At 38.9% G+C, this 72,089-nt stretch overlaps 1 protein-coding gene across 1 annotated transcript; it reads right to left on the bottom strand.

Annotated features, from left to right (window-relative positions):
* Positions 1-12,983: 12,983 nt before the first annotated feature.
* LOC139727819 (uncharacterized) lies at positions 12,984-63,317 on the bottom strand. The gene is made up of 28 exons (XM_071638791.1): positions 63,138-63,317; positions 62,321-62,585; positions 61,442-61,600; positions 60,891-61,073; positions 56,688-57,106; positions 55,888-55,998; positions 55,321-55,474; positions 54,350-54,631; positions 53,688-53,876; positions 52,627-52,908; positions 51,602-51,874; positions 49,874-50,872; positions 48,249-48,488; positions 46,591-46,674; positions 41,843-41,961; positions 37,807-38,124; positions 36,875-37,133; positions 34,440-34,502; positions 31,147-31,557; positions 28,350-28,490; positions 26,992-27,213; positions 25,662-25,739; positions 24,554-24,882; positions 23,316-23,342; positions 16,503-16,598; positions 15,280-15,491; positions 14,320-14,492; positions 12,984-13,460 (listed from the first exon to the last, which is right to left on the bottom strand). The coding sequence occupies exons 1-28, from the start codon at positions 63,273-63,275 to the stop codon at positions 13,042-13,044; spliced, it is 6,645 nt and encodes a 2,214-aa protein (XP_071494892.1). The 5' UTR covers positions 63,276-63,317; the 3' UTR covers positions 12,984-13,041.
* Between the last annotated feature and the right edge of the window lie 8,772 nt (positions 63,318-72,089).

Raw genomic sequence — 72,089 nt, 5'->3', positions numbered from 1 at the left:
TAATAATGAAAGATCAAAGAAAACAGTAATGTAATATATTACAAGCATCGCAGAAGTAGAGTCAAAATTAAACAGAAATCTAGAAGGAAGCTACTTCAATCGAAACCTTCTTGGGAAACATTTTGCTCATGTTAGAAGTAGTGTCATACATGCAAGAACATAATGTAGATGGATGCGGGCCCTATATCTAGTCCAAGAGTATTAGTTTTAACCTGGACATTTTTGGTAACAAGCTGATTTTTTCAGGATAAGTCCACAAAAATGTCTAAAATAACATACTAAAAGTCCTCATAAATCCTCCTTGAGCGTTTTCCACAATCCAAGATGGCGTCCAAAATGGCCGCCATTTCCAGAAATTCTTGTAACTTTTCAACCAGAGAACCCAAATACAAAATTTAAATGTCTAAATATATGTTTCAAAGCATGAAGAACTCAATAAAATACATATCAAGAGATGTTGATGCACGCAAGTACCGAAATCCAAGATGGCGTCCAAAATGGCCGCCATTTTCTGAAATTCTTATAGCTTTTCAGTCAGGTAACCCAAATACGAAATTTAAATGTCTAAATATATGTTTTGAAGCATGAAGAACTCATTCAAAAACATATCAAGAGATTTTGATGCACGCAAGTACCGTAATGCAAGATGGCGTCCAAAATGGCTGCCATTTTCTGAAATTCTTATAATTTTTCAGCCAGGTCGCCTAAATACAAAATTTAAATGTCTACATATATGTTCTGAAGGATGAAGAACTCAATTAAGTACGTTTAAAGAGTTGTTGAAGCTCACAAGTACCGTAATCCAAGATGGCGTCCAAAATGGCCGCCATTTCCTGATTTTTTTTTCTCATAATTTTGCAAGTAGATGTCAACTGTACACACTTGGAATGTCGAAATATACGTTTTGAGTCTCAAGGAACCAAATATAATACACGTGTACTTATTCAGAGATTTTGAAACACAAATTAAGCACTTGAGCACTTCCAGAAATCCAAAGTGGTGTCCAAAATGGCTGCCATTTCCTCATTTTCTCATAACCCTGCAACTACGTAACTGCGATACGCACGTAAATGTATAAATATATATTCTAAGACATAAGGAACCCAACGAAATACTTATTTAGAGATCATGAAGCACATAAGTACAAATAAAACCACGTGAGTTCTTCCCGAAAACCAAATGTTGCCCAAAATGGCCGCCATTTGTTCATCAAAATTTGCTGTTTTTAGCCTGTTTCAAGAGACAAAGAAATTCAACATAATGTTCGAGATTCCACAACTCAGAAGGTCCAGTGGAATCTTTCCCTTAAATGTGCACAAAACGGGTATAGGTTGGGTTGGATGCACCCCCCCCCCCCCTCCTCCTTGGGGAAGGTGGTGGCCTGTACAATCATTATTTTCCAAATATTCAACCTGAAGTATTTGCACTTTGTCATTCAGTTGCAATCATGAAAATGCAAATCGTCCCTCGCTCGGCCCCTTTTTATAGACTTTGTACACTTTTGAGATTAACAAATTTCCGAATCTGTCATCAAAAAGTGTGCACTAGATCTTTCACTTACAAAATGCAAAAGTTAGTTCCTTCATATTGAAGGGTAATTTGCCCTAACTCTTCAACCGCTCACTTCCCCCAATATATATTAAATTCCCCTTTTGATTAACAATTCCCAAATATTCCATCAAATGTGTGTAAATGATATAATTATTTCATTTCTATTCAAGTGTAAAAGCTCCCTCTTTTCGATGGGGGATGGGGATAATGAGACTATTATTATCTACTCTTCGAGAATGGATAATTTTCTCCATATAACACCAAGGGTGCATTAGGCCGTTTAATGACGATCATCGAAATGCAAAACTCCCTCCAGTCGAAAGTGACCCCCCCCCCCCCATCATCTACTAGCTCATTGCCTTGAATATACTAGTCTTTATTCTACTTACACTTTTTAATAGAAACAAAAACCTAGTATTTCATCAACAGAGCGCACCATAAAACTCGTAACCTGAAAAAAACAACAAATCTCCATTTTGTGGGAAGGTGCATCACCTCATACGCCTCCCCCGCATATTTCCATGAGTATTATTTTCTTACTTTTAGGACAAAAACAAATCTCACATATTTCACCAAAGAGTGCGCTAAATCTCTGAATTTCAAATTGGAAAATTAAAAAAAAAAATCTGAGGTACGGGAAGGAGTATTCTCCTTTCACACTTCTCCCTCCCCGACACTTTCCTGAATATATATCTTTCCTCACGTTTTCAAATGGAAAACAAATATCGGGTATTTCATCAAATGGATGCAACAGCTCTGTGAAAATACGAAATTTTCCTTCGTGTGGGAGCAGGCAACCCTATAAACGCGCACTTCCATGATTGTATATCTTTTTGTTCCTTTTTTGATGGAAACAAAAATCTAATATTTCACCAATAAGGTGCATCAGGATGTCTGAATATCAGGTCTGAAAATGCAAAATCTCCCTCATGTGGGGGGGGGGGGAGGGGGAGGGGACCCCCCCCCCCACACACACCCTTTCAGAATCATATTGCCCATTTCCCTGAATACTACTTTATATCCAATTTCCTACTCTTTGATGGAAATGATTAAATATCTTACCAAACGCTTGCACTATGTATTTCACTTTCGAGTAAAAAAAAGAAAGAAAAAAGGTCCCTCGTGTGGTGGAGGAGTATCCCCCCTCCATGCACAAATAACTTTACTTTTCAAAGAATTGTTTTTACTTCTCAAGTGATAACTGACAGTTTCAACTGGAACTCACCTCATGGTAGACATCAAATGCATTGGTAATAAAAAGGGGCTAGCACTAAATTTTCATCTCATGTGCTTAAGGTGACGAAAATCTGTTGGTGATATATTTCTCTCGTAACAAGGACACACTCCTTGACGTTTACATTCAAATGCTTTTATTTGTATACTTTACACATAAGAACTATATTTTAAATAAAAAGTTTCTTATGAAATGTATTGACATTTATTTACATAATTGTGAGATAAAATTGGAACATTTTGCACCCCATTTTCCATATAAGACAGAGCTCGAGCGTTAAAATCAGCACATTCGTGCGTCTAAATCTGTTCATATGTATTTTATTGAGTTATTCATGTTTCGAAACGTGTAAAGACACTTAAATTGTGTATTGGGTTCTCTAGTTGAAAGGTTATAAAAATTTCAGGAAATGGCGGCCATTTTGGTTGCCATATTGGATTGTGGTACTTGTGTGCGTCAACATCTCTTAATATGTATTTTATTGAGTACTTCATCCTTCAAAACATATATCTAGACACTTAAATTTTGTATTTAGGTTACCTGGCTGAAAAGCTGTAACAATTTCAGAAAATGGCAGCCATTTTGGACGCCATCTTTGATTTCGGTACTTGCGTGCATCAAAATCTCTTGATATGTGTTTCAATGAGTTCTTTATGCTTCAAAACATATATTTAGACATATAAATTTCGTATTTGGGTTACCTGACTGAAAAGCTATAAGAATTTCAGAAAATGGCGGCCATTTTGGACGCCATCTTGGATTTCGGTACTTGCGTGCATCAACATCTCTTAATATGTGTTTTATTGAGTTCTTCATGCTTCAAAACATATATTTAGACATTCAAATTTTGTATTTGGGTTCTCTGGTTGAAAAGTTATAAGAATTTCTGGAAATGGCGGCCATTTTGGACGCCATCTTGGATTGCGGAAAACGCTCAAGGAGGATTCATGAGGACTTTTAGTATGTTATTCTAGACATTTTTCTGGACCTATCCTGAAAAAATCAGCTTGTTACCAAAAATGTCCAGGTTTAGGCCTTTTTTGACCTAATGCTCTTGGACTAATCGACCCGATATCTTTTTATCTGTTTTTTTTTTAATGTTCTTATGTGTGTCGTCATATGTATTATTCTTTCTTTCTTCCTTCCTTCCTTCCTCACCCTTCCTTTCTTTCTTTCTTTCTTTCTTTCTTTAGTTCATTCCTTCTTTCTTGGTTTTCTTTCTGCCTGTCGTAGGATTATTGTAATAAGCCATTTCGCAGTTCCACTTTGCGCATGAGCAGAAAAAACGGTCATTCGTAACAACATACATGTTGTTTTTAGATTCACTGGGATAGACATATGTGATGTAATGATTTTTCATATAATCCTTACAAATGCTGCTTGCCAGCACATCCACCTGACAGCAAAAGTGATATTTGGCATATATCAATAGAAAGAGATTTGTTAGTACATTCAATGCAAAAAGAGAATGCTTTCCCAAAGTGTCAGTTGACCGATCATTGTTGTCATCTGGTCTATCAAGTTCATTCTTTGTTTGGACAGGATTGATGGATCCCATAAACTGTTACGTACAACTTATAATAAATATCGCTCCGAAAACGAGTGAAGTGCCCCTAACTGACAGAGAAAAAAACCCAGAAAGGTCATTAAATTCGTACTAACCCCAAACTGGCTTATGTACAATACACATATTCGATGGAATTTTCCAGAGTAAAATGCACAAGTCCTTAGAATCAAACCTTAAACGCTTTCTTTTTCCATTATCTGCAAACATCTCATGCATGTTCCTTTCATCTAGTTTTTTTTTTTCTTTTAGTGACTTCTCTAGAGGAGAATTTCCGCTCTACGAACTCGATACGATGGCTTCAAATCCGTTGCTGACGCAAATAGTGAACCATAGAACTATTTACCGCAAAATGTTTTCAACAAAAATGTCTCTCCTAATTGCATTTCATCTGAGTAGAGGAAATAGGCCGACATATCAAGACCCGTTGTGTAGTTTTGAAGCATTAGAAAACAAGAGCCAAGATTTTTGTGCCAGCGAAAAGTAGCATTATAACCACGACCTGCGATGAATTGATCATTACTTTAATCTATAACAACATTATTTGAGTAAGACTTTTTATTTGTGTTCTATGGCGACGCTGATGACGCCAACTAAAGCTTAATTTCTATTTCAATTTATTTCTGCAACGTTTCATTTCAAGAATACAGTGTACAAACAAAAATATGACAATAGAAAAGAGATTTTGGTAGAATAAAGATTTCTAACGAAAATCAAGTTTGAAAAACAAACTCCACGGTTCATCTAGATATAAAATGTATTAAAATTGCTGCATTTTCTCTTCCGCGACATGTTCTGTGTTGCGGGGGACGTCACGATAAACATACGTAATGATATTTGATGAAAAATCTGACCTTCCCTTGTGATAAGCTGCTCTTTTAAAGGTATTGTTACCATTAGGAGCAGTGATTCAAAACCTTTTCGTGGAGGTCAGTTGTATCACAAATATCCTACCATACAAAGATTTCGCAATAGAGCCTAAAATATAAGGAGATATCAGTATTATCATTCTCAAGAAACCATAACTGTATAGACGGTTTATTCTATAAACAATATTTTTTCACAGCTACTGTTCACATTTTGTATATTCAACAATACTTAACATTTTTTAAACATTTTTACATTGACTGTTTCTACCTCTAACTCACATCTTAGAGCTATTTCGAACCACTAAAGCTGGGTCTAAAGTTGGGTTTCATTTGCAAAATAAAAATGTTAATAATGATAATGGTGACCAGAACCAGGGCTCGACATTAGAAGTGGCCTTGGGTCACTAATGCAGTGTTTTGCCACACAATTTCCAAAAGAGTTATCTTTTGGTGGCCCGACCGGGTCTTATGCTCAAAGTCGATTGTTATGTTACCTACAATTTCGGACCAGTACGTTTCTTTTTCGGGCCACAAAAATTCCGAATTTAAACAAAGAGGCACAGGAGAGAACGGGCCAGTAGAGAAAAATGTTCGTGTCGAGCCCTTTCATACAGCGTTATCATCATCATCACCATCGTCATGATCATCATCATCGTCGTCGTCGTCGTCGTCAACGTCATAACCATGGTGATGACACCAATCATAAGCTGGGGTCTTCTTCAAATTCCCAAGGTCCACACTGCACACACGCGCGGCGTCCACAAACACTATATTGCCCTCTATTGTTTCACCTCGTCAATGTCCATCTTCTGAATGCGAGTCATAACAATCATGCTTTGATCTGTAGGCCTATACGTCGTGTATGTTTGTTGATGTGTTTACAGTGTTGCACCTTTATTTGTTTCCTCGCTTCTTTGGTTTGTTCATATATTCCATCCCGTTTTGTTCGTATTTCCTGCACATGTTTTAGTTTACATTACAATCACGCTGTAAAATGCTTCGTATGATAAACGTACTACTCCCTAATTTTGATATTTTCATTTTTTTCTCTCTCTCTCATATTCTTTCTTTCTCTATTTTAATGGAAAGTATACCCCCTCGCCACGCTGTTAAAATAAGTTATGGCAACAATTTTCATGCCTTCTGGACGAGATAGGGCATGTGCTCTTTGAAGGTCCCACTAAACGGTGTTAATTTTTCGAAAGTCTTGTTATAAATAATTTCCTTTACAACGATCTTCTCCAGTGATGTCACCTAAAGATTGCTGTAGTTTTCATCAAGAGGTCGATGGGCGGAGGCAGAACGGCCGGGGTCATCAAACCTTCGAGAAGTCATCACTTTTGAAGAGATTCACAGAGTTCAATCAACCTTTTACTGCGAATTTCGCTAATATTTCCGCATTCGCTGAATCCATACATAAACGCTTTAGGAAAACATTTACCGTAGAAACACATGGGTAGAAGAGAGTTTGCAAACATTATTACGTCATAGGTGACGTCAACATCTTCGTCATCGCCAACCCTATAATCCGCTCCACGAGGAGATGGGTATCCTTGTCACCACTGGCTGCTTTACGACTTGCTGTTGTCCGTAACCAGCTCCATCATCCTCTTTTTTCTTTTTCATCTTCCTTGCTATAATATACATTTCATCTATCCTTTCCTTGTTTGTCCTCTCCTTGCGTCCTGTGATGATAATCCCATAATGTTATGTCTAGAAAAGGTCAATCTAACCACGTCCATTATACCATTCATGAATCTGCTTTCGCTTATCCCTGTGTTTGTTTGCTTACTTGTTTGTTTGTTTGTTTGTTTGTTTGTTTGTTTGTTTGTTTGTTTGTTTGTTTGTTTGTTTGTTTGTTTGTTTGATTGTTTGTTTGTACATTTGTCGGTTTCATTTTCCATATGACAAGTTGACTGGATAACCCATGTTCAGCTGCACTGGCCTATAGCTGGTTTTCCATGGAGGTCTTGCTGCGATTCCTGTTACCCTGAATAGGGGGGAGGGAATTGTCGGTGGGCTGATTAAAAAGTGACATTTGGATTTCAAAAGCCTTCATCATCAGAAGATCTAAAAAAATGAGATGTTCAACAATGTTCCCATCTAGAAAGATGTTGAATCATGTCAATAATTGAATCGAAGTTTGGAATTATGCGTTGTCGTCCCGAGAGTTGAGTCTCCCGCAACCCTCTGATTGTTTTGAGCATCCTTTGATTATAGACAGACGCATAATAAGATTGATTTGGTTGATTTAAAAAAAAAAAAAAAAATGTTTTTTTGTTTTGTTTTGTTTTTGTTTTGTTTTTACCGTTGAAACTTTACTACATCTTTTGAGTGAGTGTCAATATGTTGATATACTATGGGCTGAAATAGGATAATGGATTATGCCTAATGCGGATTAAACATTTACGGCGGAAAATTATTCACAATGTATATAATATGTGGTTTTATTGGACAGGTATCGGCAAATTCGGCATTAAATTATATTCCTGTGCTAGTAAGAAAGGAAATTTATGATTGTAAAGTAAGAAAAATATTACCTCGATTTAAATCTGTGTGTAGATATAGCATTAGGAAGTATAACAACGAAAAAAATTATTGCAAAAAATACTCATGAGATGCAATTGTTTCGGAAAAGAAGTGTTTATTTAAACATATGTTTTCTTGATAATGTATGTTATGATGTCCTATACAAATACTATCGATAAAACAAAGGTCAATCCCATGCTCAAATATTATGAGCACAAGGGTAAATTAGAGCTGTATGATGTTTCATTCAGGTGTATATTCACCCCTATGAAACAATACAAACTTATGTATGTATTCATATTTAATTTGGCTAATTTTTCAAGCAATATCAACTGGGTTTGGTGACCATGGATATCTTCCTTTTTTTCGGAGGTACATTGTATATTGCAACTGGGGGCCCACTATCTACTTCGGTGGGTCACCCTTCTCCGTCCTCTGATTGATTTATCACTGTAATGCTTATTATATTTGTATGAGCCCCTTCTAAAGTATAGTGTATTCCCTTTTTATCGACTACTTATGTTAAAATTCTCTACTTTCACTTACACCGTGCATATGTTATTGATTATGTCGCGATGGAGAAAAAATGAACTGAACTGAACTGAACTGTGCTGGAAATATTTTAAACTGTATAACCCTCCTGGAGGCCGATTTTTGCACTTTTCTGATTAATTTCCGCAAATAAAACATATATTATGGTATAATCTTGGAGTACAGTTCTTTATAAATTGATGTCAGATTAGTCTGCGGATAGTTATGTTCAGTAGAGTAATGTCAGAAGCGGATCTAGAGGGGGGGGGGTTGCAACCCCCCCCCCCCCAAAAAAAAAAAAAAAATAAATAAATAAAAAATCCGGGGACCATTTTTCTTTTTAATCTTATCTTTTTTTAAACTAGTGATGTTTTAGATGCAAGAAAACGCCATTTTCACACACAGATTTTCAAAAATTCTCCCTACTGTGGGAGGGGGGACACTATGAGGCTCCCCCCCCCCCTCCACGTTCCGCGCGATGTATCGCTATCGCGAAAAGCTGCTATCGCCGCGACGTTTCATGACTTTTTTCTTTCGAGTCTCCCGCATCTTTTGACATCAAATTTGCGATGCCCGGGCGCGCGGTTCCGAAGTTGCGCATGTATATGTACATGCATGTCAGACCAAAAATTGCTCAAATACGTGAATTCGTGTACAATTTCAATGCAAACTGTGCTTACAGGCAAATTTCATAAAAGCATGATTATTTTGGTGTTTTATTGATTAAAATCAATTAATAACATACTTTCTTGTTCGGAACAATGTCGCCAACAAATTTCATCGAAAAAACAATGAAAAACATAAAGTCGAAAAAAACAAAGAAATACATAAGAAATTCAAAAAACAATAAAATGCTAAAGAAATTTTGTCTGATTGCACAATTTTTTTCTCTTACATTTGCTAAGGACACTAAAAATATTATTCACAAAAAAAAATGTGCCTGTTTTGAGCTTTATTTAGTGATTTACACCAAATTGTCTGATTTCATGCATCATTATGCATAAATTAGCATAATTTAGCATAAATGACAATTAAAAAAAAATTAACTTCATGGTACTTTAGATTACGTCATAGGCAATATTCGTCGCGATCGAGATCTGGAGGGGGGCCTGGGAGGCCCCCCCCCCCCTCCATCATCTACCTAAATAGCCCAGCCTAGTTAGGGTTAAAGGGATGGTATTGTTTGGTTGAGATGGGGATTCAGATTTTAACTTTTTACAAGATGATTAGAAACCATCTATGAAACGTTAAAGAGCATACAATTCTAACAGAAATTCAAAGTTTATTTAATGAAAATCGGTTCCGAAATGGCCGAGATATACAAAGGCAACACATTTTTTTTTTTGTATGACCTCTTTGTTTTTGACTATCTCAGCCATTTCAAAACCAATTTTCATCAAATAAACTTTGAATTCCTCTTAGAATTATAACTGGGAAATGTCCGAAACCTGAAGCCCCAATCTCAACCAAAACTATACCATCCCTTTAAAAAGACATCCAAAATAAGAAAGTCATGAACAAAAAAGAGAGGGAGTGTAATTCAAAATTCAGTGTTTATTAGCATGTTCCAAGCAAGAATATACTCAACAGGAGTGTCAGAGGACGGACGGCAGAACTCACATTATCTACATAATAATATACAGCTTCATCTACACGAGTCAAGAATATCAATATTGTATGTATGTGTCCTCTGCAGTTCACACAAGAACGGTGTTCCATATGGTTTCTGGAATGAGTTCACTTATTCCGACGTCTAATCCACAAACGAATTGTTATATCACATATATTGCACAATCATTGTACTTACCAAGTAATCAACTTGTAAAAAGAAAAATAGAAACGTAGGTCAATGAAAGATTGAAGATGAGTTTACGCCCTTCAAGAGAAGAAAAAAGTATCTTGAAACATTCCCATCCGACAAAGGAGAATGAAGACTAAGGTTATCCAAGCATATGAAGACTAATTCTCAATTTTGCATATCAACTCCACATCACACTATAATAAGTTTTGGTCCTTTCTTTTCATGAGACAATTGCAAAATATTGGTCACTTATCATTTTATTGAGGCTAGTGGTAAATCTTATTGCTGAATGCAAAAGGCATTATCAGTAGTCTTTTGACAGAATTTAAAAAGGACAATCATAGTTCTACAGCGTACGTCTCCACAGGCCCTTTCAAGGAACATTATAAGTATGTGTAGTACTAAACCTATTACAATTGTACTGTCATTATGACTTGCTTTGATAACCTACCTGGTACCCAAATGTGCTGCAGAGTGATAAAGTGTGTCATTTCAGGAGATTAAAAAAATGTAAATTGTTCCCTAGTTTCATAATACGGCCCTGCCGATGAAAGAATGCTAATATATGAATATGATACATTCACCTTTTCATTTTCAATCAATATATATGTGAATTCTATTTACATTAGCATAATCAAATACATTTGCATAGAAGTAATCAATCTATTAGGGAAATGGGCACACTGGATGAACGACAAATATGCTATACCAATAATCATTTGTAGAATTTCTGTCACAAAAATATACATCAACATTTACATAAATGTAGCAGTTATTGCTAACTCCATGTACATGTATACAGAAAGGAAGCTGATTCCTTACACCTGCATAGAATACAGAATAGAAAATAGATCAGGTACTACAATTGATTGGCTTGCACATACAATGTATAATGAAAGAGCATAATACCTATAGGATATCCTGTACATCATTGGCTCAACCTTACAACAGAGTACGTGTTCAATACTCTCAACTGCCAAGACTGTGTAAATGTGTACTATCCCTTGATAACCCTTTGTACACTTAGAGTGCTGATTGGCACAGAAAAACCCATTAGGATTGTACACACTGGCACAGAAAGGGTTAATATAGGGAAATTGCCCTCCATGAGCACAGCTCAAGTGGATTTTATAATTTGCAAACACATCACCTATGCACAAGCTATAATGCCTCAACAATGGATGGTATGGAGGTGCTAATGCACAAATTGGAAAATACATGTGTTGTTGGTTTTGGTTTTTTGGTGATACCCACTGCTGAACGCAAATTAGCCTTATGAAAAATGATGTTTAGTCTGGGAGAATGCACTCACGAGTTTGGACATAACATCTATCTGTACTAATAACTACCCATCAACACATTTGTCATGACCTTTTAAAAAACTTACACAGTGAGTGTGCTTAAAAGGATATAGGCTTCATGAAAACAAGGGTTCAAATGACATTAAATGACTTGGAAATGCATACTGGTAGTGGAAGAGATTTCTATCATCTACAAAACTTGTTTTGCAGAACTTCACCTACTCACTTGCACTTGCGTAGTTCAATAATCCATCAAGGTTTCTGACGGAGAGAATACAAACTTTGCCACATACAGATGATGTAGGGAACAATGCAAAGTCATTGTTCCTGCATAGTTTACGTCGTATTATGGACTACATTACGGAATGTAATATTTTTTGGAAACAGGTATCTGCATACAAAACTTGGCTTCACTCGTGCTGCAGTAGCAAAATACTTTGTGTTGATCTGCATAATACACAGCAAATATTCATGACCAATCAATCTTACTAGAGGAGTTTAGAAACAAAACTTCCTTTGGTCACTGTGAAAGTACAAAGAACCACATTTTGTACTTCGCTCTTCGAGAGCATATAATTACATAAATTTTTTCTTCTAATGTTTGGTGGGGTTTCCTTATTTTGTTCTATTTTTCTTGGCAAACAGTGCATCTGCACCAACTTGCGTGTCTCAATAATTGACATATTTTTGCAATTCTTTCCAGAGGAAAAAGATGATTCTTTGCAAAGTAATGCCTCAAATCTTAATACTCTTCAACAAACTGGAATAACTTATACCTGGTAGTTACTACAAAAGCATGGGCCATATTCACTTCACGACCCTGACAGCAATAAATAGCAATCCATAAACTTCAACATGTCAAATGTAATACGATAAACTACCCTCCCATTTCAATGAATAAACTGCGGGTTTTGCACCTTCTACCCACCGTCTTGATCTCGCAATCATTAAGCGACGTCAGAGCCAAATTCTCATCTTCTAGGGATTTTTAAGAACAGAACAAACTTGCGCAATGCAAGATGTCTGTCCTCTCTGACTTCTTTATGGACTTTCAGGATATCCCGGGCAACACCCGATCCACACTTGTGCAGGTACGTTTTCTCGCAATCCTCTCTCACACGTGTGTATGGAATTTGCTCTGTCATGGCAACAGACGACATGCATGTTTTGCATTATGTTCACACCCCCCGTGTAGTCTGGCTGCACACATAGGCATGTTGCCTAAGAGATGTAATGGATACAAGATGTTTTTGACTGCTGAGCCATAAATAGAGAAAGCCTATTCTAAGTATGGAATGTAATTTGATTTAAGGAGACTTATGATAGGAAAGAACAGAAAAGAAATTTATATTCAATATCCCAGACAGCTCAAACGCACCTCTGCATAAGCTAGCAGACTCTGCCCACCATGTATGAACCCTCACAAGAGCTTTGCTGTGAGAATAAAAGAACTCTAAACAAGAGTTCTTGCTCATCAGCCTAGATCTCTTCAAGAAGTAAGGTTGGCAGTTTTGAGAGGACAGGATACACCTCTATTGAAGGAGACAAGAAGGTGACCCAGATTGAAAACCTTTGCTCTCGAAGCCAACTATCTTCTTTTGTGAAAAGACTATACACTCTGCATCTTATCACTAGGATGAAACTAGCATCCATCCGAGTGACTAGCCCTCTTCTGCCCCTCCTGCAATCTCCTTGTAGTGCTCCTTCAGCGAGTCCGGGATCTCGATGCCCAGGTAGTCGAGGAGCTCGAAGTAGGACCACGTGAAGGCGCGGGTCATCTCCTGCGAGTGGGCGAAGACGTTGGCCTCCGAGTGGAGCTCCTTGTTGAACTGCAGCCGCGCCTCCAGCTCCTTCTGCCGCCGGGCCATCTCGAGGGCCAGCTTCTCCGCCTGGGCCTGGGCGATCTTCTCCTCAATCTCACGCCGGATGCGCTCCTCCTCGGCGATGCGCGCCGCCTCCAGCTCCTCGGCCCGCTTCCGCTTCTCGTACTCCAGCCGCTCCGCCTCCTCCATGGCCGCCAGCTGCTCCGCCTCGAGCCTCCGCCTCTCCTCCTCTTCCTTCCGCCGGACCTCCTCCTCAGCTGATGTCAGGACAGAAAGAGCGAGAGTGAGATAAAAAGACAGACAGATAGACAGACACAGACACACAGACAGACAGAGAAAAAGAGAAAGGTTGAAGGAAAATGATGATTTATATGGGTGGAGGGGAGGGATGGGGAGAGAAAATTCAATGGAAAGAGTAGGGAGGTCGATTAAATGTGAATCAACCGAGCTAGATTGTTGGTGTGAAGAAGATTAATTCCTACAGGTTAATATCCCTTTGCAGCTACCATGTCATTTTTTCCTACATTGATGGCATCATTTTCTCTCTCACATCAAAATGATTCACAATTCAAATACTTTTCAACATTTTGTGATGCCTCTGCTTGGGTACGGTGTACACTACATTCCAGTTACCCTACTGCATGTTTGTTTTGTTGGTCTTTTTTTTTTGGGGGGGGGTGCATGGGGGCGGGTGGGGTGACGAAGGAGGGGCAAAAAACCCTTGTCTTCTTCAAGTGGCCATTCTTTTTTTTTATCAAAATACAATCAACCTTTAAGATGAATCTGTTTGGACTGAAGGAATAGCATCGACTTGAGAAATCAATAGAATGTAAAGAAACTAGGACTTGAAAAGACCTTCGACTTAGGTGATTATTTGACTTATGCGAGGTCGACTTAACCCGTTGGGGATGGGCTGATTTTGCTACAACCGGAATTTTCCATAGCCACCTACCTGAGTATATTCGGAACTAGTCCTCAATGGGTTAAACAAGGTTGACTATAGCATGGATTCCATGCCAGGCAGATTCAAAGCAATGCTTTTACTTCTTTTCAAACACATCTTGCATACTTTCTCAAACTCTTAAATTTTACGGATGGATTTGACGACAATCTCACCTCTCTTCTTTGCCTCCTCTTCTTTCTTCTTGCGCGCCATCTCCTCCATCTTGCGCTTGTACTCCGCCTGCTGCCGGCGCTCGCGCTCCGCGGCCAGTGCGGCCTGACGCTGGCGCTCTTCTTCCTCCTTGGCCTGCTTCTGACGGTCCAGCGCCTCTCTCTCCGCACGTTCCCTGCAATGGTCGGGAGGTCAAGGCACAAACATTACACACTTTACCCATCAATGTCCTGCAGGGTAATTTTGCTTGCAGAAGTTACCTCCTAGTAATCATCAAATTGGCAACTCTTTCCATTTTTTCTTTTACTTACATTGGTAACTCTAAATGTCACTAAGTATACTCTAATACAGAAAGAGTTGATGGAACTACTTGAAATAATTAAACCTGTACAAAACCAGACCCCCCCAAAAAAAAAAAAAAACAAACAAACAAAACAAAAACAAAACAGAGAATTTGCCTCCAGTGCTATCCCATCCATCTTCTTCCTCCTCCTCCTCTTCCTAATCTTAACATTCTTCCTTGTTGTCTTCTTTCTCTTCTCTTTCCTCTTCTCATTTCTCTTCTCTGCTGTCTCTTCTTCCTCATTCCTTCTTTTCCGTATTTATCTTCTCATCCTCTCCCTTCTCTTCTTTCTTCGTATTCTTCTTCCTGTTCTTGTCCTTCTTTCATCTCTATCTCCTTCTTTCTTCTTCACATCATAATTTTCTTTGTGTTCATTCTGCCTCCTCTTCTCCATAACAAATGTAATAGATCATAGGTCATAGGCAGGGCTCCACTCTAACTTTTATTTTTGGTGGCCCAAAGGCAAACATCCGACCTTTTTTGGTGGCCCGATCAGGCCACCAAATGCTTCATTTCTGAAATTTTGGTGGCCCGACGTGCGTTTTTGGTGGCCCCGGGCCACCGCGCCACCGTAAGTGTCGAGCCCTGTCATAGGTCATAGGTCATGACCCCATCTCACCTTGCTTCTGCCTCCTTGCGCCTCTTCTCCTCCTCAAACTCCAGCTGGATCCGCTCCTTGCGCTCCGCCTCCTCCTGGGCCTTGCGCTTGGCCTCCTCCCTCTCCCGCCTCTTCTTCTCCACGGCGACACGCCTCTTCTCCGCCTCCGCCGCCCGCTTGAAGGCCTTGGCCTGGGACCGCGAGATGCTGCTCGGACCCTGACTGGTGGAATCCTGGATTTCGAAAGAAGATGATCCAAGACAGAGCGTAGAGATGAATTTATTTTACTGCCTCCCTGCCCTAGAAGAAGTACTGGCATTATTTCCTTTCTTTTTTTCTTTTCTTTTTTTGTTCAATCCTGACTTATCTTCTAGAAGTAGTTAAGAGATACACAGTACAGTGTTATACATAACACATTTTCTGTTTTCTTAAGTTGATGCAGTGGTGTTCAGTATCTTTTGACTTGGGCTAATGTGGCCAAAATGATGTATTGAAAATATTTTGCAATATTTTACAAAGTACAAACTTCTGTATTTAGAACAAAAAGTATTTAGACAACAGCTAATATTGCACCCCTTGTGTATACACAAAATGGTGAAAGTACATCATATCATAATGATAACAATAACACTTATACAGCGCTTGATATGGGTATTTCTAAGGGCATTAATACAGAACAGAACAAGAAAGTTACTGATAATAATAATAATAATAACAATAATAACAATATGAAATATTTATACAGCACTTAATACAAACATGTTTCGAAGCACTTTAAAACTAACAAAAACAAACAAACAAACAAATGAAGTTGAATTAAGATATAGAATATAATTACAAACATCATGATATGCATATGGCATAGTTGTATATCAACATCTATCTACAGCCATTCGGTTTTCTTACTGTAGGTTCTACTTTGTGCCTGTATCAGATGGAAAAGGATCTCTGCTGACACCTCAAGCAACCCACAACATCAACCACAAACAAGGGCTATGTATGGTTAAACCCTATATTCAAATCACATTCAATAGAAATTTTCAACTACACTGTAGCTCCTTGAGAATATCGTGTTGGTTGTCTATCAATGAAAGCTTCTCAAAGGGAATTATCAAATGACTGGTTGACAAGGGAACTCATTGAGGATGGGATGATTTTGCTACAACACGCATTTCCCATAGACACCTGCCCGAGTATACTCAGGACTCGTCCTCAACGGGGTTAAAAGAGATGAAATCACTCACTTCTGTGAAATCTGTGAATTCAGACATGTCCTCGCTGGGGACGGCTGATACCGTGGGCTCCAGCTGAATTTCAGGTTCCGGGGGTTCAGGAGCAGGCTGCCGTGAACAAAAAAAACATAAAATTCATATCAATCACGAGGCACAACATGATTGCAGTGGAACCCATGCAACTATGGCTTTATCTTTTTCTTTCTTTTCTTGGTATGTGTACAATGCTATGACAAGACAGATGAAATATTCAGTTATCATACGTATAAGAGATCAGTTAGGAGGCTAGGCTTTTCTTGAGTTCAATATAACATGTTGTTTACAGTACTAAAGGTATACTAGTATACATTTTGTACCATCGTAAGGCCAATGATTTCAATGACCACAGCAGCTGCCAGGCAATAGCAAGATTTGAGCATTTGTGTCAATGCTATAGCGGCTGGAAACACTCTAACTTGAGATTATTGCATACTTCTTTCTGATTTGGCCTCAGATGCTCACGCTCATGTTCATTCTAGCACTCCCAGCGTATATTAAAGCATGTTTTGTGTGTGCTGTCAGAGCTATGAGCTGAATGCACTACGTGCCTTGTTGACAACTTTGTACTTTGCAAGCTTGATTCATATTTCTACTTTATCTGGCATTTCTTTTTCATTCTTTAGATACTTAGTAATGGAATTCACTATCGAACTGTACAAATGTGTTCACAATTTAAAGGGTTTTTAAGATTGTAGATATGAAAAGAACCCCAACTATGTAGTATTTAAGAGACAGAACACATAAAAGACAGTCATTTTGATAAAGTACATTGCATATAGACTTTTAAAAATTATTCTTTACTGAAATTTTAAAGTTTTTACCTGGTGCCTACGATCCATATCAACTTGTCAAACAGATTTTCTGTCAAAATTTTACACAAATCATACAATGCATTCTCAACCAAAAAGAATTAAAAAAAAGCTCCATGCAGTATCTAAACTCTCACAATATTATCAAACGGGACACCCCGGGTAAAAATCAGTCCTACAAAAATCATGCACACAAATATAAATGCTATCTAAATCACAAGAATATACACAATCAAAGAATGCCTGTCGAGATTCACATGAACGAAGTAAGGCACGAACACCTAAGAAATAATAAGGGAAAACACAATACTTCTGCACAAAAAGTAAGTCTTTCCTCAGACACTACTAATAGGATGTTTGCACCAGAACAATCTTGCACAAGACCTTCAAGGTGCACAAACACTGGAGAGAGAACATGCAAGCTGTCCACGGGCTAACAAGACGTATGCACATGTACCAAAACATTTAAGACTTGAAGTTTGGACCCAGCTGCATCACACTAATGGTAACTTTACTCTTAATGATAACTCTGCATTCAATGGTAACTACCATCATCGCAACACTATTCCACAGCCAATAAAAGCTATGAAATCATTGATGGATAAACTAATTGCAGAATTAGATCTATTATAAAGTTACCATAGCTTTATGCAACAGGGCCCTGGTTGAAAGAACATGTAGTTGATTTTAACCATTGATTGGAAAGAAAAACATACACGTAATATCAAAATAAAATGAGAACGCTACCCCCTGCGGTGTGACTGTTTTCAGAGATAGATAACAATTGTCTGATAATCAAATGTCAACTCAGTAAGAATCTTTATCCATTTCTTATAAAAAGTGCATACAGTAAATATAATGATTATGCCATTGAGTACATGTACAAGTGCTTGTATCATGATAACATTGCCGATTTGCAAAGTTATCATGCAAATGTAAGATATTTATTTTAACAGATATATTTACTGAATTGTGAAAGTTAAGATAATGATAGCAGAGACAGGGGTGATTTGGATGTTTTCAGTGGCAGTCATGTGGGAAGGTGATACACACGTTGCCATGGTAATTGATAGTGACTGATGAAATTTGAGTATGTGCTCGATGGCAAACACAGGGCAAGTTTGATGAGGAAATTGGAATCACAAAAATCATGTGAAAATCTCAGTTGCAGATATAACTATGATATGTGAAATGAAAGTAAAAAAAAGAACAACAGAAACTCATTGTGACAGTAATGATGGTGATGACATTGGCAGATATGAAAGCAAAACATTGTCTGCCAAAAGGAGAAGAAAACAAATCATGATCATGATTGTTAAAGGACAAGTTCACCTTCATAGACATGTGGGTTGAGTGAATGCAGCAATATTAGTAGAACACATCAGTGAGAGTTTGAGCAAAAATCGGACAATCCATTAAAAAGTTATGAATACTGAAGTTTCTGCTCAGTCACGGCTGGATGAAAAGACTACTATAGCTTGTGATGTCACATGAGTACAACGATACAAAGAAAGAATAAAGAAAATTCAACATATTTCCATTTTTCTTGCATAACAAAAGAACACTCGACTTCTCTCTTTCAGAAGGCAGGGGGAATAATATTACCCTTAACATACGTCAGTAGCAAGTCGAAGAAATGTGCACTTTATTCAAAAAGTAAAGTTTTGTGAAATTCTCTTTTTATATTCCTTATATAGTTGTACGCATGTGACATCATACACTGTAGTAGTCTTCTCTTCCAGCAGTGACTACGCAGATACTTAAAATATTCGTAACTTTTGAACGGATTGTCCAATTTTCCTCAAACTTTCACTGATGTGTTCTACTAATATTGCTGCATTCTCTCAATCCTTATGTATATGAAGGTGGACTTGTCCTTTAATGAAAGACGTGAAAATCTTCTGGTGTAATCATATGCATGCTGTGTTCTCGTGTGCGGTACTTTCTAACAATGACAGTATTGATCAAAGGTGCACGGAATGATCTATTCTGTTTATAAATCCCATCATTCAAAGTGAATGTCACAATTCAACAGCGTGCGCTCCACATCACTGTGAGGCATAAGATCAATAGTTTTATAAATTAATTGATTGGCAATTAGGGAGTTATTTCTGTACGTGTGAACAGTTGAAAAAAAAAATTGAGTTTCAGAGCACGCTCTCTAACCTGCTAATTTGGAGCATGTGAATGGTTGCAAAAAAAAAAACACTTGAGTTTGGGGCACGCTCAGTAACCTGTTATTCTGTACATGTGAATGTGGCTAATGACTGAACAATACAAAATATATATGTTTTTTTTTTTTTAAATAGATGCCTGAAATATGCAATTCTAGGAATCTCTCATGCCCATGGGAAGTTGCTCAGCATGCATTCTTGCAACAAACATGCCACATATTTTCAAAAATTAAAAAAGATGGAAAAACAATGATCAATCAATGAATGTGGAGGGAAAAAAAAACTCACCAGGTGATATGAGAAAATGGTGGATTTGTCCAGCCAGAGTGAAAGCAGTGACAAATGATTTTGGATGAAAAAAAAAAGTGCCAAACAAATGAAAAAACAATCAGGCACTTGAAAACACACACACACACACACACACACACACACACACACACACACAAATATAGACAGATGTACTCGGATCAAATAGATTCCAAACTGCAATGTGACAAAGCTTGTGGTGAATGGGTGATTGAAATTTGAGAAAAAAATTAATTGTGAAAGTAAGGTTATCTGTGGGCTGTCTGGATGATGTACAGTGTACTGGTGCATTTCACATTGAGATGAAATATGAATAAAATGGAAAAACAAACAAAAACGAACAAAAACACACACACGTACACACGGATATGAGAAATCACAGTCATTGACAGCAATCTACAATTATGTGCAGAGAGGGAATGAGGTACAGTGTATGTGCACATGATTTGTCTGTGGATTCATGGACGATGAAACGAAATGAAATCGGGCAGGGTTGTGGGGTGTTCCTGTAGCAAAAACATTGATGCTGAATGAATGTGTGAACACACTGCTTATGTACCACTCTGTGCATGTGTTTGTGTGTGTGCTTGTGAGTGTATGTGTGTGAGTGCATTCACACTGGAGAGTCAATAACAGAACACATCAGATGTACAAAATGTAACTGTGCCACATCAAATGCAGGGAAGATGGTGATGGTGTGAATGTGTGTCTGTGTCAAACGTGAAGTTACAAAACACAACGAAAACAGAGACAATTCCACACTGTGGTCTCCTTAATCATAAAATGCTACTTTTTGCTAAATAAGTTATTTTTCAAAAGTCTGTGACTAAAAAAAAACCAAAAAAAAAACATGACAAATTAAAACCGTTCTTGAACTCATCACTGAGACGAGTTAGGTGACATGCAGGAGCCGAAAAAATATTGAGTGTTGCTGATCATCATCATCATTCTTTGAAATTCTGGAATCACTATTCAAAGCAATAGGGCCTACACTTGGAAAAATAACAGCAGAATAAATTATATTATACTGGTCATTATTTCAGTGTAGGTTTGCAAATACCATGCAGGTTCATAAATACATGTACCATGCAGGTTGGTACACAGTATCTGGCCTTAGAAGTGCAAGTAGGAAACATCTTCAACACCTGCCTGTTTTAATGAGAGAGTCTGATTTACAATCAAACACATTGTATCTTCATGTACTGTGTATCCAGCAGGTAGCAGATCATGTAATTAACCTGCGTGGAGCTATGATCAGTGGTTTATTTGTTTTTTTTCTCCTGTTTGTTTGTTTGTCTTTTCTTTAAATAATTGAACCTGTATGCAATGCCTACATACATGGTGAATAGGAAACACCAGACTTAAACGTGCAGGAAACCCAATGGTACTTCACTAGCTTAAATCATCTTCTGAATGCAGGAAACATAAAATTTCATTATCTTGATAATCACAACCAGCACAATATTGTGTAACAACTTAATGTTAAGGGTCTGCTTGAGTAATCTGATATGTAATCAACTTTTCACAGACCAAATTATGATGTATCTGCAAGGTTACAACTGACAGTCACTCTGGGGTAGAGTGGGAGAAGTAAGAATACGGGAGGTGGGGGGGGGAGGGAAGGGAAATAAATGCCTATGGAGAGGGGAGGGGGAGGGGGAGAGGAAGGGGGAGGGGATGGGGTAATAGAGGGTAGTGCATTGCCAAAAGTGGGGGGGGGGGAGGAAAAGGAGGTGGAGAAAGATAGAAAGGTATGAAAGAAGGGAAGGAGGACAGAAAAATGACAAAGGGATTAGGAGGGAAGGCATGGAAGGTAAATGGAAGGAAGGTAGAGGAAATTTAGAAAGACAGGCAGGCAGATTATTTTACAGTAAGGAAAGAGGGATGGGAAAGGTAAAGAAGGAGTGTGGGAAGGGAAAAGAAGAAGAAGTAGAAGAAGAGAAAAAGGTGAAGTGATGGGCAAAGGATATTAGACAATGGAAGAAGGGAGTACGACAATTTCAATGTGCTTTAAGAAACTACAAATTTAGACATCATACAAAATGAGTGCAATGTGACATGGTGCCAAGCTCTGGTTAGTGTTGTAGTTGCAGAAGAAATGAATACCTGAAGAAACTTTGACATGATAAAATTGAATTTAGGGTGATCACATGCATATGATAAACTTTCAAACTTAGATTTTTGTCAAAATCTGTATTCAGAGTGATGTGAATGGCTGGCTATGGCTAATGAAAAAAAGGAACTTAAGTATCAAAATCCAATCAGAAGAAAAAGAAACGGAGCAAAGAAGAATAAAGCATAAGGCAATATTTTTTTCTGTTTGTGTATATCTGAAATTAAAACTCTGAACCCATACTTCTACTACTCAGGTTCTCATAAACATGGATAATACTCAATCAGACTTCAAATGGATCTCAGCCCCTTATAAAAATAAGGAAGCAAAAGACTGAATAGTAGCAGTAGTAGAGGTAGAAGTAATAAAAGGAATGATAAATAATGAAGGGAAGGAAGAGAACAGCGAAAGAAAAGAAGCAAAAAGAAAGAGGAAGATAAGAAGAAGAAGTACAGAAGAAAAAGAAAAGGAAGAAGAAGATAAGATGCAGATGTAAAAGGGAAAAAAACTTTTGTTGCTACATTTGAGTTAGAGATGGTATTTCTTTGTAATGCTTACAGAATTTACTACATGTGATGATACAATTTGTGGTTTTACAGAGAGAAGCTTTTTACAGTAGGTTGAAAAACTGAAGAAAAGTGTATACTGACTAGAAAAGCAATTTTTTTTTTCTACCTCCCCCCCCCCCCCCTGGAAAAAAATAAAAAAAACAAACACAAATAAGAAAATGAATCAGAACTGCTGAAGATCATCATAACATTAAAATATAACAAATAAGATGTAGCAAAATGATCTTCTACAGTTGACACTGTCTTCTGGCAGTCCTGCAGTTTCTCAACAAATTCAAAAACTTTCATATTGAGTAGATACAGATGACACAGATACTTCAAAATGCATCAAGTATTGTATTTGTTGCAATGTGTCAAACACACCTGCAGTGCTCATCCTAATTCCGTGCTTTCATTTACATGCACAAACAATACCGCCCAACCCCTTAGATTATATTTAGTAAATAATCTTGTCCTTGATGAGAAAGCCATTGATACAACAGATCTCTCAACATAAGCGACATCGTAGGTAGTCATGGAAACAGTGGTGTTAGCTCAGGAAAGTCTTTCTGGAATTTGCTTGTCATTGGTGTGAAATCTTATTTGATACCCATAACAGTACTACACGTTATACCATCACTTAATGCTTTCTGAAAGAAAGATTTCAGTATCGCAGTTGTAGTTGTTGGTTTAGTTTCTTCGTTGGAACAATCTGACATGACCACGTGTACAAATTACAACTTTTGACCAGCTTTTTTTCTTGCGTTACTACAAAAGTGAAAGCGTAATGTGGAATCGGTAAACGGAGAAATGGGATGGGGGATGCGGATACATACCGGTTCGTCCTCGGACTCGGAGAATTCCTGGATGGAGGGAAGATGGAATGGAAATGAAACAGAGAATGGAAGGGGACACGGTAAAGGAGTGATCTTTAAAGGGATGATACAATTTTGGTTGTGGTCCTAATTAAACGTGGGACCTGCCTTTTATTAGGATCACTTTGTTTTGGATATCTCAGCCATTTCAAAACTAACTTTCATGAAAGAAACATTGAATTCCTCTTATTGTATGCACTTATTGTATGCTTTTTCATATTTCATGAGTAATTTCTTATTATCTCACCAAAAAAAAGAAAAGAAAAAATCTGAAGCCCCATTTTTAACCAAACCTATACCATCCCTTTAATTGGTGTGTCTGCTTGTTTTTGATAAATCATTTCACTTATAATGCAATCCCATACCATTTAGTTAACTTCCATAATTGACACAAATCCCAAAAAGTGGAATGGCAGGAGTGACATCAATATTGGATTTTTGGAAGTTAAAGGAAATGAAACAGTTTCATACATGTATTGTACATGTGTATAATGTCCCTCCCCCCCCCCCCCAAAAAAAAAAAGTGATATTGGTTGCGAGCTCAAATGCAAATTTGAAGAGGCAATGATCTTATCACCTCAGAAGTCTGCAAACAAAATTGTATTAATGTGTTGTTGTTTTTTCCAGAAATCACATAGGGAGAAACTCTTGAAGTCTTCACATCAAATTATGTCATGTTGTAATAACTGTTGAAAGTTGTAAAAGTGTCGATTTGAGTTTAAATAACACAAGCTTAAAATGCTCTAGAACATGCAATTCCAATCGATATATCCCTCCTCCCTTCGTGATATGTATGCAACAAGAGTATCTCTCCCTGCTAAAAAAGCAGCTCTCATGCTCAATGATGACAAGAATACAATAATTTAACTGATGATACCCCTCACATGTCATATTTTCCTATGATTCCACCCATGTACACAGCAGAAAAATGATACAGAAACTGTAGAAGCATACAAAAACCGACATTATGAAGCGAGTGCCACCAAAACATGTGATACTTGGACAGTGAATTGAAGTCATACAACATATACGCTGGTGACTGTGAGAATATGCAACCTTTGACAAATCAAAGTCACTGAATATAACACATACAAATGTGGAATGCTGATGCTTCAGAAGATAATACGAATAAACATACATGCATCACAAGAGATGGTATGAGTTACCATGGAAATGGTCTTCAATGTCACGATACTCACATCATGGATGAAGATGAATTCTGGAGACTCCGGAGACTGTCTCTCCGCTTCCTCCTCTTCCTCCTCCTCCTCTTCCTCCTTCTCCGGCGGCTGCTCTTCCCCTTTATCCTTCTCTGATTCTTCCTTCTGTACTTCCTCCTCCTTCTCCTCCTCCTCTTTCTTCTCGCTGGATGCTTTGCTCTTCGCATCCTCCTCCTCCTCCTGCCCATCCTTGGATGACTTGGAGGACTCTGACTTGGGCTTCTTCTTGGGCTTCTTCGGTTTCTCCGGCTTCGGGGCCTGAGCCTTCTTGGTCTTCTTCTGGATTTTCTTCTTCTCTTTTGGAGGGGCTGCTAATGAAGCAGAACAGATAACGAGGCAAAAAAAATTTTAAAAATGTGTAAGATGGAAACCCTATCACTATTTCTCGCAACATCAACTCCTGAAAGTAAGTCACAATCAAGCATATTTTACAAAAAAAAAAAAGCTGATCGATGGCAATGCTGCACATTATACTGATACACTCATGTTTGGGATAAGAAATTGGGGAGGGGGAGGTAAAGCACACAGATGAACTTAAATGTGCAACTGCCGGTTTTCATAAAAAGAGAAAGGAATTTTGACTGGAATACACTGTCTGTTCCATGAGTTTAAAGGAATATGCTGAATAAACACAAACAAGTACAGACAGACAGAGACATTGACACAGACACAAACAAACAAACATACACACGAGTAACACACTCTCACAAGCAATGTTCCTGCTTTCCAAGACATTTCCTTCCTTATGAAAGCTTTGGAGATCACTTGGATCCAATTCGGAAGCTTACAGATTATATGACTACACTGTACATTGGTATGCATCACATACTTTGCACCTAGGCCAAATGAGGCAGAATCTTTTTTTTTTGGGGGGGGGGGCCTGACGTTGATGAATGGAATCATCTTTGAATCAACATCCTAATATTCTGATCAACTCAATTTCTTCCCAATGAAGTGCTTACAACACATAAAAACTTTGCCTATATGGTACTGATATTACACATGTTATGCCATGTCTGGTCAGGGTGCGGGGGGGGGGGGGGGGGGGGGGGGGGGGGGGGGGGGGGGGAGGGAAGCATCAACTTACGTTTCGGTTCCTCCTTCTTTGGTTCTGGCGTCATGGGCTTGTAGAGCATAATGTCTGCTTTGCTTTCTTTGGGTATGCCTAGTAGAGAGAAACAGAGAGAGAGAGAGAATGCAGACTCAAAATTTTCTATATGCCATGTACATGTATTCAGTGAGCAAAATTTTTCACAAATCTGGACTTTTAAAAATTTCCCCAGTGGTTAAAGTTGCGATTGTGGAATACAGTACTGAACAGAGAAATGTATGCGTGTATGTCAAATTCATGTTGTGAACAGAGTCAATATCTTTGTGTGTTTCTGAATTTGTGAATAGTGCCTGACTTGCAAAATTTGCAAAAATAAAAACCTAACGAAATATTCGGTGTACACGTGTATATAGTATGCTACCGCTTTGATGCAAGGTCATAAATCAAATGTGCTTTATGAGTGTAAAAATTTTCTGCTTACTAAGTGATTTGTGAATCCTTTCATTGTGGTTATTAGATAGTCTTACATCCTGCTTTTTGTCTTATTCACGCCAAGGATCACAGATAGAATAAACCCTAAACTTCAAAACCTCTTCGATATCAGTAAACACTCTTCCGGAGTGTTCACTTTCTATCCACTTATTTAGACAGGTTAAGAAGGTCCAGTTGTATTGAGCTTATACATCATTTTAAAGCATAAAGTCTGCTCTACTTTCAGAATCTGCCCTGAACTAAAAATCAATGTCTGGCGACTCTTTGCTGGTTTTGGGATGCAGGGTCACATATGGTGCTATCCACAGACCCACAACGAGAAGAAGTAAATCTAAAACTTTATGCAACTAGAGAGGCACTCTGAGAGCACAGACCTCTACAAGCAGCTCATTTTGTCCTTCCATAGAGATCAGTGATTTCCACCCATACGTATGCGTGCTGAAAGTCGCTCGATTTCCCAATATAGAAGCCTTTTGTTGCGTCAACACCTTCCAGCTGCATGGCGGACCTCGCCTTTTAATACCAGAAACTAGAGCATGCACTTTAATGTGTGTATGAAAACCTAAAAAATGCCCAGCTTGAATTTCCAAGTTCATTGACCCTACCTGCCAAAATACCAAAAAATCCTTCATAAAATCCACCAAAAAAAAAAGCCAAATCACTACCAAAATTTAGTCATCTGTTACTTGTGTCATTCTCGACCCTTCCTGTAAGTTTCATCTAAATCCGCTCACAACTGTGTGAGTTATTTCGCACACGAACAAACCAACAAACAAACGCTGAAGAAACAACAACCTCCTCCCTTGGCAGAGGTAATAAGGGGGATATTGCTAAAGGGAGGGGAAGGGGGAGAAAGAGGAGGTGACTCTCTTACCAACGATGAAGGCATCCTTCTCCTCGGCATCGGGGGCATCCTCCCCCTCCTTCCCGTTGGCGGACTTCTTGCTGCTCTTGTTGCTCTTGCTGCTCTTGGTGCTACCCTTGGTGCTCCCCTTCTTGGACTTGGGACCCTTCTTCTCCAGCAGGCCCGTCTCCTGGACGATCTTCGCCAGCTCGTCGTTCAGCTTGGATTCAGAGTCTTCCACCGATGGTGTCTCTGATCATTGGTAAAGGATTGATGATAGAAACATTAACGCAATGAAAAATTAAAATCAATTTTTGTGCTCCTTCATTGAACTATGCATTAAGCTAGAAAAATTAGAATGTTTGTATTTTCTTTTATTATATCATTGTCCTGCGGTAACATCATCGGTGTCTTCTCATCCAGCAAGGGCAGTGCCAAAACGTTAAAAATCATAAAGTTTTGACAGATTGTCAGATTTTCTTCAAGTTTTGCTTATGTGTTCTGCTTACATTGCCACATTTACTCAATACACATGAATACTTGGATATCACTCCCTTTTAAGTTCTGAAATTATCCAGACAATTATGTAATATTTCAACAGCCATAACCAATGCTCCTTTGCGCTGAACTTTTCAAGTGCCCTGCTGTTTGAAGGTTGCTGCCATTAACCCTGTCAACACCGCTGTCTCAAAATGTCATTGTCCTGGTACTGCACAAAAACAAGCTGGCTGTGGTCATGGCAGATTTGATTGGAACTACATGTACATGCATATTGTCATGTTGAGAATCAGTTTGATTGGTTTTCTCTGAATATTTCACTGCTTCGCTAATATAGTGTCATCGCCATTACTTGAAACAAGTATTTTGGTCAGGTTAGGTCTGCAGAGACTCCAACCCCAAGCACCTTCTGATCTGGAGATTCTCCCGCCTGAAACCCCCAGCAAACGGGAGACCCAAGTTTATGTGTGCGAAGCGTGAAGTTCCTAGGGTTATAGATGCTCTCTGGTGCTATCTAAGGCTTATTTTTGCAACATATGATAGCAATAAGTAAGAAATCCTTTCCAACTGGAGACATTGAGCCAGGGCGGGAGAAATTAAATCTCAAACGGGAGAACGGTAGATTTTGCAAAAATGGCTTTTCGGCGGGAGATCTCCCGTCGAAAACGGGAGAGTTGGAGTCTCTGGGTCTGGCTTCATGCCTCAATCGTCCTGCAAATCAAAGGGTGCTATAGAGGAACAAGATGCTGTAATGATGTAATCTTGCAAACTTGTCATGCATTCCAACAAAGGAAGAATGGAAGGATGGACAGAAGGGTGGATGGATTGATGAAGGGACGGATGGATGGATGGAATGACAGAAGGGCAGAATGAGAAGGGATCTGACCCACCTTGCTCATTCGTTGGCATCCTGATCAGCGGAGGCTTCTTCTCCGGCTCTGCCTTCTCGGCGACCCCGATATTCGTGACCCCCAGCCCGAGGGAGGTACCCCCATCCGCATCTTTCCCCTCACCCTGTGCCGATGCTGCACCTGAGGGATGTAATGTAACGCAGCCCAACAACAAAAGTTATGCCTTGAGCAAAGACTAGTCTGTGAGTTTCTGCCTCATAAACTTCAGTGGCATAATGTATGTGTGTGTGTACAATGTGTGTGCGTGTGTCACATTACATCACATCAATTCATTGTTCATCTCCCTATCAAGGGTGTAATCATCTGACAAATGAAGCATGTTCTTAACGAAATATCAAAGTGTCCATGACATAAATGTAAGGGCACAGTTTTTGAAAGTAGAAGAGCTCCTGAACAAAACCTGAAAAAGGACATAGCTGAATGAACTGACATGTGACTGGCACACATAAAATTAAGCTGAAGGGTTGGCAAGCATCCAATAGCGTTGATTTTGTTGTTTTGATCCGAGGCAGGAGTTCCTCTAACATATCCTAGAAAAATGAAGAACCACAAGTTTGAAAATCATTTGAATTTAACAGTGATTAACACAATGCATTTTTGTCTGCTGCACACAGCAATAAAATACACACTAAAAAGACAAAAATCTTTCTATTAGAAGGAGTGTTAACAGACATCATCATTCATTTTCAGCCACCATCAAGGAAAAACAAAATCAATCAAAATGAAATCACAAACATATTAGGCATTTGTAATTGAAATGCAAGATGTACAATTTGTATATATGTTGATATGGACATAATAATACATGTAGATATGTTGATTCAATGAATGTTCACAGGACTACACAATGATGCTAAGAGACTATGCTTGCACATTTGATATGCCGCAAAACAAATATTGTACATGAATTCAGTATTTGCATCTCTCTTTTCATGTTGCATAATTAAGAATAAGCAAGCGCATGGTGGAAGCCATTTTGAAAGGCGTTATAATGCAAAGCATGCTACAGTAGCACCACAGAAAGTCAATCAGGCAAATCGATATTATACACGTATAAGTGTGTGAATATCTGCTTGAGTAGAATAAGACAAAACAAAACAACTGCAGCATTCTCTTACCTGGTTTCAAGATCACGAGACACGAACTGGAGTCGACACATTGTCGACAGACCACAATCACATATTTGAGAATCATATAATCATATAGACCAGCACTGTTGTTGAAATATCTGAACTGTACTTTCTTCCTGCGGATCCTAGATTTTAAAAAATACCTAGTCACAGTATAGGAGGGATGTACTTGAGACATGGATAACAAACACTTTATTTTTGCAAGAGTTGATTTACAAGTAATGTATAAAACTGTGTGCATTTGCATGAGTGTGGGTGTGTCTGTGTGTATATGATGTACGGTGTGTGTGTGTGTCTATGTGCTCGTGTATAACTGAATATTGGTTAGTTTCAATCAACCAAACTTTATTATTTTTTTAAATTGACAAAAGTAGAAGAAACCTGACTTGATGTTTTAGATTCTGCGCAATGAGTGATTCTACCATTCGTACCTTTTAATTTCACTAGTGTTCACTTCGTTTTGGACTAGTCAGCTACAGAAAATTCCCTCTTGTATGTGGATTGAACAGTTAGTGCATTCCTCTATTACAAAGACTGATGTTACAGTCGTGTATATTGAGTAGCATCTGATTGCAGGATCATTATCATCTGAAACCAAGTGATATATCATGAATAAATGGCCAAGATCTTTGTAAAATAAGGTTTCATTCTCTTTCAAAATGTGGTTTTGTCTCTTCCTCTCTCTCCCTCTCTCTCTCTCACTCCTCTCATGCAACTTCCGCCATTCTTACCTTTCTACATAATATAAAAAAATCAAATAATAACAGTCATATAATATTTAGTCAAAAAGTAGCGAACAACACTAATATATATTCAGACCTTTTCCCTCGCTCTCTCTCTCTCTGTATTTGTCTTGGTCTTTGTGCTGTATCTTTCTCCGTAAGCCCCCCCCCCCCCCCCACTCTATCTCTCTCTTCCTTTGAAGCACACAGCGGATAGTGGCAGCATCAATTCCTTGACTTCCTTGCAGAATTTTGATCAATCATCTATTTCCACTGGTTCTATGTACCACGGTATCACTCTATTTTTATACTTTAGGGATTCTTTCTCATTATTTCCTCCCCCCCCCCCCCCCCATTGGCTTTGACAATATTTCAGCAAACATTATTCAAGTTAAAAGTAAGACAAATAAAACAACAAACAGCAAACAGTGCTGGAAAACACAGAAGGCTTGGTGCTCATTAAATGTTAAATATTTGCAGTTCTTCCATATAGTCCACATTTGGGTTGTCACAATGTACCATAAATGTACCACCCTGTTTTGTTGACTTCTGAGACCTATAAAAATTTTTCAGGGGTAATAATACCACTGAATTCTTATGAAATTTGTGAGTAGATTCCTGAATTAGTGTGCAAGGCAAGTAATAAAACTATCTCTGAGTGCTCCACACCACACAGTAAGATGCACTTATGCTTCATACCCTCTTTCTCACTTTCCACCTGAGGCGCCACGATCTGTGGTGCCGGTGGTTCTGACACCGTCGGTGCCGGAGCCACCTCCTCCTGTGGTGGTGCCGGTGGTGGCTGTGGTGGGGTGGGCATTGGCGGTGGTGGCTGTGGTTGTGAGAGTGGTTGTGGTGGTGTTGGTTGTGGTTGTGGTTGTGGTTGTGGTGTGGGTGCGGCGTCAATCAACGTCGTTACCTCACCTTTCGGCGTTTCCACCACCACGGACGGTGCCTGCGACGAGGCCGTCGCCGGTGGACGCGGTGAGAGCACCGCCAACTGCATGGCTCCGGTTCCCTCTGTAGGACCACCTGCAGCTTCCTCTTCCATCACCGACGCCCTACTCCTTACGATAAACTCTCTCTCAGTCTTGATCTCTTCCTCCGGCGCCGGAACCTCCTCAATCTCCTCCTTTTCCTCTTCGGTTGCCGCATCACCGTCGGTGTCATTGTCTGCGCTAAAGTCTGTGCTGGCGTGGCTGGACTCTAGGAAGATTTTTCGCTCGCTAATGTCCTCAATCACCACGATGCTCTTGCTGTCAATTGGTTCTTGATTCTCAATCATGTCCGTCACATCTTGGCCGATCTTCACGTTGGAGTTCTCCTCCGCTACACCTGTGAACCACGTGGAGTTATTTATTACATCGGAAGCAAGGAAGCTAGCAAGTTTATGGGAGCATGCTTAACTTTGCGTTTAAAATGTACAGCAAAGCTGCAGCATGAAAGGGGTTACAGAATCTTTCAGAATTTTTTTTTTTTTTTTTGTCACAGAAAAATATGTTTGTTATTACAAAAAATAAAGAGGCATAAATTGAGTTGTGACTGTAGGTAGGAAAGCAGCATATGCATGCATGGCATCAGAATGACAAAGCAGAAAAATATCCTGCAAAGTGTGTTGATGCAAACATAACTATACTGTAAGCCCAATGCATAGAACTTTGCTTTATAGTATAAAACTACTGTATATGATATAAATACAAAGAACAGTAAAATTTGGATCATATTCTCTATGTTGCTAACCTTCTTTCTAAACCTTGATTTAGCCTTTAAAAATGTAAGTGGTGTAGACTAATACAACCACTAGTATCATTAAAGTCCCTTTGAGAGCTAGGCAATTTTTGTTTTCTTTTTTCTTTGTAAAAATGATCATAAATCTTATATATGCAAAGATCTCCACAAAGGTTTGATGTGATGATTTTCTCATCAAACATAAACAGTCTATTCAAACAACAGTTTCATGTTGCTGTGTTTTAAATGATCAACAGGTACTATAGTATTAAAGGTATTGCTGGTAATAGTCTAAAATCAACTAAAATAAGAAACAATCAGTTTCACATGTACATTATCTGTCAGTATCCAAATGCATTAAAAAATAATATGATGTACACTTACATGATAGTGTGATCAACCTGTGCCACAACATTTTTCTTTCGAAAATATATTGATAAATTTGGATTATCAAAGACAAGTGTCAGTCACGAATGTGTCTATACATCATAAGACTCAGTTTGCAGAGTCAAGATAGGGTTGATTTGAAGGTGGCATGTACATGTACATGAACATCTAAACTGTACACACTACCATGTATTAAAATGTACATTATACTATGGTCTAAAGCATCATTCCTGAAGGCATGCAGTGGAACAACCATGCAAAATGTAAGTTATGACCTTGTAGCACACAACACACATATAGAGAAGAAAAACCAAAGGTGTGAAATCCAACAGAAGACTAGTCCCAAGTATACATGGACAGGTTTCTACATGCATGGGAAATTCAAGAACCCAAAATCCCATTTTTGTGGTCTGGTCCTGTATCTTTGCCATCATAAATTTGAATATTCACAACGTTAGTGTTTCTCACAATAAAAGTATATTCTCTTTCATTCTAACTCTTTGTTGTTTACTATAATTGGGTCTGTTTGTTGTTGTTGTTGTTTTTTTTTTAGATAGCAGAATTTTCAAAGCCTCGCAATTGCTAAATTCAAACTAATCTGTAATCTGGAAATACATTTTTGAAGATTAAAGTTAATGTTTCTCTTTCAAATTTGCAAGTGTATGTTAAATTCTTCCCAATTTTGTGCAGATTTAATGAATTTAACTAGATCCATCTTTATTTCTCCAACATGCAGTATTCAGTGACTTTCAGAAGTAGCAATCTAGTACAAAAAGATAACTTGTGCTGCAAACTGCCCACAAACTTGATGGTAATACGAATTGGATTTACTGACGTCTTCAAACTTTGATTATGACAGTGAAGGTGCAGTGCCTTTAATCACACAACATCACTTGGTGCATGAAAACTAATATACAACCAGGTTAATGACGAATCTCTTTATCTTCTTTCAAGTAGTACCATTAAATGCAGAATAGTAGCTACTGCTGGTAAAATTTAGTGGATGTTATGCATCTCATACCAAAATGACTCATGCATCTGACATCTATTACTTCCGCATTATAAATTGAACTAGATGTTCAGATATCTTGCAAACACAGTGTTCACACACAATAGTTTGAAACACCAACTACAACAAGAAAGACAAGAATTAAGTTACATGCAACCAAGTTCCTACATATTGTTGAGTTAAACAATAAACGGAAGACAGAAGAAGCCTAGGTTACAGTTAAGACAAAAACTGGCATTTAAGGCATTTAGGCTTTGTATAGAAATTGTCTGATTAAACTGAGTATAACCTATGTGCTGATCAGGTAGCAGCTTGAATAAACATACTCATGTTCATGCACTATTATCATTTAGTATTCTCTACAGGATACTTCTCTCTTAAGGACCTGATACAAAGGAAGACAAACATCATGCTTTCTATGCTAATAAAGACAGTAAACGCAAGTCAGTGACATTTTTAAATATATTTTTGTCATCAAGGGAAGAGCATCATGCTTCCTGACAGTTTACAGATAGTTTCATGCAGGTATAACAAACTCGCTGGGAAGCATTTTGACTCAAAGGCTCAAATTCACAAAGGTACCAGTTAGTTTACATGTACTGTAAATGTGGAAATTTTCACGCATTTCGCTCCACCAGAAACTAGCACAAAAAATAAAAGCATGCAAATATTTTTGCTTGCCATGTGTTCCAGTAGCTGATGCCTTAATTCCGCGGAATTAAAAACACACAAAACTCTTCTCACCCAGCTGAGCGCAAAAATTAGTTGTGTGAAAATATCTGTTTTTACAGTATGTCAAATCCATGTTTTCAATTTAGTCCATGGATTAAAACATATGAACTGCATTCAAAATTGGATGCCATTTGGCCCAAACAATGTGTCATACGCATTTGTGCAATCAAAATTAGCATAATCAACGGAGTAAATCTAACCACCTTTGTGAACTTTAGCCAAAGCGTGCAGAGGCAAGATGAACATTAACACAACATTATGGCACAGCAAACAGGCAAAACACATGCAACAGTCCCACATGCTTGCATCCATGCATGCAAACATGCACGTGGGACAAAGGATAATGAGTTATGATACATACGGGAGATCAAGCTTTCTAAATCGTTGCTAGACAGCGATTCAACATCATCGTTATCTGCAGGAGCTGCAATATGTGTATTACCGCGTAGAGACAGAAGCAAAGCAAGGAGAAAAGAATGAATACATTGCTGAAGCACCAGGCATATTGGTTTATTTCACAAGTTAGAGTCAATATTTTGCAGCATGAAAACCATGATATTATTGATGCAAAGATATTTTGCCATATACAGATTAAATTGCACACATACACAAGGCTTGCACGCTTGTAGATAATATAGCAGCCCAGATAATATAGCAGCATATATACATATGACATACAATCATATATTGGGGAAAGTACAATGTACATTAAAAGCACAGCATCAGAACATGCAGGTGAGCAGGTATTTTCCTATGCATACAAAAGTGTACAATGAAATTCAACAGAGACAATTGAACACTTCCAATTTCTGTTTTATCTAACTTGAGTGGATTGCATGAAAACCAGCAATGTAAGGAACATTTGAAATATGGCAACAGTAGCAACATTAGTGCAAGCTTCTGTAAATGCATATTAGACTGCCTTTGCTCCGAGCTTCATTTATACATACTAGAATAGCACATGAGAATATATTGATCAGAAAAGCAAGATATGCGCATCAAAAAAAGAAAAAGAAAGGAAGATAGAGTGAAACCTTTAATGAATTTGGCAATTTGATTATGGTCTAGAAGCAACACACATGTACAAGATGTCAAATACACCCAAAGACCCTGCTGTAAACACAGATGTCATGCATTTTGAAATGTGAAACAAACATCAATGTTTTTAATAAAAGGAACCTGTCTGTGATGAACAGGAAGACAATGCAGATGTGTAGCTCTTGCAAAAATAAGAGGTCACATACGCATACGAGTCGAAACAAATTATAAGAAAAGAGAGTCATGCCAAGCATATATTGTTTGCACAGATGGGTTATTGGGAGTGATGCAATATCATGAAGAACACAGTGACATCATTAATATCTTGCAGTCGCCATTGGAACACAACTTCACAGTACATCCATTGTGGTCAGATTTATCCCGCCATAACCATGTCATCATCAATCTTCAGACAATGCAGAGACAAGAATGTACATTATGGTAGCTCTGAGGGAAAAATAGATGAAAAGCCTGTTGTCCATGGCAGTCTCCATACGTCACATCAAAAAAACTCTGACAGCCCTTTCAGCATGAAAGAATGTGTGCTGGAATAAAAGTATTCAACGAAGTAGATAAAGAAAGGATCGAGTAAAAATGGAATGGATTATCCAGTATGCACAAAGTTTGTATAGGCTTCCTTGAGATCGTAGTTGCCTGTGAATGGAAATGCAAAACATTTCAAAATCAGTAAGTTCTAAAAAAAAACTAGAAATATCACTGAAGGTGATTAATACCCCCGCCCCGTGACGACAGTCTTACCCAAGGAATGATCTTTCCTTGATCTTCTGCCATTTAAATGCCGTTACCATGGCAACGCAGCTTCTGACACGTCCGAAAAATATGTCTTGCACATCTTCCCACCAAGACTATTGTGTGTGCCACATTTCATAAGCTTTTGTCAAAAACTGAGTAAGTAGTTCAATCCACAAGATCTTTCCTTGATCTTCCGCCATTAATATGCCGTTACCATGGCAACGCAGCTTCCGACACGTCCAAAAAATATGTCTTGCACATCTTCCCACCAAGACCAATGTGTGTGCCACATTTCATGAGCTTCAGTCGAATACAGAGGAAGTAGTTCAATCCGCAAGATCTTTCCTTGATCTTCTGCCATTTATATGCCATTACCATGGCAACGCAGCTTCCGACACGTCCGAAAAACATGTCTTCCACATCTTCCCACCAAGATCAAGGTGTGTGCCACATTTCATAAGCTTTGGTCAAAAAACTGAGGAAGTAGTTAAATCCCCAAGATCTTTCCTTGATCTTCTGCCATTAATATGCCATTACCATGGCAACGTACTTTCGGGTACTGTCAAAAAATGCGTCTTGCACATCTACAACCCAAGGCACACATCGCCTATATACCCCCTTCAAACTTCGTTTGGCGGGGGTATAAAAAAAAAATCATCATCAGAGTCAATCCAGCACCTATTGGTGAATGAGACACAAGGGATAAAGAGGACAGTAACACACAACGAAAGAAAGAAACTGCAAAATGCTTTTTGATGTTGCACAAAAGTAATATCAAGACCCAATGCATTCTGAGTTGACAAAATGTTCAATTCACATGACCCAATTACAGCCAGACTCTGTTTTATGGCTCATACGGATCAGTTTTCTACCTCCACAGCATGCTTTCTCTGTAGATGTATAGCATGAATTGCAGAGCTGTTACACCATGAAACCTGCGGATACAGTGACAAAGTTCAGTGGTCAAACCTGTGGATACACAGAGAAAAAGTTCAGCGGTCAAACCTTTGAGTAGATGCCTCAGCAGGGAGATTGCCGCCTCTGCGGAGTGGAGCCGCCGGACCTTCCTGATCCGCTTGCTGGACATCGGGGTAGCTCTCTGACCGGATCTATCTTCCTCTTCGTTGAGCATGGAGGAGGTGACCGACGCCGCATCCAGGGAGTTGCGGCGCCTCCTGTGCGGCGCCGAGCGGACACGATCCGGCTCCTCACGATCATCGGTGAAGAGTTCCCCAAGTTTTTCAGACCAAAGCTCAGCTGCCATCTGAAGATTGGATGAAGACACCATTTAATTTAGTGTTGTGACAGTGATGTAAAGAACACTAAAACATCAAATACACTTTGTTTTTAATATTTTCTGTGCTCAAATACTTTGATTATAAGAATGCATTCATATGCCTGACCAATCTTTCTATGCAAAATGTTTGATTTCAACATACATTGTTTGACCATAAACAAAACAGATACACATCTTTTAGCATAAATTTGTGATGCATTTCTTTTGATGAGAACTTGTTGCATAACAAGTAATATTCCTGAAGTTATGATTAGAAATAGCCCATATTCTATTGTTTGCTTTGTTTTTCAGCAGGTTTAATTGCAAATATCTCAAATTGACCAGAATGGAGTTAATTTGTTTTGCGGTCAAACTCTTCATATGAATCTCTTCCATGGTTCCATGACATTTGCTCGTGCGACAATTGCTCCTTGAAATATCTGCATGCTAAGCCAAACATAAATCCTACCCACATACAATACATAACCCTAAACGTAATTCTAATCCTCTCATCAAACTAAGCCTAAACCCCTACCACAACCCTAACCCAACCCTAAATCCCTGGAGAAAAAAATAAGAATGGAGCAATTATCGCAGGTGCAAATGTCATGTCACCCTCTTCCATAGACCAGGGAACAACGACGCAGGGATATGGACTGACCTGGGCATCGGAGGCGAGGTCACGTCCAGACCGAGGTCTCTGCATGATCTGCTCGACGACCACGGATGCAGCCTCCACCAGCTGCTCCAGTTGGGACTCCACCGTCGCCGGGCGGGACCGCATCGACTCGGCGGCAGAGGGCGGTTCCAGGCGGGAGGACAGCTGGCTGGATGCCTTGCCATCTCCTCCTCCTCCTCCAACTCCTGATCCTCCTCCTAGTCCACCCTCCTCCGCTGCCCGGTCTTCGGCTAGCTCCACGTCCACCTCGCTCTCTGAGCCGGCCATCGAGTCTCCTTTGCGGGAGTTGACCTCGGAGCGCTTTTAAAAGGTAAATTTGAGCACACAGAGAGGAAAAACCTTTAATAGCAAGTTAAACACAAAATATTTCAGAACATTGAAATTTTCTTGCATTTCCTGTTGTGTACACATATCATCAATAAAAAAACAACAAGACACAAATCAAGCAACCTCATCTTCACTCTGCAAAAAAAAAGAATGTAATCTCATCTCTTTTTACCATTAATGAAACCATGAAACTATGTAACCATGAAACCATGAAACATACTGTACTTATGTTCAAAAGGCTTCCTCAAACAAACGTAAATTCGTTGCAGAGAAAAGAAAGTGTTCCACTGTTCACCTAGCCGCTGAATGAATGCTTTCTCATATGCATAATTTCTACCTTTCTTTCAAAAACAAGACCTTTACAGGTAAGTGACGGTAATCCCCATCCAGCAAAAACTGCATTAGCAGTCTTTAATCTACTGATGAGCATGCTCTATCGACCACATCACTGGCACGAAGACGGGCGCATAGATGTACACAAACCTTTCACAATTCCATGATTGCATGAGACTATTACAGATACTTATTTTGGTTAATTTCATACGCAATATATCATTCACTTCTGTCTGATCTATATACTGTATACTCTAATCATAACTCATGCACAACAAACAATCATGTACAACCTCACCCCTGTACATGCATGTACAATGAAATATTACACTGCCATTTACAGTCACTCATCCACGTTCACTGCTACAGGGTAGGTTCTAAGCTGTACATGTACAACAATGTTCATGCCTTCTGTTATGTTAATGCTACATATATGTATGTACATGTATACACTTAATCGATCGAGACTTGTGACATAAACCCTGGGTAGAGGATACCAGATATCGTGTACACTTGTGTCATGCTTGTCTTCTACACTGAATGTAGGCACATGCCACTATCATATAAATGCTCTCTTCTGCAAAATGTGACATCACACACAAGAACACAACTGCATCTCATCATCAAGGATATCTCATGTGAGGTGCTAGCAGGTGAGCTGACAAAAGATGAACATGAACATTTTGTACATGAACACTGCCTCACAATTAAAGAAAATTTTCTCTGTTCTGGTTCATCAAAACAGCTCAGCCCCATCTATAAAATCGGTGTATATCCTGATCTATTTGACCCTGGAAAGAAGTGGTATCTTTAATGCAAGCACCAGAGAGTGTGTAAACTCAAAGGAAAGTTAAACTATAAAAAGGATATTGTGATAAGAATATGACAACAGCTTGAATGTCTGTACCATTATACATAAATGTAACAGGTCCTGTAGCCATCTCAACACAGCTGCTTTAAACAAATTAACTATGATAGTTACTGACAAATAGTACGCTGTACCTCATTTGTTTGGTAGCTACTTTAAACTTGACATGATAAAGGATGGAGGATACAATCATTTTTCTCTCTCTCTTTTATTTTGAAGTGGATATTCTGATGACATCCACAACCGCTAAACATCAGAGGTTTCTTTCGTCACAATGCAGTGCCATACTGTTTATTTCCTATGACAGCAGTGATTCAGATGACAAACACTGAAACATTTTCGAATGCAAGAAAGCAGAATGTGCCTCATAACACTTCAAGTGATGGATCATCAACAATGTTGTGCAACTGTAGCTCACTGCTGCTGGCAAAAAGTTGTCTTAAAAGTTGCAAAATAACTTCCCCTCTACTTCAACGTCTTTGCAGAGGTGCAAATCACCTACAGGTTGGACTTTCAAATCTGCAATCACACCAGGAGTGCAGCATTGTGCTAAGGGGAAAAAAAAATGAAATAGTGGTGGATATATGTTCAAGTGCGGTTTGTCAGCTTGACAGCTAAACATGAAATATGAGCAATCTCTTCGATAAGTCAGAAGGAATAATAATGATGAGGCAACAACAACAACAAATGCTGAACAGTAAACACAATCCAGTTCCAGAAGTGCTTTGTTCCACACACAACATTCCAGTCTTTGCTCTTGAGTGACGTGACATTTGTCCACGACACGATTTGCTAGCAATCGTGAAAGACATGCAATGTGGGGTAACGCTTCGTACACTGCAGCTGGGGGAGCTGTAGTCCCATTCATGTTTTTATACGTGTGTGTGTGCCAGATGAAGAGAGTGGATAAAAAGGAAATGCTCGGTGGAGAAATTGTTCACGCTAAGGCTTCACAGCGAGACGGCACGGTGCGGCAATTGTGTCGTGGGGGTGTGCGGTTTACCTTCAGGGCGCGTTGCAACATGAGGGCTCGTAGTTTGTTGTCACGCTCTCTCGCCCGCGAGATGGAGCGCCCCTCTCTCGGGCTCTCTACCATCTCCCTCAGTCTCTCCATGCTCCCAACGCTTCCGCTGGCACTCGCCGGTTGGGAGTCCCTACTTCCTCGTAACGCCAAGGCAATACCATCCTTCACACCTTGTTGTGGCGTTGACCTCCCTCCTTGAGTGGCCTTGAGGAGGGGCTCCGGGCCGGGTTTAACACTATCTGTCTCATTGTAGGCGAGGGATTCCTCGGTTATATGGGGATCCCCTGATCTCTCGCCCTGGGTAACAGCTGACTCAGAAGGCGCCACAATCTTACTCTGGGGAACATCTTGAGGTAAAGCTTGTAGGGATGCTCCCAAGTTTTCATTACCATCCTCAATTTCTGATTCTATCCCAGGCTGAACGCTGCCGCTCCTAACTTTGAGGGTCGCCTCTCTCTCATTGACGGTATCAGAGAAAAGATTGTCGTCAGAATCCAAGGGTGGCTGTTTGGTAGGCTTCGAAGCCCAGACCACTTCAGAGGTGGGCTGGCCAGATTTCTGACTGGGAATTGGGTGGTCTGAATTCATCAGACTTACCTGTGCGTGCTGGTTTGTTTCAAATTTGTGTATTGGAAATCAACAGGGCAAGAAGCGTAACTAAGAAGGTATTCCTTAGTACAAGTGTAGGTTCACACAGGGCTAGTGAGCATACAAGAACCAAACACAATTTAGCTGGCCTAAGATGAAACATTTGTCCCTTTATATGGAATCAGAAACTAAATTTCCTTCATTATAAATATCCTGGGAGAAAAGCTACAGAGAGGCAAAATCACTGCTACATATTTACAGAACAAATGATATAGAATTTCTTCTTGGAGGAGTTTATACCAAGCCCCTTATTGAATATTCTGTTTGAGCATGCTCTTCTTTTGAAGGTGCCTGGTGTTTTGTTGTTTGTTTGTTTGTTTGTTTTTTGTTTTGTTTTGTTTTGTGGTTGTTGTTGTTGTTGTTGTTGTTGTTGTTGTTTGGTTTTTGTTTTTGTTTTGTTTTTGTTTTGTTTTGTTTTGTTTTGTTTTTTTTGGGGGGGGGTCTTTACCAGTCCATATGTTCATGTAGAAGTGCAATGAAGACATTACCTCTTTCTTTAACCCCCCCCCCCCAAAAAAAAAAAAAACCAACAACAAAACAAAACAAAACAAAACAAGAAGCTATGCAAGAGTCATGAATATCAATCTTTCAATATTAAAGGAAAACTAGTTTTTGTGTGCATGACATTTGGAGACGAACATAGTTGTGGAATCAATGCACTTGAACTGCATGTATTTCAAGAAGATTAACACTGGAGTGTTTCAGGAATGCTTGAGGAATTTGGAAACCCTACTTGATAATTAATTGTGGAGAAAAAGTGGAAAAGGGTGGACCTTGTCAACATTGACAATAATTGCAACAAATCTCTGTCTTTTTACCTGTTCCTCCTGTTGACTGGCAACACTTCCCGCTTTCTGGCTGGCAGCCTGTGATTGGTCCATTTGTCCCGGCCACTCCCCCTCCTGCTCTTGGTCGGACAGGAGCTCGTCATCGGAAGCTGAGGGACATCCAAGAGAGCAATATGGGACATTTCAGCTTTAGTTTGCATGAAGAGTGCAGTTCTATGTGTCTGGTCTCTTAGAATATTATGCAAAATCTAATGAATACTTTCCAAGCATACTAAACACATCTTTTGATGTCTCTGGCAATTCCTTTGTCAAAATTTGGTCAAGGGACAAGGATATCAAACATAATTAAGAAGAAAATAGAGAATCTGAGAGCACTATAATTCTACACCATGTAAACTGCATAAGGACAGTAAAAAGATACAAATATACAGAGGGAGAGAGGAATAGATGCTGAAGGGAACAGAAAAAGAGAGAGACAAATGCAGTTTATGAGAGAGAAGCATGAAAGATACATTACAAGATGTCCTCATTTTGTGGGAATTACCAGAATTAAATGAAAATCTAAATTGCTTCCCATGAAATGATGAAAGAATAAAAAGAAGTTCTCTTTGTATGACCATGCACTGTATTTATATCCACTTGTATTTGACCTGAAACTACAGGTGGAGAAATGGACTCCATGAATTTACATGAAATAAAGTTCATTTCCACACAATCTCTCCTTTTCTTCTCTATACACACTATCCAAAATTTTGCATGGATAGTGTAAAAAATCTGACAAGGTCTAATTCTTTTTTACTGTTATCTTACCTAAGATTCATCATAACCATACAATGTATCTCATTTCATCTGTATCTTAATATCCTCAGTTTTCAGAGAGAAATATGGGAAGCATTGAAAGAGTTACATAATACCTATTTATCATATCAAACTAGCACACAAAGGTTTGACAGCAGCTATTCTTATACAAATGTCATTAATATCAAAGATTACACCTTCACATTCTTAAATCTGATGTGTTTGCTAAACTAAAACTAAAGCAATGATACAAACAATCAACACACTCATTTCTTTAGCTCTATGAAATACTACGTGTAGGTTTGTTTGTTTGTTTGTTTTTACCTTGTTATTCAGCAAAGGGATGAAGAGGTGTCATAAGGTGCAATTAATCATTTAAACTACTAATAAAGATGTCTTTTGACTACCGAGATGATTAATGTGTGTCTAGAATATCCACAGAAGCAAAGCTGTCTTGGCTACTTGGCAAAACTGCACATTTTGACACAGCAATATTTCTTGCAAAGCTGAAGTTTTAGGAGTACAGAGAAACCATTTAAAGACATTGACACAAACATGTCTGCAACAATACAACACATGAAAACAAAATCATAGTTTAGGGTTACTTCATCTAGGAAACACAAACAACAAATGATGATAATAACAAAATGTACCACGAAAGTACAAAAGGTCCTTACAGCAATGGGGGGGGGGGTGATCATGGAAATGCTGCTATGCCATTTCATTCACATTGTACAAAGCATTAGGTCAAGGATATATTATGCAAGAAGCAGACAAAGCTTTGTGAAGGGATGAATAGATAGCATATACATATTGACAGAATAAAGCAAGCTGCTAACATCATATTTCTTGAAAGAAAGATATTATTCAGAGGGGTGAAGGTTCAGGTGCGAGTCCCTTCACTTTGTTTCCCTCTACAAATTAAATTTGTAAAGATTGCAACTGCTAATCTGTTAATTTACAGATCAGCAGTTGCAATCTTAACAAATTTACAATGTAATTTGTAGAGGGAGACAAAGTGAAGAAACTCGCACCTGAATCATATTTCTCGGTAGTAATTCAGGGGTGGATCCAGGAATTCTGTAAAAGGGGGGGGGGCGCAACTAATATTTCTGGTGCCACTTCTGGGTTTCATTTAATTTTTTTCTTTTTATTTCTTTTGTTTCTGACGAAAAATAAAGGGGGGTATGCGCCGGTTGCGCCCCCCCCCCCCCCCCCCCCCCCCCCCCCCCCCCCCCCCCCCCCCAACAACAACTGGATCCCCCTGTAATTGCACCAGCTGCATAGGATGGAAATCTTCTGTTGAAGGGGCAACATTCTGCTGCAGGTTTTGCCCATCATACTGCTACCAATACACACATCATACTTCTAATGATGTATTGGCACACAAGATGGGTTCACCTGATCCAAGACTGTGACATCAGGATCAAATAATAATCATAGAGTTTCATCTCCAAAGAAGAAGCTAAGTACTCAAGAACAGTATTAGGATAAACTGTGTGATATCAAATCTTTCATCTCAGATTTGATAGGTAAGTGGACACAACCTGCATTATAAGATGTTCTCCCAGTAAAATGACACATCTTAACTCAGTCAACTCTGTCAGCTTTGTCCAGGTGATTTTCATGTGCATTCGACTGAGGGTATGGTCAATAGGTGAACATACAATCACAGCATAACACCGTTGTTCCAGGGAGGTGGTTGTTCCTTCAAACAATGACCTTTTTTGACCCCTTGATGCCAGGTATACAGTACACAAACACATGTACATTGTACAAACCCAAATTGATGGACAACTTGCACAAGTTTTCCAACATGTTATTTCAAATATCCTGGGACACCCAAGATCACTAGCTTTGGGGTTTAACACAATTAGTTCATCTCCTCCACAGTCCTACAGAAAACAACATGAAAGTAACAACAACAACAACAACAACAAACAAACAACAAACAAACAAATAAAACTCCCAAACAATACCATCAATCAAATTACTGGTACTCACAATGAGAACAATGACAAATGACAACAAATAAATGAACAGAAACAATAACAGCAACATCAAAGCACGATAAGCGTTGCTACAATGAAGCTGTATTCAAAGACAACTCTCATACCCCCACACACCCTCAAAAACATACACGCAGTCACAGAAGTATTATCTCCCAGGATACATACACCAAAGATTTGTGTGCTTGAAGTCATTCCAACCAATAGTGACCCACAAGAAACTTGACCGCCGTGGACCCACAGGCACGACTGATTATTCCCCATAAATCCCATAGAAAGACACTGATGATATTTACCTTTAAACCATCAAGAAAATCTGTTCAACATGTGTGTATGTATCACTCATTTGCACTTCTGTAAATGTGAACATACAGGCAACTGTCACCACAATATCCTCTATACGGATGCTCTTCATACATCTGTAAGAGCTGGCAATGTAGCTTAATTCAGTGGAAGACCCTCCTTTTACAATGCTACTTAGCAATTATCACGAGGTAAGTTACTTGAATGTGTGTCCTTCTGTCTGTTTTTCTATTTCTTTGTTGTTGTGGGCAACATTCATCTTAATACTTTTATAGGAAGCAGATATTTTGCCCAAGGGTATTGATTTGGGATTATCTCGATCTACGTTATCAAAAGATGGATGATCACAAATTAGTCTACTAGCCACTGCAAGTCGTGATGAGTTTGATGCTAAAAATTCAAAGATGAGCTTATTTCTATTATGAGAGATATTGTAATCATGACTCCCAACTCTATTCCCAGAAATAAAATATTTCATTCTCAATAAAAAGGACCTTACATGTGATGAGGATGAAATTGTTGCCAAAAAATGTTACTTTATAACCATTGCTCATGGCTGATTTAGTCCTATACTAGTGTAACCTGCAAATGAATAAAGGGTTAACATACATAAATGGTTATCCTAAGTAAGGTTTAGAACAATTGTATTATCAATTTTTGTTGCTTTAAACTCTCTACCTTTTTGAAAAATAAAAAGTGGCTTCTATTTGACAGCAAACACTAACCACGTTGCATCAGGCTTAAGATAAAAAGCATGATTTGGTGAGGTTTATGAATGATAAAAACTTTTCATTTGGAAAAAATATATATATATTTATATAGCAAGGCAAAGCATTAATGTTAGTTCACATAACAGCTTTCATTTTAACGGTATTAAGGAAACCATTTCTTGGATGAGGTGTGCTACAAACTGCCTTCCTCCTTGTATGAATGAAATCATTTGTTTTTCTTTCTTTTTAACAGTTATTACTTACATTGTTTAACTCAAATTCAAAACTATCACACTGAAAGTGGCATGCATGTATTATTTGTGATTTAACCATCAAATAAACTTTGCTCACTCCTTGCTCTTTGAACTACATGACGATGAGGGAAGAACAAAACAGAGGCAATTACAAGGTATTTCATGTTTCTTTCTGTTAGAAATGCTTCATTATCTTTGTTCGTTGAATTTTTGGCTGAGATACTGAAATCAAAACAACTTTAACATTTCTTTTTCTTTTTTTTTAAAGAATTCTATGATTATTTCTTGCACTCGTACATTATTCCAGAATGCTTAACATGACAGGATCTGCCATGTTAAGACACGGAAGAGTATATAAATACTATGTACTGTAGTGTATTCCATTATAAGAAAATGAAGATCTATAAAAACAAGGAACACTCAGAGAGCAATGGTCATTGAGTGGCACTATCAAACCCTGCATGGCTGCAAAGACTCATTGCCAGTAACCATGATTGGGACATTCACATACGTAGGAAAGCAGTTTGTTGCACCCACAGAGAGCCATGGATACGAAATACATTTTTCTTCCCGACATTTTCCCCAACACTCTGAACGCTCCTCTTTCTACAAAGCAGCGTGACACGTAATATACAAGTGTTAATATTGAATGTTTTTAGAGGTTGGTTACTGCTTCTGGAGCACAAAAGGTTTTCTTGGACTACCTCTGGAGACTTTGCTGGACTGTGGATTCCGATGGGCCCGCTGGTAGCTGAAATTCTGGAAGGACTGCATGATGTCCAAATCCCCTTGATCTTAAAGACGATGTCATTTTTTTTTTAATGGGGGCAGGGAGTGATTGTTGTCAAAACAGGAGACGGGCACAGAAAAAGATATTCTTGTCATTTTTCAAAGGCGTCAATCATTCACAAACCACTCTCTATTGTGCTTTACTAAGCGACAATACATTTCATACACATAGGACTTTTCCCCGAGATATCTCCTTGGCTTTTTACATCATATACATTGTATCAAGGATATTACACACTCACACAAACAATCAAAACAGAAGTCACAGAGACTTCTTTGACCTCAGACACCATCCCATGTTGACATGGATTGTCCAAAAACTTTAAAAGCTATCATGGCTGTGGACAGTTTTATATACTCCTACTTATGTGTAACAATTATGCTTCCAGTGAGTTTTCTCTTTCTTTTTCATTTTGTTCTTCTTACACCAGCACAAAGACAAATAAAGACACTTTGTGAGAGTGCTGGCCAAGTCAAAAGAGTTCAAATAAAGTGTGCTGTGAATAACCAGAATACAGCACGGAGATAGATAAAGATAGAGAGAGTTTGAAGAGATGAATTGAGATAGAAAGATAGAGATGGATAGTGGGGGTTGAGAGAAACAAATACCATGTAAGAGATAAGAGAGATACAGATAGATACAGATAAATAGAGAGGGGGATAGGAACAGCGATAGATAGAGAGAGAAGTATAGAGGTAATGTAGATAGACAGACACAGAGAGAAAGATAAAGAGAGATAGAGAGGGAGAGAGAAAGAGATAAATTGAGATAGAAAGAGAGAGATGGATAGTGGGGGTTGACAAAAATAAATTAGAGATAAGAGAAATACAGATAGATACAGATAGAGAGAGATAGAGATAGGGACAGAGATAGATAGAGAGAGAAATATAGAGATACAGTTAGTATAGATAGAGACAGAGAGAAAGATAAAGAGAGATAGAGATAGAGAGAGGATAGCAAGGTAGAGCCAGCAGTAGAATCCACAAGGCACTTTGAAAACAAGTTCACAAATTCTATTCAAATGCAACTTCATGCATGAATTAACAATGTCTGTACCATCAGCAGGAAAAGGAAAAAGAAACAACAAGAATTCAAAAGCAAAGAAAGGTCAAAATTCCTATATACACTGTATATAGGGTTCATCTTGCACCCACGGCATACCATGTGAAAACTGGAATAGACTCATGTGTGGTGTACATGTACTTGTTTAAAGTTTGCTTCATAGAAAATAAAGAGATTCCAGTCTTTCAGTCATTGATAACCAAAATTATTTATCCTGCAATATGAACATCTCATCCCATATACATGTATATAATCTTTATAACAGCTGATGATGAGTTCAGTCTCACACACTAAAAAAAAAAAAAATTCTCATGTAAGGAAAACTGTGAAAGATCCTACATTACAACTTGTCGCATTAGCAACATACGGTAGTAATAAAGGCATACTACCAGGTACGTGTAGTTGGCATTCGGCCAAATTGTGCACAGTGACAATCACTTTCCTCGACCTTTCACGAATAAAGGATGATAAACATAACATATAGTAAAAGACTGCGCGACGGTCACTCACCTATCCCAGAGTGCACAGACTCTGATTTCACCGAGCCCTGAGTTGACGATTTCTTCGATCGCGGCTGACTCTTGCGCTCTGACATGCGGTCACTTCGAATGGACCCGGGGCCTGGCAGCTCTGGCTGGGGCAGTTCGATGACCCCTTGTCCCAACTTGACCCCTTTCCCTTCATCCGTGACCCCAGTTTGACCATCACCTTCTTCCTTGTTTCCTCCGTCCACTGAGGAAGGGAATTCATCTGGAAAAAAAAAATGTGTCAAAATCAGAATTCTGTCTCTGAATTCAAACCTGAACATCTACGCAATTGTGAAAAAAATCCCAAAGGGAATGAGAAGGAAATGTTCTCTTACTGCAAAACTTATTAAAAGCCAATAAAACATAATGTCTCAAAGAAAATTTACTTTTTGCCAAAGTAATGCCTGTTGTAATGAACACATTGGACTGAATATAGGCATTGTGAAAATATCCTACAATGTCATATCTTCACTTTATCTGAAAGTTGTCCCAAAAGCAATATTTCTTTCCTCACGTTGATCATCACATGCTTGTCTGTTACAAGATTTTAAAATGTGTAATTTCCCAAGTGGTAATATATAGCAACCAGTCCTACATTTGTACCACAGAAAAAAAAAACCAAACAAACTTAGGACACTAAAGCAATGCCATACACACATTGGTTCTTGAAGGTATGGGGTGAGTTTAGTGTTTGAAGGCCATTGGTCAGTTTCTATAAAGCATCCCTTCCTTTACTGGGGTTTGAACAGTTTCTCAAAGCACCAAATACATGCAAGAAACTGAGTGTGCATTTGAATGAGGTTAATTATGATGGTAAATGCATACACCAAAAGTTGAATGTACACTGTATACAGCTAAAGTTGAATGTGCAACAACAAATACAAACTTCATAAATTGTCAGTGAAAACATCTGAATGATTGATTATTCCACAGTTACCATACAGGCGCAACAACAGTAACTAGTAACAACTGTGCACAGCTCTTAACTTCACTTCAATATGAGAGTGCCAATGAAAACAAGCAGTTAGATAGTGCCACAGGAGAACAACAAAGTGCAATGATTACAACATGGATCACATCAAGACGGTGAAAAACATTCCAGCTCCCGGCTCATGCGAGCACAGATGCTGAAAATTATGTAACATCACATGAAAATGTATGATTTGTTAAAATTCCCTCTCTCATCTTCAATGAAACCTCATAATGACGAGCACTAAACTTGAGGTACTCTCTACTTTCATAGCGAAAACTTTACGGGACATTTCTCACCATTCACTAAACCAACATGTGTACCTGGAGTCGTAGATGAATTGTAATTGATGTGCATGAGGATTCTCTGTAAAAATGGACGCATAAGTGAATTCCGAATGAAACTACATGTACATGGCAATCGGTAAGAATGATCCACCACACTCTGCATGGAAATTGGCTGGAAGCTTGTGTAACATCACTCGAGCTCACAACATAAGCAGCACAAGTATGTTCTGATGATACAGCAATGCACAAACGCAGGAATAATCCAAATCGATGAAATTATGACATGAGTAATTTGCAGGGAAGGACTGATGGCTGAAAAAGGATCAATAGAAATCAGCGAGAAACCTTTACTGTGAGTAGATGATTCCTTGCTCCTCTGCCCTGATGAGGGAGGCACATTCGTGCTCCTAGCTGTGGCACCAAGCTGGTCCAACTCTGGTTTAGCAGTAGGACCTGCAGGGATCTTTGGCACGCCGGGCCGCTTCCATTGATAGACAGTAGGCTCCTTTCTGGGACTGTATGCAAATATTTTAAGTATGGAGCCATCATCTTCATCATCATTCTCAGCAACATCATAGCCTACTTCCTCGTGGTAACTATCACCAGTAACATCATCATCTTTGCAACTTGAAGTGACCCCCTCTTCCGGCCTCTGGATCCTGTCTGGGGTAAGGATGTTCTCTCTCTTCTTCGTTTCCACAGTAACCCAGATGACTGGCTCTGCCTCCTCCAGTGGACTCCTCTCATCTTCACGGACACTGGCTATATTGCTTGCTGAAGGAGAAACAGAGCTGGTTCTCTGGCCGGAGTTTTCATCTTCCTCATCCATTGGCTGCATGGAGCTTTGGATCGAACCTTCCCTCTGCTCTTTGTCGTTGTCGTTTGCCAGACTATTCTCCCTCGTTTTCAGATCGTCAAGAGTGCCAACTGATGTTGTCCTGTCTGTCTCATCTTCTGGAACGTTCTTCACAGAACCTTCGCTCCCTACGGTAGCATCTTCTTCTCTCTCGCCTTCTACATCTGGATCTTTGATGCTGATTGGTTCTTCACCGTTATCTAGTACTCCGGAAGCCTGTCCAGGTGGGCTTTGCCTCCAGTCTCCACCAAGAGACACAATAGATGCCCTCTTTTTTGGCTCGTCCAAACCAACTACACTGAGGGTTACACTCTGGTCGGTGTTGATGATTTGGATTTCCCCATGACCACCATCCATGCTGTTCCTAGGCGACTGTCCGATACTTTTAACACTGTCGCCGATGCTCGATGGAACATGTTTAGCATCATCTTTATTGCTGCTTTCCACAGGATCACCAGCAAGAGAAGGAGAGAAAGAGTTTGGAGCAGGAGAGACTGAAGGAGAAAAAGAAGAATATAAAAAAGATCACACACATACACCACACAGTCGGTTAGATGTTAGATACACAGCAACTTCAAGCACCAGAGCAGATAATGTGATTTTCAATGTACCATTTCACCCTTTGCATCTTCTTCTCATGCAAAAGTACACTCGTGAATTCTGAAGGTACCAACGTGTGAGAGAGTAGAATGCAGATATATTGTGTCCCAATGAGAAAAAGGTAGAAAATGGTATCGATAACAAAAAAAAAGTACCAAAAAGAGAAACTCAGCATTTGCAAAGTATAATCATATTTTAATGGAAGACAGCAAAGTAGATTGGAAAGGAAAAAGATAATTTTTGCTTTGTTTTGATTTGGTTTGGTATGTTAGTTGCTGGTTGTTGTTTTTTCAGAAAGTGGAGGTGTCAAGTTATGTTGGTTATGCAAAAAAGGCAGGAAAATTTATCTGAGCATTCAGTAATGGTTGGCAGCTCATATTAAATGCATAAGATGACAGGGGAAATAGAAAAACAGGCATATACACAGGAATTTTGAAAAATAAATGAAAGGTGAATTCATACACCTTAGTGTCAACAAACTTATCAGTGCAGGCAGGACTGTGCAAATTCTGGTTGCTTTTGCTGTTAGTCTGTGCAAATCAGAACACCACGAGAACAGAATCCCCACACAGTGCATTCACTGTTGAAAATTTGTAAGACAAGCAGTCATAGACGTCATATACCCGTAATGACAGAGTGACCATCGTCCGTGGATGCTGCCAAATCTGCCCTCGAGCCAATGTCTGACCTGATGGCTGCGGCGTCGGACTTTGTGTCTTTGACCGGTGGCTGCGCTTTTTCCTCTACTACCTCTCCTTTCCCATCTCCATCCGTCACCGAAGTGACTTCGGTCAATTCTTTTGTCTCGGACCTTACCTCTCCCCTAGCTTCGGGCTCACCCCACTTTTCTACAGTGGGTTGGTCCGGAACCTGTGGGGTGCTGGCAGGTGTTGGAACTGCTCATTTGAATTGGGGGGGGGGGGGAGGGTTACAGTATGAAGGAAGGGATGGCAGAGGGAAGGAAGTACGTAAATAAAATAAAACAAAGGAAAGGAAAATGGATGATTGAAATCAAAAGCATAGCTAAGAAATGCAGAATAGATTTTACATTGCAGAGTTCAAGAAAGAGCATAGAATCATAGAAATAACTTCAGAAAAAAAATGCTTCATACCTAACAGAGTAGACTATGACATAAACTTTTGAGCATGTCACACTAAAGCAAGTCGACTTACAGTTGGCGGAGTAGCAAAGTTGGATAAAGGTCTTACATAAAGTAGCAAGGATGTAGGAAAGTTTTGCATTTTCAATAAGATGTATATCAAAATTGAATGAGAAAGAGTTGACAGGAGTTCAAGAAAATTCAGATCAATCTAAAAGTAAATCAGGTTTCCATGGTGTACTACTGATCAAGCATTCACTGAGAGTACTTAAGAAGATAAAGCACATATAATAATACACATATAAAATGACACTCCACATAGGTATATTGAGTACTATGTAAATGTTTTAAAAAAAACCTAAAAATAGCAAGAAAAGTGATCACAAAAGACACAAAATCAAGAAGATGTGTAGTAAAATAGGGACAGCGATTCTGGAGAAATGGGTCAGATGCACCTTGATAGATATGATTTTTAGCATCTACGTAATGTAATGCTAGGAAAGAGCCACAGAGTCACAGAAGGAACCTTTGACCTTGCAACAACTCACCATCAGCTGGCTCTGACGCAACAGAAGGGGCGTTGCTCCCCTTCCGGGACCCAGTCAACACGAATCCCGTGCTCCCATCGTCGCCAGGGGCGGCGAGTAGCAGGCTGCCGGCATCGCTCTTGGCGCTCCCCTTGTAGGAGCGCATGCTCTCCCTCAGGCGTGATGGCAGCGTGCGACCAGATGGGAAGCGGGCGGACTGCTCGTTGGCCCCCTGAGCCAGGCTCTCCAGGCTCTGGCTCAGGTGGCTGTTGACGGTCAGGGCGGGGCCGCTCTCAGATGATGCTGTTCGTATAAATCACAAATTCCAGTCACGACATTGTTTTCTTCTTTCTTTCTTAATTTTTTTTTTTTTTTTTTTTTGGGGGGGGGGGTCTACATCAACTTGACTTTCAAAATGAAATGAAAATCCTAGATGGTGATTAATAAGCCATGTAGAATGTCTAACATGATTTATCAAGATGTGACTGCAACAGTTGGTAAAAACAAGAGAGACTACTATAAGGAGAGGGGTGGAATACACAATTCTTTTGACAAATATGAACACACCTGCTCCATAGTATTAACAATACACTACATGCAAGAGAAAAAAAATTTGATGCAAGCTGTGGACATCATTTCTTTCAGAAGTCATGGCAGTTGCCATAATTTTGCAACTTACAAAAGGGATATGCTTTGCAATATGCTTTGCTGCCCTGAATATTACCCTAGCAGAACTCTTGACTGTCACCTGCTGTGTGACTGTTCACAGTGCGCAGTGTTCAAAAATGCATATTCTCTTGACGTAGATGACAACACCTTTGGCTAACTAATTATTTCTTTTACAAGAGGGAATTGCCTTTCTCAAATCCTTCCCAAGTAGATAGGGGAACTGCATTGCTAATTCTTTGAATGCCATCAATCTCCACACTCAAAAACTTGTGTTACAACCCTTTTACTACGACTACCCAATATTGTTTGCTACTGAATGTTCACCTAAAATCAAAACCACAGAGCCTAGAGGAACCAGTCAAACAGCCAACGCGTGTGAACGCACCTCCCCCACACCTTGATTGCAACTTTACCTTTGCTTGCATTGCTGTGCACACTGTGCTTGGAGGTTGTCTTGTGCAGGCTGCCTTTCTGTGAGGAGCGGCCACCCTGGGTCCAGACCTCCTGGTCGGAGGCCGCCCTCTCTTGTTCTGCCTCCTCCGCCTGCCGTAGGAGATTGTCCTCATCGATGTCGGCTCGCCAGATGTTGGTCTCTGAGGAGGCTAAAGTAGGACAGAAATGAGGGCAAAATTCGGACTACAGTCATTCAAAACTTTAAAAAACCATGAACTGGGATTTCAGTAATTCAGTCATTGTTGTTACATTTCATTCACTATTTGTTTGGTGATTCAAATGTTCATTATTTGATGACTTATTTTGTCATTACCTGCACAATTACTTCCTTCTTGATTTGTTGAATTGATATGATCTTCAATTCATATCCTTTCATCTTCTTGATAAGAAGAATAGTGATTCATTCATTTCATGATAACATCTATCCATCCATATATTCCTTCACTCATTTGAGCATATCTGTTCATTCATCCATCCCTCCATCAGCTGGCCACCACTCATTAATTCATTTCACTTATTCATTCATTCATTAACGCATTCATTCATTTAATCATTCATTTATTCATTTATTCATTCATTCACTTATTCATTCATTCATTCATTCATAAACTCACAAACTTACACTCATAGCTAGCATTGGTCGCTGTCTTCCCCCTGCTTGACCACCCTTGTGAGAGCCGGCTCCCCCTGATGGTGCCACTGAGTCGAGGGTGCTGCGGTGTGGGCGGTTCCATCATGATGACTGGCGCCCCTACTGGCTTTGGGGGAGGTATGGGCCACAGGGAGTCGCCCCCTCCTAGACCACCCTCCAGGGAGTTCTGAATGGGCGGGAGGGGCTGTCCACCTCCCCGCAAACTGGACGGATAAGTATTGCGTAAGTTGCTCTTGGCAGGACGGGCAGCACCTGGACAAGATGTAAGAATTACCCATGAGTATATATTACTGTGAAACACATCCCAGATAGTCTATAGATTATAAGCCAGTTCGGGGTTCAACTTTAAGCATGAGCAGAAAAAGGTCATTTATACCAGCAGAACCTTTTGGTTTTTAAATTTACTGAGATAAGCATTCTATTCAAGTACTCCTTATAAGTGGAGGTTGCCAGGACATCTACCTAACAGCAAAGGAGGTATTTAGCTATATCAACTGAAGAAGATTGTTAATACATTCAATTCAAAACAATGAAATGGATGCTTACCAAAGTGCTAATTGATGGATCATTCTTGTTTCCTGGTCTATGCCAGTTTATCCTATGTTTGAATATGACTTATGAATTGCAAATTGCTACACTGGGCAAGCTTATACAATTTGTCACTTTAAAATGAGTGAAGTGCCTAACCTACGACGGTTATGCTGCAGAAAACCAGCAACATAGACAGGCTGTGTTTATATCCAATTAAACTTTACAAATCATGTTTATCATAATACAAGGAAGGAGACAGATGACTCTTTGCTTCATACACAAATATTATTCTATAGACACTTGGCAAGAAGTGACCATTCCCACGCTGCCTTACGCCAAGAGTTGATGCAGTCGTGTATATTCAGCCACACCCACTAACTTCTGCAATCAGCCGGAGTAATCCTACTCACCCTGAGGCCACTGGGAGGGGGATGCTGATGGGGGTGGCGGAGGGACCGGCATCATGGCGTTCAACTTGCTCGCCTTGTACATCTCCAGGATAGTCTGGTCTGTGAACGCCGTCGAGCCACCAAGGATATTCGTTGAGTTGCTAGTGATCAGGTTCTGGGATGAGCACATTTGAAGTGAAATAGATAACTTTATCAAAAGTTTTCACCTGTAATGTTGACTAGGTTTCCTTATGTACTTGAAATCATGCATGGTTTCTAACCATATTGTTTGGTGTTGAGGTTGTTCAATACCTCTCATTCCTTCACTTGTACTTCTTCTCCTGGAATTTATTTTTCATGGGCTAGATATTGCTAACCACCCCCCTCCCCTCCCCACATAAATTTTGAGCACACTGTCTACTTCATTGAAATATTTGAAGCTAAAATAAATGCAATGTGACATACTGTAAAGGTAGAAATTGTTATGCAAGTAAGTTTTTGCACTAGGCCTGGTAAGATTAATCAATTAATAAGATATTACATGCAAATGATACTCATTTGGCATCTCAATATGCAGGTGTAACTTACTGCTATGGCATGCTCCATATCCACTTCCCTGGCATCCGGGATGATGAGGCTACCATGTTGGGTGCGGTTGCTGTCCCCTCCCTTCTTCTTGGGTACCAGGCTCGGTTGGTCCTGCGGGTTGCAACAAACATTTCACTGAGATGCTGTAACCATTGCAAGCACCTGGCTTTATGTTTGCAAGCTCTCAATAAATTTAGCATTAATCCTCAAAAAATAAACATGATGTAAGCTGACAATGAACTAGAGTTGACTGATGCCTCAGTCACACACAGAGGCCATTTTGACACGACAAAGACTGATCGGAGTTGTACCCCAATCCTATTCAATTGCATAATATCTGTGCTAATCAGCAAAGTGAGGCTGGTCATATCATGAGCATAGGCAAATTGGGAAATACAGTGTAAGTACACCACTGCATGTATGTGTACAACATTTTTTGCTGATACTGTATGGCTGTTTTAGTCTCATTGGGATAAACAAAGAAGAAAAGCAAAAGCTACTATGAATATTCATTCTGTTGCTTCTTGAAGCTGAACCTACGTAAATAAATTCTGACTTAAAGGACCTCACAAGGCAATTAACTCTAGGTTCAACATGTCTTTAATGTTGCTATAAATATTTCATGTGAGAGCTGTCATGTTCAAATATTAAAAAAAGGAAAAAAAAAGAGTTTAAACTAGTTTGTTTACCATTATAATATGTGCATGCATGTAACATACTTGACAGTTACAATCCAGAACTATAATGTTTTGAGGGCTAGGGCATAATAACCAACACAAAGAAACAGGTACTTTACGCACCCCATTTGGAAGGCGTGGCATCTTGGCGTTGGATTCCTTGAGGCCCGTCTCGTCTCCACCACCACCCTCCTGCACCATCTTTGCTTCTTCTCCAGCTTTTCTCTGCTCCCCCTCCCCCGCCTCCTCCTCCTCTTCCTTCATCTCCCGCATCATGCGAAGGTGCTGCTGCTGATGCAGGGCACTCTGCAGGAGCAGTCTCTGGAGAACCTCCCGCTGCTGGTCCGGCTCCAGAGTCTCGTACTGGACGGCGTGCGGTTTCTGCTCCATGTCGCGCACGATCATGGCGATGGAGCCTGTGACGTTGAATGGCTTGCCTGCTGCCGCCGACTTCCTCTTCTTCCGTGGTCGCCGATCCCCATTCTCATCGTCGGCATCGCCTTCCCCGATGTCAGCTTCATAGCCCTCCTCCGAGTAGCCCCCTGGATAATGGGGTGTTACAAATCATACCAGCATCAACAGAGACTCTTAGATGTGAACCAGCTTCAACACTAATTCTTCATCTCATGAAGCCAGCATCAACAATCATATAGGTGCAACACCTAGTCCAATGGTCATTCTGTACACATGCAATCAGCATCACTAGTGAATCTATAAGCACAATACAAAGTTAAACAATGATTCTCTGAACAACATAATATGAGTTTCAGCAGCGATACTTTCAAGCACAACATCGGCATGAGGAGGGTTATGTTTGCAGTTTCCGAGCATGATATCTCATGAAACATTGGTTTTTCACGCACAATATCAACTTCAGAGGTGAATTTCTTTTTCAACAAGACACCACCAATGCTCATTCTTTGAGGAAATACTAGCTTCACAAGAATTTTCTTTAAAGCAATACACATGCATAAATAGTCCTGAGTGCAATTTGCGTGCCATTTGTTTTTTGTTTCTTTTTGTTCATGTATGTTTTCTTTTCTTTTCTTTTTTTGTCAGGTTTTCCTTTCATTTCTTGATTTTTTCAAGACGGTGAAGCAACATAAAAACTTGCAAAACATGGCTTACCTGCTAAAGCACTTCTTTTGAAGATAATATTTCTTATTTGTTGCTCCCATTCATACATTTATAAACATGATGCATCTATAGCAACTGATGGTTTTTAAGTTCACATTAAAAGACTTTGTTCACCATTCTATTGTAAACATTTTGATAATATGCATTTCTTTAAAAAAAAGCAACAAGAACAACTGGTAACACACTGTACAGTTGCGAGTTATATAAAAGGCGATCAAGACACAAATAGTGGATTATTGATGAGCAAGATGCACAAAATTTTACCAGTATGTGCCTGATATGAAAACAAAGCGTGTGAATTTTAACGAACAAACAGATGCTAGGAAAGAATATTGTCTACAAACTAACTTTGCACAAAGTCATATTATGCATGTATCTCACTAGAGCAGTCAAAATATCTAAGATTGAATATAATGCTACAGCTGTAGGGTTCCTTCATACGATGCAAATCTTGCTATTCTTAAAATAATAAGAGTATAAATGATACATTCAAAACACTCTATTGACTAAAAGTGTGTGCACCTAATTAGCACATATCAATAACAAAAAGAAAATGGTAAAATGTTAAATCAAATCATAATGCAATAACAGTTTGTAAACACGATCCGGTGGGTAAGATAGCAACAAAGTACCTGAAGTGCATAACTGCTATGCTACAGTATTGGAGAGTGCTTGAACACTGGCCCTGCATGCTGGATTATTTCAGAATGCTCTCTCTACCCCATGCAAAACAAAAAGTTCAAGTTTGTGTGTTCGTTTTGCAACCCTGAAATTAGATTTCCTTTCATATGCTATATTGTAGAGGTAATTCAGACATTCCCTCAGAATAACTAAAGTGGAAACTTTGATATAACGGAGGGGGAGAAGATATAGATTTCCAGTGAATTTATTCAGACCCTGAAAAAGAATTCCACCATTCTTCATTCAAATAGAGAGCATATTCTCAAGTGACATGGGGAAAAGTTTCAATATTCTTTAAGAAGAAAAAAAAAACATTTTTATTACCATAACATTTCATAAATGAAGCTTGGAGACACTATTCTTCAAAGATGAAAAAAAATTTGTGGTGTTTGAAAAACAGATAGTGACCTTTAAGAAATGAAAGAATAAAGCCTGCAGATATTCAAGTGATTTATAAATCACAGCAACTAGAAGAAAAAAAATAAATCAAAGACAAATGAATAAACAAATGAAGAAATCCAAGTTTGGGATAGACTTTGTAAAAACTTCTATGACAAAGAATTCGCGGCAGGTGTCAAATAATGAAAAAGGAACTAATATGAAAAAGGGTGCCAAATATATTTCATGCTTTTTAAAATGTGATGAAGCATGGTTCTTATACTGGCATGCTTGCTCTTACATTGTACATAGGGAATTATTTCATCTTTTGAGATCATTCACATTTGTTCTGGTAGAGTCTTCCTGAAGGCTGTCACAAAACCAAAGACAAATCATGAAATATCTCTTTTCTGCCAAGTTTTTGGAAAATCCTTCAACATTTTGAGCCATCACAGATTCTTAAGAGCACTATTCACGTGCTTTCATAGGTCTTGCCTAGCCCTCCCCCTCCCCCCCCAAAAAAAAGTAAATAAAGAAAGAAAGAAAGAAAGAATAAAAAATACCTCAGCATGTAACATTGAAAGTGCTTTCAGCCCTGCTATGATACAGGAGAATAACTTTTATCAAGTCCGAATTCTTCACAGTCACTAGCTTTTAATCTAGAAGTCTGCACAAACCACTGCGTTTCCTGCTACATCTACAGACGTACAATTGTAAGACAATGCAAGCTGGCAGCATCACATTAGCACATTAAATAACATTTGAATAGCACTTCATATGAAGATATTTTTCTATGAAATAGTGAACAAAATACAACACTGATAGACAGTCTATCATTCTAGTACACAGAGGCATGGCACCAAAGTCTGCAATGCCATGTGTCTTACACAATCTGTCAAAAATCTCGTCCAATGTCAAGGCATGACCTAAGCTCATGAAAATGGTCAATTAAAGGTGAAGAAATTGGGGAAGACGGAGAAACAGCAGAATGAACAACAATTGGTTGATTTCAAATGGCTCAAGAAATAATGAAAACAATGAAACAATCAATGAGTTCTTTTCTCCTTCATTCAATAAATATTGTCCAACGATAATTCCCCCCCCCCCCATTTTAACAAGCCTTTTTGCCACAATCATAATTGAACTTAGATACCCTACATCCTTTACTCACTACAATAAACTGAAATACAGAAATAACTTATCACAAGCTTTGCAAAATTTACAGCATCATACAAAGCCTTTAATGGCATATTAGTTTATCATAAAGGGAAAATGGTCAGTAGAATAAATTAAGGCATTATTTACCATTTGCAGATGAAACAAAAACCACGCATTAGTGCTTTAAAATAGTTTTAAAATGTGAGTTAGGGATAGAAACAACCACTGTAAAAATTTGAATTGCGAGATTGTTAAATATACAAAATGTGAACAATAGTTATAATAAAAGATTTTCCAAACTCAACCTTCTACTGTTACGGTTTACTGAGAAGGTAGGTTTTATCGCGAAAATTTTATATGATAGGATGTTTTGTGGCACAACAGACCTACACATACATTGTATATGCATTAAATGTCACATCTTGAAAATTTTTAAGTCACTGTTCCCAAAGGTAAACAGGACCTTTAAAGTCACATGGGTGCCACCATTATGCTCATTCACAATCATTTAACCCATTTCATACAGGAACCTGGTGGCCTGTGTATCAAGTCTATGAGGATTTTAGAATTCAGTATGGAATGGGTTAAATCATCACACCTGCCTAGTGATGCTGGTTAATGTTACATGAAATCTTCACTGATATCTTACTCTCTCCTTCAAGCTCTTATTTTTACTTTGTTAAGCTTTTTATTGGAAATCAACTTTCACTTTTAGACGTTTCGAACTTCTCTGTTAAAATTACTGATTACAGAACCAGGTACTAAAGTAAACTTCAGCACTTTACAGCTCAGAGAAATTTTATCCCACAGAAGCATGATGGATGATACTGGCATACTGTGGAATGCAGTCTCCCACTGCATGTAACTGATTACTGCTCCTGCTTGACATTTAAAAAAAAAAAGAAAACAAATCCCATAGGACTAACTGAGGATTACCCATTATACAGCTGGCATTTTACATCTCTGTCCTACCTGAGCGTGCACTGTCGGGTCGTATCCTGTAGAATTCCAGGCTTTCGAATTCGCCGGGTGAGACAAGCATGTTGCGAGTGACGCGGTACGGCATGGGGATGAGGGAGAGGTCGTCGTTGATGCGGCGATAGAGGTTGGGAGCAAGGACGTTTTGCTGGAACAGATTCTTGTCCCAGATGTGCCCTGTTGACAAGGCAACATATTAGACCGGAAATCGCAATCTTGTACACAGCAAAAGTATGGCATGGTACAATACTGTCGACTTGAAATATTCTGTCACCCTCACGGTCGTATCTTTCTCAATGTCATGTAAAAACATTTAATATCTTTGAGGCAGAATTATACTGCTTACAACGTAGATAATTTGGGTGTACTTTTTGTGATCTCTTTGGGCAAAAATAACAAACTAAAATGTCCATTATGGTAGCTCATTTGAGAAAACTCAGAATTTCCCCTTTTGTAAGTATGCTGTTCATTCATTAAGTTTTTAGTGAAAGCATATTAAAAAGTGTTTTATCTACACACATAAAGGAAAAAAGTTTTCAATATACCTTCGCTCCTAAGGTAATTCAAGATGGAATCGTCCCAGCTGCGGGACCAGTTTGCGAGATAGCGCTTGGCCGAAAATCCCGGCCGGACGGTCCTGTAGGGGCCGGCTGCCCTCTTGTTGTGCACAAAGCCCAGGTAGACGCTGGATGAAGGGCTGTGCTCTGCCGTAGGGGGAAGGGGTTGTGGCTATATGGTACACAGAGAATGAATCATTGAATGTTGTTTAATGGCCAAGTTTATTTTATAGTACAAAAACTAAGGTATGTATTTTGAGAGCACCATACCTTTTGAGGGTTTCCTTTACATTGATTACATTTAAGAAAAAAATCTCATTTTACACATATCCAGTCAAAAATGACTTAGTGTGGTACGAAACATTCTTTTTAACTAACAAGTGGATGAACAACCAAAAATAAATTTGTATCTCTCGCACATTATAGGTTAATAATGAAAACAAACAAACAAATAGCTTTTTTTTTTTACCTGGTAAGTTAACAAAAAATTGTGGGGCCAGGAAACTGAGTAACAATTTAAAGATAATGATTTCACTGCTTTACAATACATGTATATGTCACATGTCCACATATCACAACTATATGTTTTCTCAAACAAGCTACCCATGCTAACATCATCCTTAGCCAGTGCAACTGTCTCTGCTTCATTGGCCATTCAAACATAAGGCAACAGAATGTCGTTGTTGTTGTGTATTCTTTTCAAAAGAACATTGGATACTTTCAGTTTGTGACTTCAGTTTGTGACATCCCCACATCCTCCTCCCCCCTCCAAAAAACAAATAAAAAGGCAAGTTTAATCCTAGTCATGTCATTGGTTTATTGTGCGATACAGTACAGTAGTCGCTTCATCAATTACCCTGGCATTACTGCTGCCATACGACAGCACTGCATTGCGTAGATCGCTGATGGAGTTGAAGTAGCTGGAGTCCTCCGCCTCCAGGGACCTGTTCTTGCCTGTGCCGTCACTGGCCGTCAGAGCCAGGTCCTCTGCGTAGAGGAGGAGGGCCCCCTTCCTCGTGGTATAGGTCTTGTGGGCCCTGATCTCCCTGGGCGAGACATGCTTCTCGTTTGCCCAGGCCTGCTGCTGCAGGGGAGGCAGGTAGAATCTCCGCCCCTGGATGTTGTGGTAATCCTGAAAGACATCACGGACAACAAGAAAGCAAAAGTGATGAAATCTAGCAGTAGCACCATTCCTCGCGTGAAAATGAAATGCTTTGCACTTCTCAAATTATGCTAGAGTCTACTGATTGCAAGAAACCTTGGTTTTTGTGAAAAGATAAGATTTGAATAGAATAGGATAGACGTCTAGTCTAGATGACAGCTAGAGACAGCAGTAGACAGATATCTATCTTGAAGATCTGACTCCCAGTCTAATCTAATTCTTAGTTCTTGTTTTTATCTCCCCACACTTTTCACAGTGAAAGCAGCTCTCATTTAATCATTAGCTGTAACACAGAATATTTTCTAAATCTGTCTACTTCAAGAATCTAACATTAGATCGGTTTAAGAAGATCTAGCGGTTACAACCTAAAGGCTAAAATGATATTCAACTGTCAATACATTCCATTCTTCTGGTGTTTGCATCTCATCTCACGACATATCAAGAAGTCTTGCTTGGGCTATTCAAACCATCCATACATTCACAAGTTCAAGGGACCTTTCATCTGAAAATTTGATGGCCTACCTCTGGCTCGAGGCATACTTCAAGCTTTCTGTGACCACTTTTTGTTTTCCTTTTCTCTTCTCCGATACCTCTGCTGAGCAAGGAAAGACCGGGATTGGAAGACTTGCCAATCATGGACGGCACATGAGTTGTAAACATGTTGAATACTAGTTCCACACCATTAATACTGAGAGCGATTAGTCAGCCATTGCAGCCGAACACCATCACTGCATCGCATGCATAGTTGTCGATCACCACACAGACACAGCTCGCTCGGTACGCTGAGCCCCCGCTGCCCGCTGTTGTGCGGATAACCTTGCCCCGTAATGAAAGCTGACTGCTACATGCACGGCTGGGTCTAACGTCTGGTAGCCGGCAGTCAACGTTACGAAGGTCAAAAACTCCCAGTAAAACTCAAATTTACGAAAAACAGGTCACATTCTCGTCATCAACGCTAAATCAGTGTCCTCACAGACTCTAATGAGGCCCGGTGAATAGCAGGGCCAGTGTTGTATCAATCGTATTTCGATTCGCAATCACTTTCGAGAACTCGACGGGCGGACATTCAGATCCGTCCATGGGCACCGCCATATTGTTTGATCACGTGATAGCAGTGTTGCTGCGCAGCCAGCACGTGACGTCACTTCGTGACATTGAGCCCCATCCCACATCCGTGTAAGGTCCGATGCTCAATCTGATAAAATTCATACTGACTGTTCAAGAACCGTTTTGTGAAAATTAGCGAAACGTCACAATTTTATGGCGTTGGTATTAATTCCTTGGGCAAATCAGGGTAGAATTTAAATGGGGGAAGAGGCGACACAAAAGTATTTCGCGCCTTCCCAAATACGATCTGGACGATGCGACAACGCGCACCCTCCCAATGATGTTAGCAAAGACGAGAAGGAAAGTGTAATAATATCCATCGCTCTGTGAGATATGTGTGATATTCTTATGTCTCATTTTATAAGCCAGTGAAGAATACGGTGCAAACGCAGTTGCAGCAATGATCATGCATGGTGTAGTAATTTGCATTGATATAGCAGTGTACACTGTCTTGTAGGTCATAGCTTATGGCAACCTATTCCACAAAGGCGATAAGTGGCATCGCGGCATCGTGGCATCTGCGGCGGATTCAAACCCCAGTGTTTACCAGATATGATTAAACTTCTCTCCCATTTGCCATTAGTAAGTCCAACAATATAAGTAGTCTAATGAACACAAGAGTTGAGTAGCCCTACTTTATGTCCAAAGTGTAATAAAGGAACATAAATATATTGATTGTTTAATCAATTGTTTAATCAATTTCCTTCGGAGCATAATTATCTATATCGTTTCTTTTCCTTTGTGTTGTCGCCACCGATCATTTTGACCGATTAAAATTTTTAGAGGTTTGTATATAGCTGTAAGAACACGCTATATAGTATCGACACATGTAGTTGATTTCTACACCTGTAATCTACTTCAAATTTTCCACAAACCTACAGCTACGTAACGCTAACAAGCCTTAATCAATAACCAATATAGGACATGGGAGGGGCGGTTCTCCAGCGGGAGAGCTCATGACGGGAGACTAGCACGTAAAGCCATCCGGGACCGGCGTGATGGTTAGGGAAATCTGATTATGTTGATGTCCCAAGAGCCACACTGTAGGCCCTATATATATACTCCTTGTACTCCTTTACCTGTTGAAAATGAGTAGAATTTTTGGGTTGTGTGTTGTTTGTTTGTTTGTTTGTTTGTTTGTTTGTTTGTTTGTTTGTTTGTTTGTTTGTTTGTTTTCCTGTAGGTAGGTAGGCTTGTGTCTTTGCGGTATATATATATTTGTTTCTTTCCAGGTATTTTTTTGTTGGTACTCAAGATTTAGTAATGGCAATTTGTAGAATTAAAATTGTTTTTAGTATGTTTGAATGTGACGTTCCCCTTGTTCCTGTGGTTATGACATTATTCTGTTTATATAATTTTTGTATATCTGTGTAATTCAACTTTTAGTAGCCCACTCAAACTTTTTTGATAAAGACCTTTTAATCAATCAAGAGGGATGACAGGCGGGGTGCACGTCACGAGATCGATAGGTCATGAGTCATACAGCCCACGAGTTATAGCCTATACAGCCCATGAGTAAAGTAAACAGGGCCAACTTGACCGTTGTATATATGGGCTGTGGGCTGATGGGCTGTGTTTTTTACCTAAAGCAGGGAGGTGAACCTCACCTCCCTGCCTAAAGTGTCATGGGCTTTATTTGCCAAGTGTCGAACTCCTGGGCTGTATGACTCGTGGGTGTACTGTCGGTCTCGTGGGATGGCCCCGATAGGTGTTGGCATAAGCCTATGAAAGTAATAGTGTACAAAACTATACCGTCATATTATACCACTCAACTTTTCTACCACCTACCCATTCATCATTGCTTTCATCCCACTGCCAGTCGTCGAACGAGACGGAAGACGAGTCGAGTGACGAGGCGAGCGATGACGAGGCTGACGACGACTCCGATGTCGACATGTACTTACTCCAGAGGGCCGAGAATTTCGCGTCATTGTCCGCCCTCTCCCGTCTGGTTGACTCGGGGGTTTGTGATCGGGGGATCCCAAGAGGTCGAATAGGGAATTTCTTTCCTTCTGTCAATGATGCAATTTAGACTTAAAGAGATCGTATAGTTTTGGTTAAGACCTAACTTCATGTTTCTAACATTTCTTGGTGAGTTAATGAAAAACCTCCTATGAAATGTGAAAGAGCATGTAATTCCAAGAGGAATTCAACGTTTATTTGATGAAAATTGGTTTTGAAATGGCTGAGTCATTACTTTTCGTAAATTCGAAAATGAAGAAAAGCTCGTTATTCCAAAGTTACATAATACGAAAATGAATAGAAGGTGCGTACTAACTCATCCTCGGAATAACGAACCTTATTTCATTTTTCGGATTAACGAACCTTCGGAAAACGAATTGTAAGCGAAAGTAAATCCTCAGAGAGCGAAGAAATTGTGTCGCCCCAAAATGAGTATGCAATCCAAACTGTATTTGATTTGTGCAAATCGCCTATGACACCATTCACCACTTTAATCTTCTTTGTAAATATTATCTCGTAAATCATCGTCTTGAAATTAAGTACATTTGTTTCTATTACATTCAGGTTTCGTCTTCATCAATTGCTTTTAATAATGTGGCCATGTGATATTACGAATATAAATAGTAATTCAGTGATCATAGATTTTTCACAACTTCATAAAATTCTTCATGAGCAGGGGCGGATCCATGAATTCCATAAGGGGGAGGCGCCTTTACAAAATTAAAGGGGGGCGCACAACCCCCCCCCCCTTCATTTTTGTTCTTTTTATTTCTTTTGTTTTAACACAAAAAAATAAAGAGGGGGCGCCCCTCTGGATCTGCCACTGATGAGGCTGGTATGGATAGCAAGGCAAGCTAAATACGATTACCCATTACATGTTTTTAAAAAAAATCTATATGATTAAGATTAAATTGCTGAGCTTTCTTACCTGTTAAGATCTTGGCGTATTTCCACTTATGCTTATATGTCAGTGGTCCTGACGTGGCATTCTGATGAGCCTGAGCATGGATTGTAATACAATTATAGTTGACAAGTGACATGATTGAGGAACTATTATCATTATGGTAATGTCATCGTACGTTCTCGTCATGATTCATATTTTTCCTATCATATTATGTTTTCATTATGTTGTAACAGTGACACGTGCTTTTTAGGACATTATCGTTATGCGATTATTTCATTCGACACGAAGGTTGACATGATTGTCGACTGATTCAAATGTGAGCCATGTTGTTACTATTTTCCAATCAAGGACATTCTAAATAAGTGATGTAAAATAATGATGATGATAATAATAATGATAATAATAACGATATTAATAATAATGATAATGATAATAATAGTGTATCTGTAATACCATCACCACGAGATATCCGTTCCTGCGTATTGTTCTTCTTTGGTACATATTGTATAACAGCCGCACTACCACGCAGTGTCAAACCAAGGACGGTAGATCCATGGTCAAACTGATCACAGAGTTTGAATTTTTCATGTAAAAAGAAAGAAAAACTGATGAAAGGAGTGAGACCATAGAGAACGCCTGTAACGAGGATAGGCAAAGAGACTTCTGATAATAGAAGTGAGTCAGGAGTATGATGCCAGGTATAAAAAGAAGCAACACCTTTAGTGGCGTTGGCCGGCTTGGCCAAGAACCCGGTCCAGCTGTACGGGTCTGCTCCGGAGAGCACTCGCCGCTGCTGCATTCTGGAACCACAACGATTTTCCGGCCCTGGACCACCCCGACACCACGGCAGAGCTCGGACAACATGGTTCTTAGACTCTAAGAAAATAACAAATAAGTAATATGATGATGAAAATAAAATGCGTACATGATATGAATGAAAAAAAAATTATGTCAGTAGCCTGAGTTTATTACTCAAATTACTCAAATAGATAAAATGATATAAAGCAATTAATATAGTATAATGGATGTGTTAGTGAATGTTTTGTACCACGTCGTTGCTCTTTTATGTATAAGTTATGTTGAAGTGTCAAGATCTTAATTTTCAAATTTTGAAGTTTAATGTTGTCATAGCGTGTGGGCATAATCATGGAATTGTATACACAAGTTAGATTGATCATTCCCTAAACTCTCTCTATCTGTCTATCTATCTTTCTATCTATCGATCTATCTATCGATCTATCTATTTATCTATCTACCTATCTCGATCTCTCTCACGAGGATACGGTTTGACAATGAGAAGTATATAAGAGTCACAGATTTTTATATGGTTAATGATTTAGCATCTCCTAGGAAGTCATCGTATCAAGCTATTGTTGTTTTATGTGTATAGGTTACAGCCTTACAACCATATGACAAGGTATTTGATAGAAACTTGATGAAGAAGGGTGTAATAATTATCTTTGGGATTTTTTTAAAAGAAGAAATCTAGTGAAAAGTAATTGTGTGAAGCTTCTTGAAAGACGTTCGCACCTGATAAAATTCCAACTCGGCATCTCCGGTGTAAACTTCCAGATCCCTATCCACTAGAGTGTATCAAAGTGTTTCCATATCTGGATTGTGCCGAAATTGGTATACCTGTGGTCGCTTTAGAACATCTGTGGATGCTCACATCACTACATGTACGTCTTATCAGTTAGGAAGGTCAAAGTTAAGTCATCCTTTTAAAGTTCTATAGTAATGATATTTGTAATGCATAAACCACGAGAAAGTTAATGATTCGGTTCAATTTTCAGTCAAATTTCAAATTTATTCTCATTTTTCTACAAAAAAAAGTAACATTATGCTTCACTGTCGTTTGTAAGTTCAGAGAATAATGTAAACAATATACATCGTGAAATGAACAGAGTATACAAAGTTAAACACTATCGGGCCTAATAATGAAACATTGTAATGAACAATCAAAATAAAGAAATCAATAAATGAACGAAGAATGGAGGCATCCACTGAAATTTTCAGTTGAAAATCAAACAGCAAACTTTACATCTCCATTAATTTTCCTGTTAGATGTTTGATATAGATGAACACACACCTACATACACACACCTACATACACACACCCATATGTATTATAATGATGTCATACAGTTATACATAGATATTATGTATATATTCATAATGATATATTATGGGATATTAATGTATATAAACATGTATATATCTTATATATATGCATACAAATATAAATTACACAATATGCACCAAAATTGTGCAGCTGTTTATTCCCCGAAAGCAAATATGGCTTCGCCAAAAATGTACTCCTTTTTCACTTTTTCGCATGACATTTCGTTTTGATACGTTTTGTTGATGTCTTTTAATGCGGGAAGGGGGGAGGGAGAGAATAGATCAATCTCGAGATAATTCTACCTGCGCATACACGTGTGCATATTCACATGTGCCATCAAAGAGTAAGCAGAGAGAATAATTATTATGCTTATGACTATCTTGAAAGGTATATACCTATATACATGTGAATATTGATGCATACCGACCGAAATGCCGGAGCCAAGGTCGTTTTGCAAATTGGACGTTGTCGATGCACGCAATGGCACATCGGTTGCTACGCGATGCGATTGCGGTGTAAATTGAAACTGTACCAATATTGTCTATGGGCGCTCCCATGATACGGCCTATATACGCGTCCATGACTTTCAGATAATAATGATTATATCCATCGACGGAATGTCTATGCACTGCGAGGACCGCTGTGATCATAGATCATCATTAAACTCTGCTTCACTGGCGACTGGTAGTATCCAGAATCAAGAAATAAGAACAAATTTTATCCGTTCTACAAAGCTTACTCTGGCTTCCGGGCCAAAGTCGTTAATAGTTGAAGATGTACCACTACCTGTAGGCCCGAATTCACAAAGATGGTACAAATTAAACCATGGTTTAAACCATGGACAAAAACCATAGAGCACCAAGTGTCGTATCGAATATTTCCTTACGAAATCGGTCATTTCGTCGATGAAATGATTGCTTTGTAACGAAATGACAACATTTTGTAACTAAATGAAAATATTCCGTGCGATACTTGGCGCTCCATGGCTTTTGTTAAACCATGGTTTCATTTGTACCACCTTCGTGAATTCGGGCCTAAAGGTGTTTTTTATTTACTTGCTTCTCACTATCTGAGAGAAATACTTCAAACCTACACAAAAAAAGGAACCTTTGTTCAAAAACCAAAAGACTTATTTGTGATTCCAAACAGAAATATCAAATTTTATGGAGAACGAACATTTGCCTATGATATACCTCTACCTTAATATGGAATAATCTATACCTCAGACTGACTCTATGATAAATTCCCAACATCAATCAATAGAAATGTGCTTTGCGAACGCATCTCTTTATAGTTTAAGTAAACGTAGAAAACGATATTGTTACGATTGCATATTCAAGTATGGTCTCTCCTTTTCTTGAATTAAGGATAGGTACCGGTATAATGCACATAATATTATGTGTTTATGCAAAAAGTTAAAAGCCCAATCCTCATCTCCACTAATACTATATCACCCCTTTAACTGTCACACAAGAGACCCGAAGCTATAAAGCAACTTATTGCTAACCACTGATCATTTCTCACATTACAGGGAGATATCATATATAACCCTTTCCGTTCCAGGGACTTTGGACAATGTGTATACAACACTATGTGGTTTTCTGTGCCAAGCGATACGCAAAGCACACAAACGGTTAATGTGATATTCCAAGCCTATATCGGCTGCCTTCTATAAACACATAATTCTGAAACAATGGTCGTTTGAACTCAAAGTGAAATGGAAACCTTTTGCAGTCTCAAGTTCAGTTGCCAGAGAGCGATTATCAGAACAGTTGTTGTAGTACACAATGTAATCAAGAAGTGGTTGACAACCATCCCCTTGTTACGTAATATCAGGAACACTTTCAGTTACAAGGTGCCTTCACATTTTCCTATTTTGATAAAATAACCTGCTTTTAGATTGTTCATAGACCATAGACTGACGTAGATACAGAGACTGTGTACGGAATTCCATGTATCAATTTCACTATAGGGGGTCTATAACCAAAATTCACACATTACTTGAAAATTCTCCTGCTAAAGTTGTCGATTTGCGGCAGGTTTCCCAGGTTGCTATATATTTATGATTCTTTTGAGTCTAATCAAACTGGTGTGTTGATTCATCCAGCAAGGTTATAGCTTTCCTGATATATAGAAGTAAGCTCATTATTTTACATCAGATGCACGTTAAGTCACCCATATCTGGTAATGATGATGATTTTATAGTATAACAATCCTGATGATAACGATAATAATAAGTATGATCATTATCATCACTACATCATTTTCACTATGACGATCGTTATCATTATTTATCAATCATATAATTACTGTTAGGTGGGGTGAGGCACAAAATTCATGGTGCCGTTATAGGCTAACATCGCAAATATAGATTTTGTTATTGAAATGATAAATGAATGCCACGAAACACGCGATGCATAGAGTTAAACCAGCACCAATACTTAGGCTGGTATCAAAAAGTTTCGAATATGTTCTAACTTCGTTACCTCCAATGATCATGATGGATGAATAAACACTTTGATTATACATTTGTAAGTGAAAGATTAGACAGTGAAATTGCTTGAACATCAAACACTGACATTCGCGAACTTGCAATATACGTCACTGATGATGGACAGGTACAACAGCATCTATTTCGTTCCAGATATTACTTTGTTTATTTGCAATTCTTTCATGCTTCAAACTTACTTGATTTAAAATACTATACATCAATAATTTAGAATATGCATCAACCAGTTCAATGGAAACCGGAGACAATTTCTGTCGCTCACTTTTATCAGATGCCAAAGCAGTGCGAGGCTATTTAAGTAGTTCTACGAACACTGCATGCAATTTTGCTAAATATGATATGCTAATCTGCTGCATTTGTTTGGAATTTCAAGCTGGATTGTGGTCGGATTAGCAAAATAATTCGAATAGAGAGTAACAATAATAAATGAAGGTGTATTCATTGATATTTCATTTCATTTCAGTTCATTTATTGTTTCTGCATGGTACAATTAATCATCAAATAACTTTCGAAAACAAACACATTGATTCATCATTAGTCATGGCTAACATTGCACATGAGAGATATTAAGGAGATCCTCGTGAGAGAAAACGGAGATATGATAAAAGGAAAAAAAGAACAACAACATTTTTGACGAAAGTAAATATTCTTACCAAGTCACTATCCTTTATAGGCAGATACCAGATGAATGTTTCGTAGATCCTGTACCATCAATCCGTGGGGTTTCACAGCTTTGACGGATGGAGGGCACACAAACTGGATGATACGGAAGGCAAATTCCAAAAGGCGAGGAGGGACAAAACAAAACAAAATCAACATAAATTGTTGCTCAAAACATTCTTTTTGTAGAGATAGCATCCTTTCTTAAGT

This window comes from Diadema antillarum, unplaced genomic scaffold, assembly GCF_040938485.1.
Source record: "Diadema antillarum isolate AM-2024a unplaced genomic scaffold, OU_Dant_1.0 seq00000155_RagTag, whole genome shotgun sequence".
NCBI lineage: Eukaryota > Metazoa > Echinodermata > Echinoidea > Diadematoida > Diadematidae > Diadema > Diadema antillarum.
The sequence above is the reverse complement of the archived record's forward strand: the minus strand, read 5'-3'. Positions and strand labels throughout refer to the sequence as shown.

What these genes read in the sequence shown, in the direction of transcription:
- LOC139727819 (XM_071638791.1), bottom strand. Translation starts at nt 63,275, where the DNA reads ATGTTTACAACTCATGTGCCGTCCATGATTGGCAAGTCTTCCAATCCC. An exon ending in CCAGTCAACAGGAGGAACAG is followed by an intron (nt 38,125 to 41,842) that starts GTAAAAAGACAG and finishes ACCTTTTAAAAG; the next exon opens with CGCTCCGAGGTCAACTCCCG. An exon ending in CGCAAGGAGGCAGAAGCAAG is followed by an intron (nt 14,493 to 15,279) that starts GTGAGATGGGGT and finishes CGACCATTGCAG; the next exon opens with GGAACGTGCGGAGAGAGAGG.